The following is a 72,089-nucleotide window of genomic DNA, read 5'->3' as shown; positions in this document are numbered from 1 at the left end:
AGAAATAACCACAAAGAGAAAATTCGAGAAATTCTTCCGAGCGCCATTCCTGAATCGAACTTCAAGGGGGGTCAGTTAGTACCCTCCACTACTCACCATCAAGTCGCTTGCAGAGTATTATAGTGAAGTATGTTTTTTGACAATAAGTACTTCTCTGTATGTGTAGTCTATGGCGGAGAGGTCTGGTTTCCGTTTGTATCCACGCGATGAGATGGCTCTTGTCTCTAACAGTATTAGTGTAACAACTCTAATTAGTAATACTCTTTGTAAGACATAGCATCTTGTACGCATTTTAGTTACATAAATCTTCTGTGATTTGTAAACCAAGTATCGTGTTAGACAGCAAATCCCAGCTTTCACGACATAAAAACTGGTGCCTAAACCCGGGAGATTTCCACGATTGTTGACGCAACGATGTGATTTTTAACGCACTACACGAGGAAATACGAACAGGAGCTCACTGCAGTGATTTGTCACCCCAAGCAACAGACTCTTCCGACGACAGGCGCCTGCGCACACAGTTAAGTTTAATTATATTATCACTGCACACATTTTATAGTACCATTTTTAAAGGCAGTTGATTGCATTATTGTGCTCTATAACACTATTTCAGCTGCTCGGTTCTCGCTTTAACTGATTATCAACTCTTACACTACGCGTGTTCATTGTTTATGATCGGTGCTGCCATCTATTAGTTCTTTAACAAACTACGTACTATCTTGATCCGGTTAAGCAATTTAATCACTTCACGATGTCTGACACTGAAAATGTTGACAGCAAGCATAAGTTACATCACTTCAGAAGAGTACGGGCGACTGCAAGAGCTAATATTACACGTATTTTGAACGAAGTACTCAACTTTAATGACACAACTACCATTGAAGATTATGAACATTCCAAGAATCGATAACAGGATCTATGGTGTACACTAACAGATCTTGATATCAAAAGGTAAGATGTTCTCGATGGCGCACATTAAGCTACTGATGTGCTCAAATGTGACGACTACACAGACAGTCAAGAACAGACAGTAAACTTACGAATTCCGTGGCTCACACCACCATGAGTGATAAACAACCTGCTACGACCTTCACTTCAATTGTTCCACCATAATATCAGATTGCCCACTACAAAAATTGAGACGTTTTCTGGAGATGCTGAGAACTGGGAATACTTCCAGCAATTGACATGTCACGAATTCCTCTCCTGAATCAACCTCTTCGTCTCAGACCAGCACTTGCGAACTACCTCCTCAACTATTTGATGGATGTATTCCAATCTCTATCTTCCTCTACACTTTTTGCCCTCTACAGCTCCCTCTAGTACCATGCAAGCCATCCCCTGATGTCTTAACAGATGTCCTCTCATCGTGTCCCTTTTCCTTGTCAGTGTTTTCCACATATTCCTGTCCTCTCCGACTTTGCGCAGAACGTACATATTGTACATTATCCGTATCTCTATACAGCTTGCCCCTATTTTCTTCAGGATTTTGTCCATCATGCACCCTTTTACTCTGTCGAAAGCTTTTTTCAGGTTGACAAAGCCTATGAACATGTCTTGATTTTTCTTTAGACTTGTTTACATTATCACTCACAACGTCATAATTTGGAGGGGCATTTACCATTCCCTGAAGCCAAACTGATCAAAACCTAACACTCCCTCAATTTCCTTTTCCATTCTTCTTTATATTATTCTTGTCAGCAGCTTGGATGCATGAACTGTTAAGTTGATTGTGCGATAATCCTCTCACTTCTCAGCTCTTGCAGACTTCGGAATTGCGTGGATAATATTTTTCCGAAAGTCAGATGATACGTCACCAGACTCATTCATTTTACACACCAGCGTGAATAGTCCTGTTGTTGCCACTTTCTCCAACGATTTTAGAAATTCTAGTGGAATTTTATCTATCTCTTCTGCCTTATTTTATTCTAAATCTTCCAAAGCTCTCTTAAATTCTGATTCTAGTTCTGGATCCCCTTTCTCTTTTAAATCGACTCATGTTTCTTCTTCTATGACATCAATTATACATTCCCCCTCATAAACGCCTTCAGTGTACTCTTTCCGCCTAATCGTTCACTCCTCTGCACTAAAAAGTGAAATTCTCATCGCACACTTAATGTTACCATTATTGCTTTTAATTTCACTGAAGGCCGTTTTGACTTTCCTATTGACGAGTCAGTCCGTCCGACAATCATTTCTTTTTAGATTTCCTTACATTTTTCATGCAGCCATATCGTCTTAGCTTCCCCGCACTACCTCTTTATTTCATTTTTCAGCGACTTATTTTCTGCCTTTCTAAATTTACCTGAAGATTTTTGTACTTTCTTATTTCATCGATCAACTGAAGTATTTCTTCTGTTATCCATGTTTTCTTCTCAGTTACTTTCTTTGTAGCTGCACTTTTATTTCCAGCTTCTGTGATTGCCCTTTTTGGAGATGTACACTCGTCTTTAACTGTACTGCCTACTGAGCTATTCCTCATTGCTGTATCTACAGCCTTAGAGAACTTCAAACGTGTGTGGTCATTCCTTAGTATTTCCTTATCCCACTGATTCTTCCTAATTTCTTAAACTTCAACCTATTCTCCATCACTACTACATAGTGATCTATTTCTGCTCCCGGGTAAGCCTAACAATCCAGTATCTGATTTAGGAATCTCACTCTGACCGTGATGTAATCTAACTGAAATCTTCCAGTAGCACCGGATCTTTTCCACGTATATCTCCTCCTGTTGCGATTCTTGAAAAGAGTATTTACTATTACTAGCTGAAATGTGTTACAGAACTCAATCAATCTCTCTCCTCTGTCATTCCTTGTCCCGAGCCCATAGTCTCCTGTAACCTCCTCGCCTACTCCTTCCCCTAAAACTGCCTTTCAGTTCCCATGACTATTAGATTTTCATCTGCTCTTATGTACTGTATTACCTTTTCGGTATCCTCGCACAATTTCTCTGTCTCTTTATCTTCGGTGTTGCGACGTCGTCATGTATCCCTGAACTATCGTTGTCGGTGTTGGTTTGCTGTCGATTCCGATCAGAACAACCCTATCACTGAACTGTTCACAATAATTCACTCTCTGCCTACCTACCTATTCATAATGAATCCTACTTCCCTTACGCCTTTTTCTCCTGCTGTTGATATTACCCTATACTTGTTCAACTAGAAATCCTCACTGACCCCACATATATCTAGAATGAACATTTGTATTTCCCTTTTTGTAGGTTCCATACCTCATTCAAGCTTCTGACATTCCATTAATAAACACGTATTTCTGCGTCGCTGCTTAGAAAGGGAACCAAAGTATTTAGCTGACGGTATTTCTGTGATCTCTGACACATATGATGGAACCAAGAGAATTCACACAGCACTCTATGGCGATAAAAGTAGAACTATACAAGCTTACCCAGATTATTTAGGTTCTTTTAAACTCATTCAATTTCTGAATCCAGATTCCCATCATTCTACATTTATCTAGTCCAATCGCCGCATCCAAGTTTTGCGCTCGCTCGGTGAAGAAGAATGCTTATGGTCGCGTTAGTAGCACCAAATGTACACCGGGTCTTTCCTGATGATATCTGTCGACGCTGACTCATTAATTTCAAGCAATCCGTTCTCTCAGAAGCGGAGTTACTTCTGTTGATGGAATTTATAGGAACGGAAATAGACGCAGCGCTCGCTTCGTAGAAGATCCGTGGTGACAGTAAAACGTTGACGTACACTCCAACAGCTGCAGCCCTTCATCTTGGAGCTAATCAGAAACAATCATTACCAGAGAGCGATAAAAACTACGGTTGATTTTGCGAGGAATGTGGCCATTGGGCCAAAGAATATAATAAAGTTACTGATCTCACTGAAAGAAAACGAAAATTGAAAAGTACTAAACGGGGTTTTCTATGCCCAAACAGAGGAAATAAAATGTCAGATTGCGGGAAGAAGGGTAGGGCATTTTGTGATAACTGTAAAAAACTGTACGACAAGTCGACATGCGTCGAAGGTACGACATATAAGAAAGCAGCACAGAGGAACGTCATTTCGGTTAGTAAAACAGACGCAACTACACCCACCTTTACCTTCTTGCAAACTGCCAAGGTGCGCATCGCAGGAACAACAGAACTAAGTAAACTCACTCGATATGTGCTAGACAGTGGAAGCCAAGCATTCTTCGTAGCGAAGTCATAAATCGATTTGAAATTCCCTGCCCTAGATCAATGACCACTTAGGGTTTGAACTTTCGGATCTTATAACGATGGCGTAGCCTTGTCAATTTCGAAATTAGAGGAGTGTGGACTAATTCTACGACGTACATCAACGCGTATGAAAGTGACCATTGCTTCACTCCTCAGCTCAGAGTTCAACAAGACATCAAGGACGTAGCACTTGTCTGCACACTACGGTTAACTAAGGCACAGACAGATACCCAAGAATAGATCCACATCGAGCGTTACTGGAAGATTGTCACCGATGATTTACCGATTCGTATTTCTAAATTCATCATTCTGTTTCCCACAGTATTCTGTTGGATCCTCGGTGGATACCAATCTGTCTCTGCGAATTTAGCTATTGTTAACTTTGTACTCCAAATTCAAATGCCCACAGGTGACCAATTGAGACGATTCTGGGATCAAAATGCTATTGGCTTAAATGAGCATCATGATGCGGGGAATGCTCATAAAGATCCTGCTCTCCTTCAAGAATTTCAGGCATCTTATCCTGTGCAGGATCATCGAAGAGTTGTTCGTATTCCTAAGCAATAAAGCCTTATTTTATATTCTGCTAACCGACTGAACACAGAAAGCAGATTTCGAGGTTTGCATAAAAGACTTCTTAGCAATGACTCCTTGAAGAACAGTCGCCACCGTCTTTTGTTGGAGTACATTATAAAGTACCTTATAGAACTCTCTCCTCCTGGAGCCACAAGTATCACAATATTTTTACCTTCCACGTCATGCAGACAGGAAGGAGAAATTTGGTAAAGCAAAGTGGAGGATCGTTATTGATGCTTCTTCTCACGAATTCAGCGCGTCCTCTCTCAACAGTACTCTAGGGCGGGATCAGATATCCTGCTAGAAACACTTGCTGTTCTGATACGGTCCCGAATACACTTCGTGGCTGTTGTTAGCGATATTACACAAGCATTTCTGCAACTTACCTTGCACGAAGACGACAGAGACTCTACGAGATTTCTATGGCACGAAGTTTTTCAAGATAGTCAAGGAAATTACCACACCCCGAACGGAGTAACGACTTACCGTTGCACTAGACTTCCATTCGTCCCTACATGCAGTCCATTCCTGCGTTCGGCAACACCGAAAGAACACGCTTCTAGACATGAGACCGTATTTTCCATCGCCGCACAGACACTAGCCAACATTGTTTTCATGGATGACTTGGCGTTTGGTGCATATGACGATAATGAAGCTTTCACTATGTTTTATAAACTAACAGCCCTTATGAAACTATCGAACTTTCAATTAGCGAAATGGGCCGCTACTTCAGATCAGTTACAGGACGTATGGAGAGCCGAAGAACGATAGATTACTACATCTACTCCAGTTTTAGGCGTATATTGGGACACAGCAACGGAGAGCTTCTACATAAACACGGATGACATCACAAAAAATTAACTGATGAACCTACTACCAAAAGGAAACTATTACAGATTGTAGCTCAACCTTACGGTCCATTAGGAATGTTCTCTAATGTGTCAATCACGCAAAGCTATTGTTCCAAGAAATGTGGTGTAGGGGAATTGACTGGAATGTATTGCTACCCAACGATCTGGCAACACACTGGAATACTTTGCTGTCCACTTTACCTCCATTACCTTGCATTAGTATCCTACGAAGGGTATCAACTACGGAAGGTCGCGACGTTCAGATTCACGTAGTTTTTGATGCTTCGGAATGAGCGTCTGGCGCAGCTCTGTACAACCGTAGTGTTTTACACGGCAACACAATGATTAACTTGGCCTGTAGCGAGAACAGACTTGCACCTGTTAAAAGGACAACACTGTCACGTCTCGAACTTCTAGGTGCCCTTGTGGTAGCGCAGTTAATCAGATATTTCTGCACAGGTACAGGCAATGTTGTGGACGGACTCTGCAGTGACCTTAAGATAGATACGCAATGATGCGAATCGATTGCAGATTTCACCTGTAATAGTGACAGAAATTCATACATATTTGTTCCCTAGTCAGTGGAGACATTGTCCTAGAAATGATAATCCAGCGGATCATCTAACACGGGGACTTATTTGCAGTAAAATCCAATCTGCTCGTGTTTGGTCGGAAGGTTCGACATTTGGTGCTCCAGATATGTGTCATCATCTCCCAGAAGAAAAGGAGGAGTGTAAAACATGAGATGGCAGTTGCTATACCTCCCAGCATCATAGACATTTTCAAATTCAGTTCCTACTGTAGATTAATTCGTGCACCGAATGGATCCGTTGCTTTATACATAAGATTCGTCACAATGATAAACTTGCTGGAGAGCTGACAGCAATCGAGCCCACATATGCGCACACTCACCGGATCAAAATGGTTCTACATCAGTACTTCCCGTAGGAATTCCACGCACTCCATAACGGTGAATCGATCCCGCAAGACTCTAAAATTTGGCGCTTTCAGCCATTCAATGAAGACGGACTCATTCGTCTGGGAGGTAGACTACAGTTTGCAGACCTCACCAGTGAGAATCGACATCCATTACTTGTAGATGTTTGACATCGCTCCATTAGACCCTGATATTTCAAGCACATGTTTATCTTTATTATTTTGGTGTCGGAATTGTGTTATCCAAACTTCGGCAAGAACTTTGCCTTATTAAATCTCGTGAAGCTATTAAAATAGTTCAGTATACATGTTTAACCTTTCAAGATCATGAAGACTTCAAGAGGACAACAAATTGAAACTCCCTTACCCATAGATCGAATGAGACCGTCTAATCCTTTTACTGTCACCGACATGGACTTTGATGGCCCTCTTTACACCAAGACATTTATGACCATGGAAAAGCCCTGTATAACACTCTTCGCTTGCGCAACAACAAGTGCAGTACATTTAGAGCTCTGTTCCAATATGAATACCAACATTTTTTTGACGGCTTTACAGAGACGTCATCTACACCGACAATGCAAAGACCTTTCACACCACTAACAAAAAGTTATCGGACCTATAGAACTCCAACCACCTCAGAGACCCATAGCTTCCTTTGCAAAAACGGAATCACTCGGAAGTTCGTTGCACCACAGGCGTCTTGGTGGGAAGGGTGTTAGGAGAGGGTGGTGGACACAGACAAATGTAACTGAAGAGCAACTCTATATCATCTTTTTCAGCATCGAAGCTACAGTAAACGCAACGCCAATCTCTCCAGGAGATGACGCCAAACCTCTGACGCAAGCACACTTTCTGGTTGGTGAAGGTCTATTAAATGTATCCGCTCGGAGAGAACTTATCGTATCACACAATCGGACCAAAGAATTTAAACTACATCAAAAACTAGCAGCTAGCAGACGACTTTAGGAAAAGATGGATCAAGGAGTATCGAAGTTAGAGGTACATCTGTAAGATGTACTAACTTCCTACCTGGTGATCTGGCTTTGATTCAGGAGGACGGACGATCAAGACACATTTTGAGGAAAGGGAAAATACAAAGATGTGTACAAGGAAGAGAGGATAAAATAAGGACGATAATACTGCGCAAGCCAGAAGGATAGCAGATAGCATGTCCACTTCAGCCTGTCCACCCCCCCACCCTCCCCCCGGATGTTGACCAGGGTGGCCAGAGGATGTTGGGAAGTCGTCGCGACACTTACGACACTTACGTCTCTGATTAATAATACGTTTGTAAGACATAACATGCTGTAAACCCTTTCGTTTTATAAAGTTCTGTGGCTTGTACGTAAACTGTTGTGTTAGACAGCAAATCGCTGCTTACTATTGTCATTCCACGACAACAACTCCCTCTTTGTCACTCGGACTTTAAAACATAGAAATGCAACAAAAAGCTTACTGCCAATTTCTGCACTTGCATTCGGTTGGTAAAATGTTCGGCTATAGATGCAACTTCAGTTCTACCTGCAAAAGTTACTTTCTTGACGGATTGTGCTTTACTAAAAGAAAATGATTCGAAACTCCAGATAACTCTCTTAGCCAATACAAATTAATATTCTTTTACAGACACTTTATATTTTCATATTTTTCCATTTTTCCATCTCTTCAGGTGCAACTGCAATACAAGAATCTCAATTGGGATACTTCTACTTGAAATTAAATTCCAGGCTCACATAACAAATTTCGCAATACATCAGTCACAGGATTTACAGAAAGTAAGTTATAGATATTAATCCACAAGGGTATAAGTTAATATTAGATCACGTAGCTGACTTGATAATGAATTACAGAAATTTAAGTCCCATTGTTCATAAAAATAAACAGCTACGAATACACCTTGGAAAGTGGCACCACACCTCAAAGTGACCAGCCTTTCTACGTTTCACCATCCCCTACTGACTTCTGTGGTGGTACCACAGTCGACAGGAGTTAGTGTCTTCACAGTCGGAAAGCTTGACTGAATCAGACATTCACAATGCACCCTACACCTTTGCATCGCACCTTATACCACCTTAACTTTATTTAACTAACAGTTCGGTTCACGAGATGGTTTGACCGTTATTGGTTTCTTTTCTTGACTAGAGGCCCCAATGTGGGCCGACTGAAATAAGACTGCACTTGGTGGCCGAACTTCTCCGGATAGGGACCCCGGCCAACGATGCCATACGCTCATTTCATTTTATTTTTCCAATACACCACATTATTTTCCATTCTTTTGCTACAAAACTCTATTTTTTAACACAATCTCCGTTAAATTCGACAACCTTACGCCAGCTTCGTGATAGGGCCAGTGTGTCTGAGTGGTGCAGCTCTACTGGACTGGTATACATCGGAACCAACGTCTTACTGAATCAGTTACCTCCTCATCATCCACGTATTGCTTCCCGCTGAGTGCATCCTTCATTGGGAAGTCGGAAGGTGCGAGATGCGGACTGTAGGGTGGATGAAGAAGAACAGTCCGATCAAGTTTCGTGAGCTCCTTTGGGGTGCGCAGACTTGTTTAAGGCCTGACGTGGAAAAAGAAGACGTTCGTTTGCATTTTTGTGGCGATGAACACTCTGAAGTCGTTTCTTGAATTTAGTGAGGGTAGCACAGCTGTGTGCGGCCACTCGGCGCTCGGGAAATCGGACAGGTATGCGTGACCTTTTACCGATGGCGATGGATGCCTCGTCCAACGACTCATGGCGCTTTTATTTACTGTCAGGTTTCCCGTAGACACCCCAGCCCACTGCCATGACTGTACCACAGTATCCTGCCTGGTCTCCATCTCCATGCACTCCATACCCTCACCCAAGGTGGCTTCCGCAAACTCCCCCTCCTGGATGATGTCCTCGTACCTTCCGTCTACCCCTCATATCATATCTAATCCCCCCTTCTTCCCCCCTCCTCAGGGCTCCCTCTCTCCCACCCTCTCCCCCTTCCCTTCTACCTTCTTTTCCCCTTTTGAACACATTCTTTTTTTCTTTTCACTCCCCCCAGCCTCCAGCTCCTTTCCTTCTCCCCTCCACTATCACCCTCTTAACCCCCCCTCCCAGTTTCTCCCTACCGTCTCTCCCCCCTTTTCTTCCCCCCTCCACCCTTCACCTAGGTGGTAGGTCCCCTTCGGTGCAGTGATTTTTAACGTTCTCATTGAAGTGTCAGTGTTACTTCAGTGCCGTGTGCAGTGCTACCTTCCACCGGCACCAGCAGTGTCATCAGTGTCATTCATTTGTGTTCTCACTGTGCTGTTTCTTTGTTTTCGTGTCGGCTCAGAGTGTTCATTCTCCACATGTGGGTATGGCTCTAGTCTATGTTGTTTTAAATCTACCGTTTCTACTCATCTCTTTTTGTTCTTGTTAACTCACCATTTTATATCATTCTATGCTATGTGTTATTTTCTGATTAGCCTATGTTTTCGCTGTAACTCTCTTGGCTGAGGAGTGGCATATTGTGCCGCTGTCAGTGCGCCCCTTTTTGGGGAGTGAAATGACAATAAAGGAAAAAAAGTGTCTGCTGCATTTCCTTAGCACCTATCTCTCGAACACCAACATTGCTAGAAAAAAATATCTAATTATAAATACCGTTTGATCAGGGTCGACCACATGTTTTTCAGTCAGCAGGGGCAAAACATTTTTCCCGTAGACCTGTAAGTGATTTAAAAATGTTGAGGATGTTATCGTTTGCTCATGATTTTCGTTTAAAGGATGCTACAGTGCGCTTCCAGTACCTGATCAATGTTATACACATAAACAGGTCAATGGTAAAATTACACTAAAATTCGTTTTGAACTATTAGATTTTATATTTTGCTTCCATTTAAATCATTTCATGTTGGTCCCATCGTAAGCCTTATCCTCTCAATTAACTGGTTTTCCGCCATTACAATTTTCGTATGCATAACATTTCCAACGTTTGGCGCTCTTGAACCACTACCACAAGTTGCAAGATCGATTTCCTCATCGATTTCTGTGTAAAACTACATCGTGTTCCTGCTCACACACAATATGTAGGGTAATGGTTACTGTAACATAAAACTTACAGTTTGTAGAAGAAATAAAATCATTTTGGAGTCTATGGCAAAATGTTTCCACAGTGCTTCATCAGCTGACTGTACTTTAATCTGCAGTATTATTAATAACAGCATTTCAATTTTATTTTTCCTCACAAAGGCAGGTCATGTAATGCACAAAACACTACGCAAGAAATAACTGATTTCCACTTACCACGATTAGTTTCTACTAATTGCACAAGATTCTCATTGACAAATTCTTCTACACTCTTAGTTTTCATTTTCATAACACTGTCAAAATTGCTTGGCTTCACAACTGTATTCGGAACTTGTATGCCTTTTTGCAGATCATCACACCTTTTGAAATTGATCAATAGAAAACTGCCAGGAAAAGAATAACTTACAAAGTGCACCTTTAACGGCTTTAGAAAAAATGAACAATGGTCATAACAAGTCACTCCATCTAAAATGCTCCCTTTTAGCCGTCTTTGTTATTCTCGAAATTATAGTATTCGTCAGGCTGTCATGGATTTGATGAAATCTTATCCATTACAGAATTGTCAGTCACTTTTTTCTCAACTTAATTTTCGACATCAGAAATACTGACTGGCAGGCTAGAATCCGTTTCATCAAAGCGCTTGAAGCGAGCAGAGACACTGGCTAGTTCTACATTTTCATCGTCAATATAATTACTGCGATTTTCGATGGGGATATTTTGCTTACCCTTTTCCTGTCATATCTCATCACAGTCAGTGTAGTTGCCTATTCCCTCACTTTAATTTTCGGTTTTCATTTGTTTTGAGGTACGTTATCCTTACTAATGTCGATAATTTTTCCCTCTTCGCTGTTATTTTACAACTCACAATGCACAAAATTCTACGTAAACCAGATTCATATAACGCGGCTCACTTGCAGCTCATTGTTGACTGTGGATGAAACTGAGACACAGCTTCAACCACTGTCGAGAGCTCTCTCGCTCCGCACCAGTCATCTCGCAAGGAACCCATTGAGTGTGAAGTCGTATAATACAAATGGTGTTTACGGCCTTCTACGCCCCACACATAGTCTACCGTGCAACCATATAATTGGCTGCTAATGGGAACAGGGGACAGGACAGCAGGTATCGAATGGTGAGTACAGCATGAGTCTACGGAGTGTAATTGAATTGCTTGGTCGATGAGTAACTCACAACGGTGATACAGTGCTAGTGATGCTGATACAAAGCAGAGTAATGGGGATGATAAACAAAGAAAACTTGCACTATGTCTGCAACAACAGTTCTTTAAGTAGTCAATTCGTCAGAAATGATCCCATGGAATTTCGCAGAGTGAGAAAGAAGTGCAGGTGAAATATTGACGTTTCTGCAAGACGAGGCAGTGGGAATGTGTGGTGTCGTACACGCTCGACTGTTCAGAGAGTGTACGAGAGTAGTACAATGATGAAGACACGTGCTTACAAGTGAAAGTGATATTGAAAGAGATGCAGCGCAATTCGTCATCCTTGTCGGACAGGGAGCCATAAATCCGTTCTCCAGTCAGAACGTAGCAAAAATAGAAGACTTGTCCAAGGAGTGGGCCCTGAACACAATTACGTAAACGGAAGATCATGCGTAGCACAGTAAAAACCAATTATGAACAGATTCTGAATATGTCCTCATCAACAAGAGAGCGTAGAGCGTAAGAAAGAATACTGACATTCGAGGGAGGACAAGGCGAGCTTGTTACAAAAACTGGTATTTCCATGTTTCAAGGCTGCTCGATACAACTTAACAGGATGTGCGTGACAGTGATCAACTACGTTATGCACATAAAACTGAGCGCGACATGGATTACAGTGATTTCAAGGGAAACAGTGGACGATTTTATAGCTTCAAACTGTGCTACAGAATTGAATGACGTAAAATAACGAAATTTCAATCAAATCGTCAATTTTATGATGCACAGTGGACTATGGAATCGACCTGACAGTTTTCAGATGAGTTAACAAACTTATACTACCGCTTAATACGGAATTTGTTTTCAACTCCTACCAATCGCGATTTGAAGAGGAAAAGGATATGAAAGGAACTTTGAAAATTAGAAGTACGAAGAGAGTTGTATCAAGATAACTAACTCAATCGTTTACAATTATGTCAACTGTTAATCTGAATGGTAAATTGGCTGGAAAGTTATGTATTGTGCTGCGAGAAGTTGGAGATGCTCTCCTCCCAAAGATTCTTTGTTGTATGCGTGTTCGTGCAAGGGCAGTAGGGAATATTTACGTCACACCAAGCAAGAGTGAGAAAATGGGCTTAAGTAAACTATAATTTTGGTAATAGCATTAATTTTGGCCAGTAGCTAGTCGAAACAACGTTCTTTTGCTTGATTCCAGATCTATGTATAAAAACCATACTTTTTGTAGAGCAAACCAACACTCCTGGAAAGTGTGTGACGTTGCAATTCATATCACCTGTAAGTACTGGATGATTTCAGTCCATGTATGTTTGGTTTTTCTATGAAATATATTTTCGCTCCATCTGCAGCCTACGCCTTAAAGGATAGCCAGTTTCATGATAACATTACGAAGGGCTGTTTCGTATTCCGTTGAATGCCATCACGTTCCATCAGTTCTCATCACCCCGTTACACCAGTATGTTTTATATGTATTCTTAAAAAGTGGGTATCTAGCTGAACATTCTGCACGGCAAGTAATTCCCAAAGAGTTCACCTTCGATCTTGATGGTGCGAACCTTTGTGATCACTGTGGCACGCCATTTTTCATTCGGTGTTCATGGTGCAAGTTAATAGTGTGTTGTGAACATTTACTACTTGTCAACGATGTCCATTTTGTGAAGTGTAATACATACACCCATAGAAGGTTGATCTCTACACCTCCCAGACATTCTTTTTCTGTCACTGTCCTGATGCACATGGTGAGACATTAACAGCAAATATTTTTCCTATCATAAATGCTAACACAAAACCTTCAAATGAGCCTTAGTAAAGATTGAACTTGCGACCTCGCACTCAAAGAGTTCGTCTTGAGAATCTTCACAGCGCATGTAGAGATGTTCGTTCATACGTAAATATGGTGCTTATTTTCAGTAGTTAATATGAAATCAATAATATGTTATTGTATGGCAATTACACATTGAGCACTATCCACTGTTAGATCGCAGAAAATTGCACTAGTTCCAGAGACGATGACTTCTTAATTTTACTGACATGTACCGCCCAGTGGCAGCACAGTAAAATAAATAAATAAGTAAACACCCCTTTAGCAACGAAAAAAATAACACAGTATTTTTGTTGTTTTGGTTTCTAGTCCATACACCGGTTTGATGAAACTCTCCGGCCTACTCTGTACTATGCAAGCTTCTTCATCTCCCAGTACCTACTGCAGCCTACATCCTTCTGAATCTGCTTAGTGTATTCATCTCTTGGTCTCCCTCTACGATTTTTATCTTCCACACTGCTGTCCAGTACTTAGTTGGTGATTCCTTGATGCCTCAGAACATGCCCTACCTACTGATTCCTTCTTCTAGTCAAGTTGTGCCACAAATTTCGCTTCTTCTCAATTGTATTCAGGACCTCCTCATTAGTTATGTGATCTACCCATCTAATCTTCAGCATTCTTCTGTAGCACCACATTTCGAAAGCTTCTGTTCTCTTCTTGTCTAAACTATTTATCGTTCATGTTCCACATCCATACATGGCTACACTCCAACAAATACTTTCAGAAACGACTTCCTGACACTTAAATCTATACTCGATACTAACAAATTTCTCTTTTTCAGATACGCTATCCTGGCCATAGCCAATCTGCACTTTAAGTTCTCTCTACTCACACCATCATCAGTTACTTTGCTCTCCAAATATCAAAAATCATTTACTACTTTAAGTGTATCATTTCTTAATCTAATTCCATGAGCATCACCTGATTTAGTTCGACTACATTCCATTAGCCTCGTTTTGTTTTTGTTGTTGTTCATCTTATATCCTCCTTTCAAGACACTGTCCACTCCAATCAACTGCTCTTCCAGGTCCTTTGCTGTCTCTGTAGGAATTACAATGTCATCGGAAAACCTCAAAGTTTTTATTTCTTCACCATGGATCTTAATTCCTACTCCAAAGTTTTCTTTTGTTTCCTTTACTGCTTGCTCAATATACAGATTGAATAACATCGGGGATAGGCTACAACCCTGTCTCACTCCCTTCCGAACGACTGCTTCCCTTTCACGCCTCTCAATTCTTATAACTGCCATCTGGTTTCTGTACAACTTGTAAATAGCCTTGCGCTTCCTGTATTTGACCACTGCCAGTTTCAGAATTTGAAAGGGAGTATTCCAGTGAACATTTTCAAAAGCTTTATCTAAGTTTACCATTGCTACTACATGTGCTGCTTTAAATTACCGACTGCAAGTTGTTAGCCTTTACCTGAATTTTTAGGGGGAAAGCTTTTGTCAAGTGTGTTTTGTTGTGGAACTGATTAACGAAGGAAGATGTGCACACCAATTGTCGAGACGGAGGAAGAAGATCCCTGACAGCTCGCAGCACTGTTGCAAGATTTCAACTGCGATGCGCTAACGGCTGCAAGCGCAAATAATATCCGTCTACAAATGTGTGGCACCACGAGGCGTTGCGGTAGATACGTTTAGAAAACAGCGTTACGTCATTCGTTGAGGTAGGCCCGCGAATCTACCGCTCGCAGCCAACTGCAACTATCAGGAATCAAATTACGCCGATACAACTATATTGAGTGGGTAATTGGGAGGGTGACTTTTTCATTCCCTACGAATGCAGGATGGATATCCTTAATGGGACCACGTACACATCCTGTAATTCCGTCACTCAGTCGATCGGCGTCTCCTCTTGATTTTATTACAGCTTATCAGTAACGTCTGGAGTTTGTAGATTTATAATCTTTCTTTCCATATGAGCTACGCATTGTTTATTAGCACTAAAATCCTCTATGTTCCAGCTATTGAAACATGATTTTAATTTTGCATATTTCGTCTTATTTGTACAATTTTGTATGTAATTGTTTCAGTGTGATATAATTTTTACAGTAGTTTTAAATTTTTACGTCTTTCGTGTTTAACGTCAATTTATGATACAACATTTCACTCTTTCAGTGTGGACAAGACGAGCAGTGCACGGGCAGCTTGGAAAAGTGCAGCAATGTTGTTCAAGAATATATTCGTACATCTTAAAAATTATTATTATCCTGCCACTTACTGTTGTTAACTTTGTGCTACGTATGGGTGTTGAAACAAAAATATCGATATTTGTTATTTATATTGTACAAAACGTAAAGTCCATTTGTGAAATATGGATACTGTGTGGCGATTCTTTTAGGTTCGTTTTGAAACTAACGGGAAATTTCAAAGCGTACGCTCCTGTTGTTTCATATATTTTGTAAGTGCAGCATACGTTACGGTGAAGGTTGGAAATAAAATAGCACTGGCAGTTACCAAAATGGTTGAGGTGTAGGATTTTCTCCAGCCATAAACTAATCAAGCAGAATTTAAGAAGAAAACCATCTTCTATATACTAGATACAAGTGAGAGAGCAATAAAATAAAAAGAATAAAAAACTGGAAACTCTGCGGTTCTTCCACGTACGATGCAAATATTCCAAAACTGTGGTATTTTGATGAACTTTAATTAGAGGACAAGTAGATGAGAACAGATTTTCGCCTATCTGTGTCTTCTTTTTCCAAAGTGAGTGCAAAGCAATTTGAACAAGTTGTTAACTGTTTGATTGTTGATACGGATGTAATAATCGGGTTCCAAGCATAATATTTCCTTTGCAAATATTCATGGCCTATTAATCTCAGAATTGCAGCCATTCCCTGGATCAGTGTCTTGTTTTCTTTTTCTTATTAGAGGTAAAGTCAGCGCAAAAATAGATTTTTAAGCATTGTTAGCGTTAAAGTACTTCGCGACACGATGAGCGCAGCGTGATAGTTGTTTCAAAGTGAGGTTAAATTTGACAGGTTTTGTCGCTACGTCTGCTTGCTTGTTTGATAAAACATGGCTAGGAAAGGTCCTGTTTGACAAACAAGTCTGGTCATTTACGAATGCCTCAGGATCATCGTACAATAATTTCTGTACATCTGCAAGGAACTGGATTTCGTAAAGAAAACGTAGGGACTTTAAATTGCGTAATAATTTGTATTAATTTCATTCCAACCTCATGTAAAGATTTTTGTTACTATAGTTCACTTTTGGGTCACTTAACATATGTTAATTTTTGCGCCATTAATCGACACTTTCAGGTCATTCAAGTGATAATTTTCCGTCTTATAGGTAATAAGAAATCTCCATCCTCATATCTAGTTTCGTTTTAGGTACTCTTGCCTGTTCCAACATCAGGTAGACTGTTTATAAGTACCAAACTCCTGGTCAGTCTTCATATTCGTAAACTAAATAAATTCCTAACAGTGGAAGGTGCACCCACTGACACCCCCTCCCCGTCTCCCCCTTGTGGATGTCCCTGATGAGGTTGGCTCCTTTGGCACACTAACGGTTTTCCTGACAATGGAACATTCGTAAACAAAAATCTCTTGCACAGAAGAGAAAATAAAATTAATACCATTGATTAACATAGAAATTGAAGATGATTTTAGATGGCCCCCCTTAAATAAACTCCTTACCAATCTCACCCACCGTGGCAACACCGTATACAAACATATACATACATACAACTAAGTATTCGTAATTATAATCCAATGAGTACAGGTGACAATCTTTGCCCAACGACTTTCTGAAACTTTATTGAAGACAAACAGTAAAAGAAAAAATAGAGCAATGAACATCTACAAAACCAGTCAAAGTTAGTACTGCAGAACCTATGCCTCTCAGACTCTGCCTGCAGGTATAATAATGTTTGAGCAATCTCTTCTTTCAATCCATTCCCTAACAATCTCACTAAGTTCATACTAAAACTATAGTAATGCAGTTCATTTACTCATCAACTGCCGTCGCTGTTATACCCACTTAATCATTCACAACTAAGCAATATAGAGCAAAGTGAACCTGGAAAAGACGCATTTCTGTTCAAGATAATCTTTGACCAAAATGTTTTGTGCCCTACAGCCGCCTGGTTGCAGCTTCATTAGAAATTTTCATTCCAGAAATCGCGTTCTTTGGCAGAACATCCATTCAGTGCACCAGTTAATCTGTCTTCTATAATAATAAGAGAACTGTAAAACCATCGCGTCTGTCTTTTTGTCTCTTCGAAAATGCTTATCTCGAAAACCACTAGACAAATTTTCATGGGGATTCACAAGTAACTTGAGTGTAGCTTGGGACAACGTGTAGGCTTTATTCAATCAAAACTGGATCATAAAAAAAGGTATCATGATTTAAAGTTTCATCTAAAATCGGAGATTATATCTGTTTGAATACCCTAATTTCCAAAAGCACTAGAGGAATTTTCATAGGTTTCTCACAGCTAACTTTTGCGTAGCTTGTGGCCACTTATTTAAAGGTTTTATTTCATCAGAATCTGATCACAAAAAACAGAAACGAAGTAATGTAAAGTTTTAGGAGTCTGCTCAGCTTAGTAGCTTGGATTAATGGCGGCGACGGCCGGTGTGGCCGAGTAGTTCTAGGAGCTTCAGTCTGGAACTGCGCGACCTCTACGGTCGCAGGTTCGAATCCTGCCTCGGGCATGGATGTGTGTCATGTCCTTGGGTTAGTTAAGTTTAAGTAGTTCTAAGTCTAGGGGACTGATGACCTCAAATGTTAAGTTCCATAGTGCTGAGAGCCATTTAATGACGGCGTAGCACACCAAATGACGACCAGCTAGCGCTGTTGGTTTCGTAGTACACCACAGATCCGACAGGTGGCTCTGACAGTTTTTCTATCTTTATTTTACTTCAGTGACAGAAATATTTTCGGAAGTATACGTCAGCGACAGAATAAGGGACGTTACGTTATCTTTACGAATACAAACTAACAGTTAATCTTGTTCGCTCGGATACAATAATTCGTCGACTTGGCTTTGTGTGTTCAATCTCTACCGATTAAGGTACTGAACCCTAAACCGACATTGCTTTAACTTTCGATGCGAAGTGCGAGCGTTAGCAACAGATACATACTTCATCAATACAACCCCCCAGACGCAATTATGAATCACAAGTCTAATCGTACATAAAACAATTAGTCAATAACCATACATATATGTCACACAACATGATGCATCAAGGTCTAATAGCACTGCATACATTTTGACGTTAATCTTACATATATATTTTTTATCGACTATCAAACTTGTCTTGTTTATAGAGTAAATCTGCTGCGCAGTTAAGTTCAACTGCGAGATAACGAGTGGCTGCATAGTTTTTTCAGCAATATTTCAACGTACTCAGATCATCAAACCAGCTGAGCGAGAAATAAAACATACAGAACTCAATCAGTTTTTCCCACAGTACGCACGAGGACAATATAAAAATTGCTTTATAATTACTACCAGTGGCGGCTCGTAGAAAGCAGCGGGTGTACTGCTGCAGAAAATTTTGAGCCTTTGTTTTAAAAGCGAGTGAAAGTAAACAGACGCCTATAAGAAGAAAATTTATTTGTAAATCGTAAAGTCCTAAGACAACAAAGTTAAATATTTTTCACTTATTTAACCTACATTGTTACAGTTAAAGCTTGCTCCATTTATTTAAAAGGGAAATCCACTCTTCCTGTATTCATGTTTGCGAAAAGCTCAATGATTTTTGCCTTCATCCATGAATAGCATCTGAGTAAATTTTTCTTCGTTGAAAGCAGTGCAAGTGCAATGATTATTTCGGAAAGAATTGCGCTTTTTCGGAAAATTTTTGTTCTTTTTAGCCCTGAAAAGAATCGTTCTGCCTTTGATGTAGTTAAGGGAACTGTGAAGAGGATTTTTATGTTTCGTTATTCCACTAAGAAATTAGTCTAGATTTCATTCCAAGATAAATTTCAGCTGCTCAGTTAATTTGCAATATTCATGAAAATCACATCTTCATCGCACTTCTACTACAGTTTCAGTTATGTTTGTCAGCAGCAGGATACGCTTCAGTGGTCAGGACTAACATTTGAGTACGATGATCATCCTTAAAACTGGAGAAATATTTCTTGTCGAAAAATTTAGCAGGTATTAAGTGTTTAGTGGAAGAACGTCTGTCCATTACATCAACAGGAATACATTCACACAATCCTATCGTGTTTGAAGCATTCTCACAGTATTTTCAGTTTTTTAATTCTGAAATACCATTTTCCAGGATCGTTACATATTCATTAACAGTAAGCATACCTGACACTCGAGAGTGCATGTGGTTGCAACTTATTTCAAAATGAGGCATAATCTAATGAAAAAGCCGTCAACAAAACTTGAAATTATCATCATTCAGTTTTTTGAAATTCCTGTTGCTTCTGCAATAGTTTGACCTGTCGTAACATTTCTGACTATGAATTTCAACTGTTCTGGACTGAACTGGTTTCCTATCTTTAACTTCCTATATGTGTATCTTGTAATTCTGAACAATGAAAGTGGTGTAATTACGAAAACGCTATCTGATAACATAAATCGTCAAAACTGTCTCAAATTGTATTTGAATAAATTTTTACCAAAATAACCAGAAAACCTAAAACTGCATGCTGAAATCCTGTATTGTGCAATGTCGTGAACACTACTATAATGAGTGACGTCACAATGCGTGACTTGCAGTTCAATACAAAAAACCAATAGAACAAAAATTCTACATAAAATTAAAAATTGAATTTTGAAAGAATAAATAACCAAAACACTTTTCTGAAAATACATAGACCTATGCGAAATAACTAAATCATGTTCCAAAAGTTAAAGGATGTACACGCAAATGAAATAGTGCACTATAAGAATAAGATTATCTGCACAGGAAATGAAACACAACCTTCACCTAAACTGTGTGAGCCGTACAGCATCTTTAGGTCACGGTACGTCTTCCGCATGCCACCTTTGCCTCCATCACAGGGCGTGCCGTTTTGACGTAAGCAAATGTGCGACGAGTGAAATGGAGGGAGGCAGGCGGCGGAGCAGGCACGGCATGATGTGATCTGAGCCGTGCGATTTCTCTGTCGCACGACTAAACTTCTGTATCGCGCCTCGAGCTCTGTTCCGAGAATGAGCTCTCATCCGCGGCCCCGGAGGACACGAGCTGTTCCCACTGCGGAAATCCGTGGTTACGGCCCCTTGGTTCAGAGGGAAGCGTGAAATCTTTGAAATGTCATCAGGTGCCTCCCTTCTGTTGACTGAATATGGGAACTACGTGAGGTTCTCGAAAGGTTCCTTTCAATTGTACTTCCCAGTGCATCGCACTCTGCTTATGCGCCTTTCCCGCCTTCACGGCTATTTAAAAACACCGACTCAATCTCCCTGCTTGCTTAAACCCCGGTCGTGCATATGTTCAGCGCGAGTCCAAAAGGCCTGGGCGTGTTTTCTACCATCTGCGTATTATACACCAGCGTAAATTTGTATTTTTTCTGTAATTAGACATGCTGTGACGAAATAAATCTCGGGTGAACAGCCTGGTATGAGTGTGCATAGGACACAATATTTCGGCAATCGACCACGTTTCCATCATCAGGCACTGACGTACTGAGCGGCGGAACGAACGCTGTACCTGGACCGCGCGCGGGGCGCGGACGGCACTGACTCATAGGAAGCGCCTGAGGGAGGAGCGGGAGGGGGATTATCCTATATATACATGGCGCCGACCAACCGCCGGTCAGTACATTAGCGCACCTGATGATGGCAACGTGGTCGATTGCCGAAATATTGCGTCCTATGCACACTCATACCAGGCTGTTCACCCGAGATTTATTTCGTCATAAAATACGCATGGAGAAATTGAAGATTCACAAGACATACTGTGTTTTTTCCTTCTTATATATGATAGCTTGTGGACTTTGGTTTACGTTACCTCATTTATTGTTGTGAGTGGCTTTGATGCTTGCTAGTTAATTTGTTAGTATTGGGAGAAAAGGGTTCGTACTAATGAATCGAAGCTCGTCAGCTAGCCCTGTGCATCCATTCAAATATTTTTACCGTCTCGCGTGACGGCCCCTCGCTACCGTTACGCCCTTGGGGCGTTGTTTTGAGACTGAATTGCGGTTAGCTGCCAAAACGTCTTGTCTCCTTGTTGAGATTTGTGTGTGTGCGTGCATTAATAAAGTCACGGTTGGATTTTTTTTCTATTTCTACCGGATGGCTTGGTTTCTGCCCATTTGTTGATAAGTAAGTGTGTAATTAACCCGTAACTCACTATGTGACTTTTCTGTAAAGTATACTACGAGGAGTGGTCTCCGGGACCCCTACCTTTAAACCAAGATTTAAGCTGTAAATCGTTTGAAAATTTAATTTAGGTTATGTAACATTTACGGTTACAAATATATAAGTGTTATTTAAATGCTCCTTGCTGATTTTATTGCACTAAATAATGCCAGCAGTATTTTATTTTTGTACCACGCTAAAATTACATATTTCTGTGAGGCATAAACGAACTGTTTGAAAACTGGATTTTACGTTCTGAAAAATTATTGTATCTCTGTAGAAAGCAAATTTTCACATAAAACTAATTTCCGGTGTTTAAACTTGAATATAAAAATTGAACTCAGGAAAATAAAGGCTGAAAAATTAACATTCAGTGCTGAGATCAACATTTTTCTTTTTAGTTTTAACTAATACATCAAGTATTTTATTGCAAAAACAGAAAGGTCCTCATCATCATTGTCCTGAAATTCTTCCTCTGAATGGTCCTCGTTTCGCTAAAAGAATTTTGATCACTGGATATTGAAAAATCGTTGTCTTCTTCCTCTACTTCTTGTTCTATATCACTGACATCATTTTCCATCCACTGACTAAAAATTTCATCGAACTTAGAGCGTGGAAAATGGTCACATTCTTGCTAACACACTTTGTACTGAACTGATGAAAAGCATCTGCGCAGTTCACGAGGTGCGAGATCTCATCACATGTCAACAACACATGTCAATATCAATCAAATAAGGCGATAATGGAATTGACAGTAATAACTTGTAGGGCTGGTGATGTGCAGAAAAACGTTCCGCAATTATTGACCGCAACTTCGAAAATTCTGGTGCGGTCTGTGAGATCACACCTCATGAGTTAAGAGTTACGCTTGTAGCCATATTGTGCTCAGTTCCATGATTTGAAGGGATAAAGATCATTTGTGATTTGATTATTTGGTGAACTTCAGAATCCTTTTCCTTGCCAGATAATGATTACCAGTTTCTAGCGTATTGCACGGAACTGTCTCGATTTTCTGGGAGGTGTCTATATCTGCTTCACACTGAGTAATTACCCGGGTGCAGCCGGTTGAAGTCGCAGGTTGCACTGCCTCGTATCAGGAGCAGTCGAGTAGCCCAAAAATATTGCTTAACGCAACATTATATGTACCTTTCTTGACTTTCTTTTTAAGTTATGTATTATTGGAAATGTATGTGAGTGTGTGTCTTTTTGGGGAACTGAACGTAAATTCTAAGGTCGTTATTTTAGTAAGGTTTCATTCCTTTGCTCAGTAGTATTTGTGGAACATTTTCTGAAACCATGCAATTACTGTAAAACAGTAAACAGGCTGAAACTTCCTGGCAGATTAAAACTGTGTGCCCGACTAAGACTCGAACTCGGAACCTTTGCCTTTCGCGGGCAAGTGCTATACCATCTGAGCTACCGAAGCACGACTCACGCCCGGTACTCACAGCTTTACTTCTGCCAGTATCCGTCTCCTACCTTCCAAACTTTACAGAAGATACTGGCAGAAGTAAAGCTGTGAGTACCGGCCGTGAGTCGTGCTTCGGTAGCTCAGATGGTAGAGCACTTGCCCGCGAAAGGCAAAGGTCCCGAGTTCGAGTCTCGGTCGGGCACAGAGTTTTAATCTGCCAGGAAGTTTCATATCAGCGCACACTCCGCTGCAGAGTGAAAATCTCATTCAGTAAACAGGCTGTCAAAAAGTGCGGAAAGGTGAATTCCTAAATTGTGTCTGACACAAATTCTTCTTGTTCTAGACAATGTGTTTAATTTTTGCATCGTTCTTCCGTCGCACAAGCTCGCTCTGAAAAAAAATTCTTTGTCCTAAGAATTATATTGTATCTTTTAGGAATTCAAGCTTAATGGTAATTGATTAACTCTACAGGAATTGCAACAAATTTCTTTGCCTCTGAGATGTGGCTTGTTGAAATATTTGCTTCAATAACTGTGATAGTGAAATGCAAAGCTCATTTGTTGTCTCTGAACATACATATTTTCATAACCATACACAACATTTTGGGTTTTCTTAACCATACACAACATTTTGGTTTTCCTCTGTTTTTAACACTACAATGTGGGTTAGTGTGACAATGTATTAAAGTTTTAGTTGAATGCAAAGTGAACACTGTAGCACATGTTCGGGTGTGTGCTCATTTTTGAAACTTCATCACTTTGGAGACTTATCGCTGCTGCTCTTAACGTGTTCTTTAATTAAATTGAAAGCTTACAAGCAAATTATTTTTAATTAGTTTGATTGATTTTTTAAGCATTCGTTGTTCAGTAAATATTTTGATCACAAACGGTGTTCAGTTAGAGGTGGGACTCCGTCACCTCCAAAGGTCCAAGGCATTTTCCTCTGATTGTTGCCAGCATCATATTTAAAGTTCCAGGGAAGCAGGTTGCTAGCCTTACTTGCCCCGAATCCCAATGGGTTTTACCCCTATCGGTTGAGGGACTAACCGGTGGATTTGGTAGTCTTTGCCGTATGAGCACAAAGGTGACCACTCCTCAGAATATGTCCGAGATGCCCAGCCTTATTCCAAAGTAACTGGTATTCCGACTGTCGGGACCACTTACTTGGCCACTCATACGTTGCGCGTGGTTCGTGAACTAGGACATGACTACAGGAACCCACACCATGAACCACATAACACTTCTCCATTATTTTCCGTAAGCTAAAGGTCTGGAGAAATGTTATGAGTGGAACAGGGAATTTTATCTATGCTTTATAGATCTAGAAAAGGCATATGACCGGGATCCTAGGAGGAAGTTATTGTCTGTTCTACGAGATTATGGAATAGGGGGCAAACTTTTGCAAGCAATTAAAGGTCTTTACATGGATAGTCAGGCAGCAGTTAGAGTTGACGGTAAACTGAGTACATGGTCCAGAGTAGTTTCAGGGGTAAGACAAGGCTGCAACCTGTCTCCACTGTTGTTCATATTATTTATGGATCATATGTTGAAAACAATAGATTGACTGGGTGAGATTAAGATATGTGAACACAAAATAAGCAGTGTTTCATATGCGGATGACTTAGTTGTGATGGCAGATTCGATTGAAAGTTTGCAAAGTAATATTTCAGATCAGAAATGTAAGGACTATTGTATGAAGATTAGCATCTCAAAAACGAAAGTAATGCCAGTGGGAAAGAAATATAAACGGATTGAGTGCCAAATAGGAGGAAGAAAGTTAGAACAGGTGGTCGGTTTCAAGTACTTAGGATGCATATTCTCACAATATGGCAACATAGTGAAAGAAGTGGAAGCGAGGTGTAGCAAAGCTAAAGCAGTGAGCGCTAAGCTGCGATATACTCTCTTCAGCAAGAAGGAAGTCAGTACCAAGACTAAGTTATCTGTGCACCGTTCAATCTTTCGACCAACTTTGTTGTATGGGAGCGAAAGCTGGGTGGATTCAGGTTACCTTATCAACAAGGTTGAGGTTACGGCTATGAAAGTAGCTTGGATGATTGCAGGTACTCGTAGATGTGAACAATGGCACAAGGGTGTCCACAATGAGGAAATCAAAGAAAAGCTGGAAATGAACTCTGTAGATGTAGCAGGCAGCGATAACAGGCTTAGATGGTGGGGTTATGTTACACCCATGGAAAAGCAAGGTTACCCAAGAGACTCATGGGTTCAGCAGTAGAGGGTAGGAGGAGTCGTGGCAGACCAAGGAGAAGGTACCTGGATTCGATTAAGAATGATTTTGAAGTAATAGGTTTAACATCAGAAGAGGCACCAGTGTTAGCACTGAATAGGGGATCATGGAGGAATTTTATAAGGAGGCTATGCTCCAGATTGAACGCTGAAAGGCATAATCAGTCTTAAATGATGATGATGATGACGGTGTTCAACCCTCACTAGTGCCTAGTCCCCCCCCCCCCCCCGCCCCCTCCATAGACAGCCCCACGCAGCAATCACCACTGAGCTTGATGATGGTTTTCAAGTGCAGCGCCGAACTATGAATTATTGTCTTAATTGTAACGTTACACTGGCCCTATAATATTTTCATAACTTACCCGTGATAACAGAAATTCGGTATTATTCGAAAGTGATGAACATTAAAATACAACACAGCAGCAAACCAGCTAAAGAAAAGAAAGGGCTTGCGCAAGTTCAGTGCGGGGATATGCAGCTATTCGAAGCAGAGCGTGCTTCAGTCACTGGGCTCTGCAACTGCACTGCGGCGACACGTAATTTTCAAACCCAAATTTTTGTGAGGAGCTGTTGGATGATTTTGTATTTACTAAATGATGCAGAAGAGACTATAATTCAAAAATTGTGTTGAAACTCTGATACCGTAACAACTCTCATCATCTTGACCGCTAATCACTTATACACTCCTGGAAATGGAAAAAAGAACACATTGACACCGGTGTGTCAGACCCACCATACTTGCTCCGGACACTGCGAGAGGGCTGTACAAGCAATGATCACACGCACGGCACAGCGGACACACCAGGAACCGCGGTGTTGGCCGTCGAATGGCGCTAGCTGCGCAGCATTTGTGCACCGCCGCCGTCAGTGTCAGCCATTTTGCCGTGGCATACGGAGCTCCATCGCAGTCTTTAACACTGGTAGCATGCCGCGACAGCGTGGACGTGAACCGTATGAGCAGTTGACGGACTTTGAGCGAGGGCGTATAGTGGGCATGCGGGAGGCCGGGTGGACGTACCGCCGAATTTCTCAACACGTGGGGCGTGGGGTCTCCACAGTACATCGATGTTGTCGCCAGTGGTCGGCGGAAGGTGCACGTGCCCGTCGACCTGGGACCGGACCGGAGCGACGCACGGATGCACGCCAAGACCGTAGGATCCTACGTAGTGCCGTAGGGGATCGCACCGCCACTTCCCAGCAAATTAGGGACACTGTTGCTCCTGGGGTATCGGCGAGGACCATTCGCAACCGTCTCCATGAAGCTGGCCTACGGTCCCGCACACCGTTAGGCCGTCTTCCGCTCACGCCCCAACATCGTGCAGCCCGCCTCCAGTGGTGTCGCGACAGGCGTGAATGGAGGGACGAATGGAGACGTGTCGTCTTCAGCGATGAGAGTCGCTTCTGCCTTGGTGCCAATGATGGTCGTATGCCTGTTTGGCGCCGTGCACGTGAGCGCCACAATCAGGACTGCATACGACCGAGGCACACAGGGCCAACACCCGGCATCATGGTGTGGGGAACGATCTCCTACACTGGCCGTACAGTTCTGGTGATCGTCGAGGGGACACGGAATAGTGCACGGTACATCCAAACCGTCATCGAACCCATCGTTCTACCATTCCTAGACCGGCAAGGGAACTTGCTGTTCCAACAGGACAATGCACGTCCACATGTATCCCGTGCCACCCAACGTGCTCTAGAAGGTGTAAGTCAACTACCCTGGCCAGCAAGATCTCCGGATCTGTCCCCCATTGAGCATGTTTGGGACTGGATGAAGCGTCGTCTCACGCGGTCTGCACGTCCAGCACGAACGCTGGTCCAACTGAGGCGCCAGGTGGAAATGGCATGGCAAGCCGTTCCACAGGACTACATCCAGCATTTCTACGATCGTCTTCATGGGAGAATAGCAGCCTGCATTGCTGCGAAAGGTGGATATACACTGTACTAGTGCCGACATTGTGCATGCTCTGTTGCCTGTGTCTATGTGCCTGTGGTTCTGTCAGTGTGATCATGTTATGTATCTGACCCCAGGAATGTGTCAATAAAGTTTCCCCTTCCTGGGACAATGAATTCACGGTGTTCTTATTTCAATTTCCAGGAATGTAAAAAAATATCTTAATCTGACATGAAATAAATTAGTAGAGTGATAAAGGAGTAATAATTCTATAGCTTCTGAGTGAAAGCCATGTCAATAGATCTTTTGCTTAATCACGTTTCGATAACCAAACTAATTAACACAAACCAATAAAGAAAATTTCCACTATAAGTTTCTTTTTTCAAAGACGCCATAAATGAAGCACATGCGAGCAGTGCAGGAGTAATACTACGAAGAAATTTTCACGCTCACCGAATTTGTAACAATGTAAACATCTAATGTCGCTCATCCACTGTCATTCAACCTGTCAAGAGGAAAATAACATACATAAAAACTGACAAAAGTCAGATATATATCTCCAGCGTACATCTAAGGAAAAGCCAATAATTCTACCAACAGAGAGGTCATGGCAGCAGCGATATTACTCGTAAGGTAAAATTACGTAACGAATGTATTATAACCTTTTTGATCATTAGCTGATATTCATTATAATCATGTCATTAAAAGACATATTTTGCACTGCGGTCCCCAAAGTACACAAGTTAATTTTTACCAAATCATATTTCCAAATTTCAACATCTATATGACTCACCGACTTACTTCGCACTGAATGCTACTGCAATGACAACCGGCTGGTGTGGCCGTGCCGTTCTCGGCGCTTCAGTCTGAAACCGCGTGACCGCTACGGTCGCAGGTTCGAATGCTGCCTCGGGCATGTATGTGCGTGGTGTTCTTAGGTTAGTTAAGTTAAAGTTGTTCTAAGTTCTAGGGGACTTCTGACCATAGATGTTAAGTCCCGTAGTGCTCAGAGCCATTTGAACAATTTACTGCAATGACAACGCTACTGTCAACCAAAGATCACATTGCTTTTATTAGAACCTCTGTGGCGTAACGTATCGACCATTGAAGATTACTATTTGAAAAATGTCCTGCGTACAGTGTAGAGAGCTCATATCACTTTTCTCGAATACCTGAAATAAGCTACTGACCTTAAAATGTTCATATAATTTCAATAATTCTACTTTTAGGTTGCTACTTTTAATTAACTCTATTTGTGATCCGTATGTTGAAGTTCCACCTGGCTGAAAATAGAAGTAAAATGCCGCCGGCCACAAGCTTCTTGAGAATGGACAAATGTTGTGGTGATTTAGAGAAGACTACTGGATTAGCCTCAATATTAGAAAAAAATATCCTTGCGCTTCGTGTAATACTTGAAGCATTTCTCATTATTAAAATAAATTGTTGTACGTAAAAGTGAATTAAATGTTCAGTATTATAAACTGCTTTGATTTGTGCTTCGACTCCTGATTGTTAGCTTTTGATGACATTTGCATCTTGAAATGGCTAAGCTACCAGCTTTTCTCCATCTCTTTGAAGGATTATGTTCTATTATTCAAAAATATGTTTTAATATACCACATGCAGTTTGATTTGCTAGCATAAAGAATACACTAAAACGCTCAAATATTTTCCCATTCAATACATACCGTAGAACATGGACATTTAAGTGTACTCCGAAAGATATGTCATCATCAGCCAGGAGAGCTACAAAGAAAGATTTATCAATTTCTTTCTTTATATCCTTTTTAGAGTATGAAGAAAACGCAACGACTCTTGGACCTATAACATAACAGGAGTCCAGCGTTGCAGTTCATAAAACAGGGAACCTAAGTAGTTACCAAACCCAAAGAGCCCTTTATCAAACCTGTATCAACAGAAGCACGAAACACCCAAGAAATATTAAAAAGGGGAAACGGAACGCACAAAATGTGAAAGATGCTTATATAGAAAAGCGGCAGTAACCGCCATCCTGTTCGTTTGGCAGGACTAACTGGAAAGCCGTAAATAAGTGAGGAGAGAGCCCTTCGGGGGTGAGCGGGCACACGTTTAACAGACACATTTGTTGCATGCAGCTATGATAGGTGTGGGAGGTTTGTACTGCGAGCGGGAAAACCAAATAAAAGAGTATGGATACTCTGAACATTAAAGGGGAAGAGAACATCTACATCTAGATACACTCCTGGAAATTGAAATAAGAACACCGTGAATTCATTGTCCCAGGAAGGGGAAACTTTATTGACACATTCCTGGGGCCAGATACATAACATGATCACACTGACAGAACCACAGGCACATAGGCACAGGCAACAGAGCATGCACAATGTCGGCACTAGTACAGTGTATATCCACCTTTCGCAGCAATGCAGGCTGCTATTCTCCCATGGAGACGATCGTAGAGATGCTGGATGTAGTCCTGTGGAACGGCTTGCCATGCCATTTTCACCTGGCGCCTCAGTTGGACCAGCGTTCGTGCTGGACGTGCAGACCGCGTGAGACGACGCTTCATCCAGTCCCAAACATGCTCAATGGGGGACAGATCCGGAGATCTTGCTGGCCGAGGTAGTTGACTTACACCTTCTAGAGCACGTTGGGTGGCACGGGATACATGCGGACGTGCATTGTCCTGTTGGAACAGCAAGTTCCCTTGTCGATCTAGGAATGGTAGAACGATGGGTTCGATGACGGTTTGGATGTACCGTGCACTATTCAGTGTCCCCTCGACGATCACCAGAGGTGTACGGCCAGTGTAGGAGATCGCTCCCTACACCATGATGCCGGGTGTTGGCCCTGTGTGCCTCGGTCGTATGCAGTCCTGATTGTGGCGCTCACCTGCACGGCGCCAAACACGCATACGACCATCATTGGCACCAAGGCAGAAGCGACTCTCATCGCTGAAGACGACACGTCTCCATTCGTCCCTCCATTCACGCCTGTCGCGACACCACTGGAGGCGGGCTGCACGTCAACTGCACATACGGTTCACGTCCACGCTGTCGCGGCATGCTACCAGTGTTAAAGACTGCGATGGAGCTCCGTATGCCACGGCAAACTTGCTGACACTGACGACGGCGGTGCACAAATGCTGCGCAGCTAGCGCCATTCGACGGCCAACACCGCGGTTCCTGGTGTGTCCGCTGTACCGTGCGTGTGATCATTGCTTGTACAGCCCTCTCGCAGTGTCCGGAGCAAGTATGGCGGGTCTGACACACCGGTGTCAATGTATTCTTTTTTCCATTTCCGGGACTGTATAAACACTAAGGTGTACAACCACCACATTAACCACTTTATGAGGAAAACCCAAACATGCTAATAAGATAACAGTCAAAATAGATAGTGCTACAAACAGACAGAACATTTAAAGGACTTTACTTAAGCAAAAGCTACATCTACATCTACATCCGTACTCCGCAAGCCACCTGACGGTGTGTGGCGGAGGGTACCCTGAGTACCTCTATCGGTTCTCCCTTCTATTCCAGTCTCGTATTGTACGTGGAAAGAAGGATTGTCGGTATGCTTCTGTCTGGGCCTTAATCTCTCTGATTTTATCCTCATGGTCTCTTCGCGAGATATACGTAGGAGGGAGCAATATACTGCTTGACTCTTCGGTGAAGGTATGTTCTCGAAACTTTAACAAAAGCCCCTACCGAGCTACTGAGCGTCTCTCCTGCAGAGTCTTCCACTGGAGTTTATCTATCATCTCCGTAACGCTTTCGCAATTACTAAATGATACTGTAACGAAGCGCGCTGCTCTCCGTTGGATCTACTCTATCTCTTCTATCAACCCTACCTGGTGCGGATCCCACACTGCTGAGCAGTATTCAAGCATTGGGCGAACAAGCCTACTGTAACCTACTTCCTTTGTTGTCGGATTGCATTTCCTGAGGATTCTTCCAATGAATCTCAGTCTGGCATCTGCTTTACCGACGATCAACTTTATATTATCATTCCATTTTAAATCACTCCTAATGCGTACTCCCAGATAATTTATGGAATTAACTGCTTCCAGTTGCTGACCTGCTATTTTGCAGCTAAATGATAAGGGACCTATCTGTCTATGTATTCGCATCACATTACACTTCGCTACATTGAGATTCAATTGCCATTCCGTGCACCATGCGTCAATTCGCTGCAGATCCTCCTGCATTTCAGTACAATTTTCCATTGTTGCAACCTCTCGATACACCACAGCATCATCTGCAAAAAGCCTCAGTGAACTTCCGATGTCATCCACCAGGTCATTTATGTATATTGTGAATAGCAACGGTCCTATGACACGCCCCTGCGGCACACCTGAAATCACTCTTACTTCGGAAGACTTCTCTCCATTGAGAATGACATGCTGCGTTCTGTTATCTAGGAACTCCTCAATCCAATCACACAATTGATCTGATATTCCGTATGCTGTTACTTTGTTCATTAAACGACTGTGGGGAGCTGTGTCAAGCCTGAAGGTATGTGATTATTGCCAAAAATATTTCTGTGGTAGAAACCTGTTCGTCCGTTAACACTTTCATGACTTTTTAGATTTTCGATAGCTTCTTGCACATCCAGTAAACGACCTTTATCTACAGTGTAAAACATTACCAAATTATCGCCAAAGCTCAGGTAGTATTAGCAATATCTTTATGTTCTTTAGTGCTAGTACGAGAGTTCCTTCCCGTTTGACCAATGTATCTGCTTTTACACACCTATTCTGCAGCACAATCAATACGATATGGACAGAGTTAGAAAGTGGATCCTTCGTATATGTCTAACGATTTATTAATCTATTAAATTCTCTGTACAAAATATGGCAAAAGAGTATTAGCTGTGAACAGTTTCCTTTCAATCGCCATATGTACATAACCATCATATGAGATCCTAGAGGACCTTGTAAAACTCTTCCGTCAGAGAGCGCCGTTCCGTGCTTTGGCCACTTTCATTCGTATTCTCTTATTCAGTTTATGTACCATAATTACATAACAGCCATTCCATCCGACAGTGTGGCTAATCACATCCAGTTCCGTATCATATGCCTCAGACTTCAGTGAAACATTATTTAATCATCAAAAGAAGTACCTAAAGGCAGCAGTTTTGTACTTGTTTGGGTGTTCAAAAGCCGTATGCAGGGTCAAGTCAGCGGTGGGCGTCTTTCTATGGACGTTACATTCTAACATATTGCTATTTAACGTGATCTTTAATTCTAAGTGTGGTAAACCCCCTTTAATCTGATACTGAACTGAAAATCTAACTTTCCTGAGGAGCGAATTCGTCTCTGTGCATACTGTTATTTATTTCTCGCGACTTATTTTGTTCCCTATGTATACCATGTTATCTATGTAACATTCGTTAAGTAACATTTCCTAGCATACTGGTTGCAACATCTGTAGACTTTATTTGTAATTAATACGCATTGAATGTTAATTGCATATACTGTAACGTTTAATCTTTCTAAATTTACTACTGTCAAATCAATGTACACATTGTAATATCTCTGAGAGACAATTTCCTTGGCACTGTCTTACTTGTGATATCCCCATCTTTGCCTACAGTTTCTATGTAGCAAAAATTTTTTGATGTGCGTGTTGTGCCGTACACAACGTGGTTATATCAAAGTCATATACGTTCTGCACATATCATACAATATTTCGTGAATACAAGCCAGCAACATTCTAACAATTTTACACGGGATTTTCGATGTAAGTAAAATATAACGCATCCGACAATGTCAAATGTTGCAAGATCTTCAAAATTCTGAGAAAAATAAGGGTTAAGCTATATGGAATTAGGGATAGTACACAATATGTACAAGAGCCAAGAGGGAATACTAATAGTGGAAGACCAAACGAGGTACTGGGATTAATAAAGGGTGTAAGCCAGGGATGTAGTTTCTCCCCTGCTGTTCAATATATGGATTGAATAAGCAATGATGGAAATAAAATAAAGGTTCAGAAATGGAATTAAAATTCGTAGTGAAAGGGTATGAATGATATGATTCACTGATGACATTGCTATCCTCAGTTAATGTGAGGAAGAATTACGTGATCTGATGAATGGAATGAGCAGTCTAATGAGTACAAAATGTGCACTGGGAGCAAATCGAAGGAAGACGAAAGCAATGAGAAGTAGAGAACAACGGGAAACGTAACATTAAGATTGATGATAACCATGAAGATGACGTTAAGGAATTCTGCTGCCTAGGCATCAAAATAACCAATGGTGGTCGGAGCAAGGAGGACCTCAAAAACAGACAAGAACTGCCAAAAAAGGCATTCCTGGCCAAGAGAAACCTACTAGTATTAAACATACGCCTTAATCTGGGAAATAAGTTTCTTAGAATGTATGTTTGGAGCACAGCACTGCATGGTAATGAAACGTGGACTGTAGGAAAACCGAACAAAGGAAAATCGAAGTGTTTGAGATCTGGTGCAACAGAGTAATGCTGAATGTCAGGTGGACTGACAAGGTAAGGAACGAGGAGGTTCCGTGCAGAATCGGAGAGGAAAGTAATATGAGAATAATACTGACGAAAAGGGGGACAGGGTTATAGGACATCTGTTAAGACATCAGGGAATGACTTCCATGGCGCTAGAGGGAGCTGTAGAAGGTAACAACTGTAGAAGAAGACTGAGATTGGAATACATCCAGGCGCTGGTTGGAAGTGCTACTATGATACTACTCTGAGATGAAGGGCTTGGAACAGGAGGGCATCAGACCAGTCAGAAGAGTGATGACACATGACAACTACTCAGTCTTAAATAATTGTTTACATTGTGTTCTGCCATTAGTAGAGATAGTTACGTCAAATGTAGGTGAACTCTAACGTCATTTATAACGTCGTTTTTTCACTTATGGCACCACCATCCCACGTGTATTTCACCACAAGATGGAATAAAGAGCCAAAAACTTACGTAAGCGTCAACAAATGTGCATCAACAGCTGTATGAGGATAAACCAGACAGTTCGAAACGGTTACGGCACTATTTAAGTATATAAATTGTACTATCGATGGTTATTGGTTCCTGTCTTCCTCGCTGAAAGAATCATCCTATATTTTGTACACATTCACGAGCTCAAAGTATCAGTTATTGACAATAACCCTTTTCTCATTTGCAACATCTTTTCTGCTGTCTTCTGACGTAACGTTTGAAGATGTCATGGCGTAAGTCGGAGCCACATATACGCACTTTGACAGATAATTATGGATTACATTTTAAAGTGTTAGACATGCGATATGCACAACGAACAATTGTAAAAGTTGTATTAGATGATGACCTCAAGTATGTAACCAAACGCAGAAATATGAAGATAAACAAATGCCTGTACCTGGTAGTACTGTTTTGGCAAACTAAACGATTATGTTCGACCAGTTTTCGCCTATCCCAGCGGAAAAAGGACTGGATTTTTAATATGAATATAAGGATTTCTTTTCTTTTCTTTTTTGGAGTAATCAGCCTTCTGACTGGTTTGATGCGGTCCGCCACTATTTCTTTTCTTGTGCCAAACTTTTAATTTAACTGTAGCAATTACAACCTGGATCCTGAATTATTTGCTGGATTTATTCCAATATCTGTCTCCCTCTACACTTTGTAGCCCCCTGCATCTCCCTCTCATCGAGATTAGACCCTGATGACTTAATCGATAACCAATCACGCTGCCCCTTCTTCTTGTCAGTGTCTCCCATCTATTTTTTTCCTCGCCGATTATACGAAGAACTTCGTTATTCCTCACCCTATCAGGTCACATTGTTTTCAAGATTCTTTTGTAGGACCACGTCTCAGACGCTTTGATTCACTTACATTTCTGTTTTCTCACAGTCCATGTTTCACTATTCTACAATGCTACGCTCCCAAACATACCTCTCCAGTAATTTCTTTCTTAAGTTAAGGACTATGTTTCTACTTCTCTTGGATAGGTAGGCCCTTTTTGTCAGTGCTAGTCGGCTTTTTATGTACTTCATTCTCCGCCCATCATAAGCTAATTTGGTTTCTAGCAAGACAGTTTCTTAACTTACTCTATTTCGTGATGTCCAATTCTGATGTTAAGTTTTTCGCTGTTCTCACTTGTGATACTACCCATTTCTTTCGTCTGTTCTGATTTACTATATTCATTAAAGTGTTCCGTTCATTCACCACATCCTGTAATTCTTCTTCACTTTCACTGAGGAGAGCAATGTCATCTGCAAATCTTACCGTCGATATCATTTCCCTTCAAATTTTAATCGTACTCTTGAACCTTTCTTCATCGTTGTTTCTTCAGTTAATAGAATAAACAGTAGTGTCGAGAGACTACATCCCTGTCTCACAACCTTTTTAATCCCAGCACTTCGTTCTTGGCGTTGCAGTCTTATTGTTCCCTATTATTTCTTATAGATTTTTTATTTTACCCATTTTTCTTTAAAACTTACCCCTGTTTTTCTCAGAATTTTAAACATCTTGCACCATTTTACATTGTTGAATGCTTTTTCCAGATCGACAAATCCTATGAATGTATCCTCATTTTTCTTCTTTCTTGCTTCCATTATCAACCACAACGTCACCATTTCCACTCTAGTGCCTTTACATTTGAAGTCAAGCTAATTGTCGTCTAACGGATACCCTGTTTCCTTCTCCGTTCTTCTGTGTATAATTCTTGCAGCAACTTGGACGCATGAGCTGTTAAGTTGATTGTGCGATACTTCTGGCACTTTTCGGCTCTTGCTACCTTCGGAATTGTGTGAATGGTCTTTTTCCGGAAGTCTGATGGTATGTTGCCAGTCTCACACATTCTACACATAGGTGTGAATATTCATCTCATGCAACTTTCCCCACCGATTTTAAAAATTGCGATGGAATGTTATCTATTCATTCTGCCTCATTTGATCATGAGTCGTCGAAAGGTCTTCGAAATTCTGTTTCTAATATTGGGTCCCCTACTTCTTCCCTGTCGATTCCTGTTTCTTCTTCTATCACGTCATCATAAAGGTTTATCCGTCTAAGACCCCTTTAATGTACTCTTTCCACCTATCTGCTCTTTTCTGAGCATTTAACAGTTGAGTTCCCATAGCATTCTTAATGTTACCGCCCTTTCTTTTAATTTCTCCAAAGTTTCTTTTGTGTATTCTACATGTGGAATCAGTCCTTCAGACAATCATCTTCTGTATTTCAGAATCTGACTACATTTTTGCACTTCATTCTTTCATTGATCAACTGAAGTATTTATTCTGTTACAGATGGTTTCTTCGCATTTACCTTTCTTGTAACTATGTGCTTCTTTCCAACTTCCGTCATTGTCTCTTTTAATGTTGTTCATTCCCCTTCAAATGAACTGTCTGTTGAGTTATTTATTATTTCAGTATCTATAACTTCAGAGAACTTAAATGGTATTTCTTCATTCCTCAGCAACTGCATGTCCCACTTCTTTGCACGTTTATTCTTCCACACTACTCTCTTGAACTTCAGCGTACTCTCCATCATTGCTAAATTGTGATCTGAGACTTTATTAGATCCAGTTGAATATCTAATTTTTAAATATCTTCCTGATCTTGATGTAATATAACAGAAATCGTACCGTATCTCCGGGCCTTTTCCACGTATACCTCCTCCCCTTGTTATTCTTGAATAGAGCGTGCCATACTACTAGCTGAAATTTATTGCAGAACTCAATCTTTGTCCTCTGTCATTCCTACCGCTACTTCCATATTTACTCGTTTCCCTTTCTTCTACTCCTTGCTCTGCAACTGCATTCCAATCCCTTTGACTATAAGATTTTCATCTTCTTTTACGTACTAAATGCCCTGCTCTGTATCCGCACATACTTTCTCTTTCTTCTGCTTATGACGTCGGCATTTATATCTAAATCGCTGTTGTCCGTCTTGGTTTGCTGTCGATTCTGATGAAAACCACCATATCTCTGAACTATTCACAGTAGTTCATTTTCTGCCCTGAGTTCCTGTTCATAGAAAGTCCTATTGCATTTTCTGCTGCTGTTAATATTATGCTATACTTGTACGATCAGAAATCCTTGTCGCTGACTACACTGCATCTAGGCTGGCGCTTAGCACTTTCCTTTAAGATTTTGCAACTTCCCTACCCCGTTCAAGCAACTGACATCCAAAGCCGTGGCTTAAGGAACGCTATATTCTTCTTCTTCTTCTTCTTCTTTTTCCCAATCTTCTTGTCACAGTTACCTCCTCCTTGGCAGTCCCTTACCGGAGGTCAAAATGGAGGATTAGTCCGGAGTATTCTGCCAATGGAGAGATCATCTTGACACTTTTTCAGCTAAAGGTCACATGTCCTGTGGATAAACGTTATGTGTGTTTAATTTAGTGGTTTGTATTGCCTTCTACAGCCTCATCCCGTTGGTCTTGCTGATTCCTCCATCTTTCAGATGCAGCTTCCTACGCCAAGGGTAAGAGAGTTCCCTGTATCTCTGTCCGATGCTCCATCCCATTTGATAAGGCCGTTGGCGGAAGGAAGTTTTCGGTCGCAATGGCAGATGATTTTTATTCAGAATTTAAACAGTGCTGAGATTCTAACTCAGGACTGAAGACTTATTCGTTACTAGTCAAAGACGTTGCCATTGGCCCTTATCACCTATCCTACGCCCAAATTCTAGCTCACCTACATAGAGAAACAGTACCTAAAGCTATCGAGTAACCTAAAAGCTGAATGAAAAGTATTTTTGCCACCACTTCGATCTCCGGCTGCGAACTTGACACGGCAGGCCAGTCCCAAACGGGTACTGCCGTACCTATGATCTGCCAAGTCCATGCAGTGAAACTTCAGCGGGATGATAGTACTGCCAGCCAACTCACCATAAGGCTGAAGCGTCAACGTTACATCGCCCACACAGACACAGCACTTAAAACGACATTGCAGAGATGAATGCCCTCCAAACGCTGACGTAGAGGACGACCTCAAAGAGAAAGGCTGTCAGAGGGCAGCTTAGTGTCATCGAGCGTTCAATAGTGAATGATGGCAACAGTATCCATTGACCAGGACCGTGGAAGAGGCTCAACTGACGATAAGGAGAACAACACCAGTCAATCTTCTCTAAGACGTCCTGTAAAAATTCATGCTCAACTCGGTCGAACTGGTGGTCTAGGTCGACCACCACGAGGGTGCTCTATAAACGACACGCCGACATGAGCGCCACCACGTCTCTAAAAAAGCTTAACACCGTGTCTATGTTACTGCCATCTCCTTGACATGTTTGGTCGGTCTGAATGGCATCCTTGATAGTACCGAGGAGACGAGCACTAAGTATGAGTGCTAACATCTTGTAACCCGAATTCACTAACGTCAATATCCTCCAAAAATTCTAGGAGATGGGGGGTTCCAGATGTCCGGATCCTTGAGTTCGCAGCACATCTGTCGCAACACTTCCTCTATTAGTTAAGAAAAGATGCTATCAAATTCAGTGGAAGATTATCAAATCCAGGGGATCTGTTTCTCGCGTCCTGCGACAGGCGATGCATAACTCTTCCTCCGTTACGTCCTCCAAGAATGTGTCGTATTCCTGTCACCTTAAATTGTGGCCGCACGTGCAGGGTAGGACGTCCTAAACGTCACTGTCGGACCGTTAGAGATAGAGAACACGGTAATAATCTGTGATGATACGGGAGATGACGGTCTGTGTCTGTACACGTCGCCTGACCGGCGCAGTAACTGCCGTGATGAGTCACCTCTTACTATAAGATAGAGAGAAACGGGTTCATCTAGGACGGAATCTTGCAGCCTCACTGGTATCCACATGTCTTCCAATCTGACCACCGTAATCTACAGCAGCCATGCCTATTTCCGGTGGACGACCGTTTGGTGCTCCGCTGAAAGTGATTTTGACGGAAGTTCCTCCAAGACTGTGTAGTAAAATTCGGAGATGGACTGTCGCCAAAGCGCCCTGTCACTCACGTACGCCTTGAGCGTGCGCCGTATAGTTGATTCGGTCCAGTACGTCCATTGCGGCATCGTGGGACCGTGGCGTCGTCGTTCACATTTGTGCCACGTTAAGAGTCCTCTGCTACAGCTCGACTGTTGTTGTGGCAGGGTCACGGTGCGGGTGAAGGCCTGATGGCCGGTGAATACAATGGGCCATGGTTGAACACCGACAATCCCTGCCCGAATACCGTGGCATAGGTAAATCCTGTCCAGCCTGATGGCTGAGTCGTTGGTTAAGTACGTATGCCCGCGTCGTTCACCGGGGATGAGTGTCGGTGCATCGTGCAGTGCTAGGTTCCTGAGCAACTCGTTAAGGTGTAGACACGTGACGTGGTGAAGAATCTGTTCCATAGGGCCTAGAATGCTGTTAAAATGCCTGCCCAACACTAAGTGCTCCGTGGCGAGCAACGTCGGTTGGATAATAAACTGTTCCTTATCACTGCCGCACCAGACGGGGCATACAAGTTCACAAGTCGGGCTGCACGGATGGTGAGTGAAATGCCTTACGCTGGTCCCAAAATCTGAATGTCTGTTGCTTCTATTGCGTAATAGCAATGCCTTCACTAGTGGGGTCCTGTGAGAAGTTCATCCATAAACATACAGGTGCAGATCAGGCCGGATCTTTTAAAGGAGCACTATATCTTTGTCCACCGCCCAATTCATGTCCTTCAACCGCTAGGTTTTCATCGTGGAAGTAATACAGTTGAGATTGACTGTACCCATCCGACTCATCTGGATCTTTGAATGGTACAGAGACATATCCCGCTGTCGTTTCGTCCATTAAGCGCTACGTCCCCGACTGACAATCCCTGTCAACAGCAACAAGCATATATGTGATCGGCTGGGACAAGGTGCCTGTCTGACGAACCACCGGCAGCGGATATAAGGTGGTCACTCGAGTCTGCGTAATTCTTTCCATCTCCATCTCAGATCCCCAGACACCATCGTGGAGGTGCAGTATGTTAGGCGACAGATGACGTTCGTCTGGTGTTTTAGCCGCATCATCGCTCAGGATCCTGTTATTGGGTTGAGTATCATCAAGCTGTCTTTGTCCTTGGGCGGTCGTTGCAGCCTGGCCCGCAGAGGAAAGCGTTTCCTGCAGACAGTGTCTCCACTTGTTTCGGCGTTTCAGAGACTTCTGCTTTCGGAAAGCGTCGTTTTGTCCTGTGGATCTCGATGAATGGTAGGAACCTCCCGCACCTCCTCTTCCGAGGTTCATTCGGCCCTCAGGTGCTCTTCTTCCTCACACAGGTAAAGCGCAGACTGGGTCGCTGCTGTCGAGCACGTCGACGGATGCTCGCTGCTTCGACGTAGGTACCGGGAAGCGTCGTCGGTTTCGATGTTGGCGTAATGTCAGCACGAGGTATCTGGACGAGGCGCCTCTGCAGCCACCGAGAGCGGTCACACCTCTCCTGCCCACACCCCGAACACCTCAGCGGTTGTCCGTCATTAATGCCGATCGCTCTTCATACGTCAACGGCCACGTACGACGGGATGTGTTTGTACGATCCATTTCGCATCTGACGCACCCTATTCAGAACAACATATGTCTAGAACGTGTCCTACTTTTCTTGCACATGACTTAAGGCCGCATTACGTCCAACACAAATGTGGCGGGAACATCAAATGGCAGTTCGAACATTCGTATGATCCGAACCCTAAATCCCACGAGGTCGACAGTCACTACACTCACATTGCCGTAGGAGTGATGGAAACGACATTTATCAGTGGATCGGTGAATAAGCCGTTCGATAGCTGCTCCATCGACAAATTATAGGTGAACCGCACTGGAGACGATTTAGAGATATATTCCGAGGAGTTCCTGTGTGTCGGCGTTCATTACTTTAGGCAGAAAACGTTCTGTCTCGTATGCCTTAGACCATGCTTCTTGGGCATGGAACGTCGTTTTTGCTGTGGCCTGTACAGGAGCACCATCGTCGGTCGAGGTAATCTGTTACCATAATACTATTAGTCGCGCGAGTGGGAAACGGCCTGTTCGCGAAGGGCCGCTGAGGGCACCGTGCACTCGCAACACTGCCGAGAGCTACTGAAGTTTAGACCAAGGGTGAACCTCGAATGAAAGCTATTCTACGATAAAAGGAAAAAAAATCATATTAGATATTACTAGGAAAGACCTGAAAGTAAAAAAAAAATCCATCCAGTTACAAATTTCTTAGAAATACGTCTTTAGATGTGTACAAAAACTAAATGGATATGGGTGGTAGAGGTAGCCAAGCAAATTGTTGATAGACAGACCAAGAAAGTTAGCCGTATTCCAACAGCTAAGAAATGACCATGACGATAGCTTAGAGGAAGTACGGCAAATAAGGTTAAAAACTTTGCGCGACGAACATAAATGATAATAACTGAAAACTGGCAAATGAAGATGTCCGCGAAAGGCTGTAGCGAGCACTGGGCCTCAAATGGTTGCTGGAATCGATGAAACTCTTATTGTTTGAATATTATATGTCTGTCAGCTAAAGTTTAGCCATGTATTACGATGAGTTCCAGTAGTTCTATATCGGTGTTGACTTCTGACAAACATCTATTGAATAATTTTGAACGAAATTTACCCGAAACATCCAAAAAATTTCACGGAATTAATCATTTGATGGGCCAATAAAATCATGGACATCTCTGACTGTGATTCGTAGTAATTTCTTTCACTTTTTCCTCTATTTCATCTGTTGATGTGATAGGCGTCCAGGCGTAAGCATAATTCGGCACACGTATAATCTTAAATATGGATGTTCTGCGCTTCATCTCTAGGCATTGTTGGGTACATGGTAGTGTGTGATATTCAGCACGCACCGTTAGGTTTTGCACTTAAGGACTTTTCAAATGACATCAACAGAAAGAGACCTATGTGGGTTTCGTCAGTTAGTCTGTCAGTCGGAAGAAATGAGATTTATAAACTAATACAGAGGAATTAGGCTTTGCCGAGTGGCTCTAGGCGCTACAGTCCGGAACCGCGTGACAACTACGATCGCAGGTTCGAATCCTGCCTCGGCCATGGATGTGTGTCATGTACTTCGGTTAGTTAGGTTTAAGTAATTCTAAGATCTAGTTGGCTGATGACCTGATAGTGCTCAGAGCCATTTGAACCCTTTGACTTAGGCTTTGTTTGGTACCAGAGTACAACAATTCTCCGGATCTAAAATTCTGCTGTACTGGCAACTCGGTGTGGTTAAACTCGTATTTACATCAACATGGATACTCTGCAAATCACATATATAACAGGGTTCATCGAATCACCTTCACAATAATTCTCTGTTATTCCAAACTCGAACGGTGCGCGGAAAATACGAACACCTATATGTTTCCGTACAAGCTGTGATTTCCCTTATTTTATTATGATATTATTTCTCCCAATGTAGGTCGGCATCAACAAAATAAAAAGACGTAGATGTGTGGTGTTTAATTTGAAGTGTTGTAGATGCTACGGCTGAAGTCGGTTCTCGTCTAAGAGAACAAAGGTGGCGATAGGGGTGGTAGAAATTGAAATGACGGCCTGATTTCAGATGCCAAATTAACACGTACATCTGACCTTAAATGCTAATCTTCTGCTGTCTTGACCGTGGCTAGCAACGGAGCTCATCTCTTCTAGCTATGGTTTCTGATTGTTATCTAAAGGGTTGTAGGAAGCAACGGGGGAATTCTCCAAACCAGAAGTCGGACATATCTGTTAGAATCTTGCATATATTTCCGTTAAGACAGACATGGAAATGCGAGGTAACATGTTACAATTAAAATATCGGATACTACACACATTGCAATAGCACCACCCTTGTACAGAGAACATCTTGCTGTAGGACAGGAAAAAGAGAACAATTTGGAATATAAACGACAGCGTCCTGAGAGAAAGAGACACAAAGAGTAAAATGAATTACACTGAGAGAAGAAAAGTAACTTGTTCAGAACTTTCTCAGAGAGAGAGAGAGAGAGAGAGAGAGAGAGAGAGAGAGAGAGTACGTACACTGAGAGAAGAAAAGTAATGATTATTATCCACGACAAAAAATAAACTGAAGCCGAGGCAGGGCGATAGAGAGTACTATTGAGCAAGCTTTTCTCCACAGCATTTTCATAAATTCAAAGCTCTGCTGTGACAAGCATGCAAATTTCTAACGAGGCTCGCCCCACACTGTGCGCCAAAAGTTATTAAATCCATCAAAACTCTGAATGATCCAAATGCACCTCGCGGTGAAGGTGTTTCAGATTTGAGCAAGTCTGCTGTAGGAAGCAAATACTAATATTATTTCCTTAAGTTTTATTTACTGAATCAGAGCTTTTAGTGAAAATTAAGACCAAGGCCTATCGGTATTCGTTATGGTTAAGTGATTTTTTGAAAAGACTTTTTCTTTTCTTCTTCATGATTATTCTAAAAAGTAAGTCAACAAAGTCATATGAACTTAACTAGCATTTATGTTAATTTTCAGTTGCTGTAACTAATAGTGCACGTAATCAATGCCAAAAATTTCGTCTAGCCCTTTTAGGATGAGCACATTCATTAGTTCGTTACTTTCAATTTTCGACATTAGATATATGATGTTTATTACGTCACTTTAATGTATTTCCGGTATTATAAATAATAGCTAGATTTTGCGTAACAGTTTTGAGTTAAAATGAGAGTGAATAAATGTACATATCTGAATAATTCTTCCACGGTGTGCCTCACAATGCATTATATCCAACGCCACTAATTCGCATTTGTTCGATGATAGCAAAGCCTGGTGTTTCTAGTAATCAGTTCTAACTTTATTTTCATTTGTGTAATTGCTAAAGAAGGTCTGCTACTGATTCATGATGAATTTAACTGTCGATAGAGCACCCGAGCCACCTACAAGTGTCATACCCTCTCAAAAAAAATTCGAATTTATCTTGGCTATACATTACTGCACTTAGTGACTAGTTGTTTTTCAATCAACACACGACTCGATGTGATGCTGTGCTTTTGATCCACCACTTACCAGACTGGTGTCTTTTCTCATCTGAGATCTCGTACTGTCGTCTGATGTATTGTTTCGCGGAACAAGGTCATGCCAAGGGATTCTAAACACATTGCTGAGTGACCTAGTAGCTATCCCAAAGATAGCGGTCCTGAATTGTTTAGGGAAATGGAGAAAGTGCGGACATAAACATTTAATATGAAATGAGGTTTATTTTGGAAATAACCACTGAATTAGGTCCATCACTCACCATAGCAATACTGTTGTTTCCACAAACATTGTCATTGATGCCGTCAACGCCACGACCCTACTAACATTTTCAGAAAGTATTGCTGTGGTCTGCAAAAGAACTTTCCGCCTTTTTCTCTTAATTTCTTAACTTGTATCAAGTATTTCCGTTACTAATCAGCTACATCGGTTCTCTCTACCAGAATGTTTCTTTTGTTTACAGATTTCTTCTAGATAAATCACACTTCATACAGTGTTTGGTGCACAACATCTTTACCGAAAGGAACACGTTTCTTTTCTTTCTGATTTTATAGCAATAAGTAATGCACATAATGTTGGCACTATTTTTTTATGTAAAAGTTCTCTGTCGCTTGTTGGATTACCGCTTTTATAAAGCTGTCTACAACGATCTATATCCTCCCAAACTTCAAAGCCCTCTGGCGATTACAGAAAACTATGTGGTTTAATTTGATAGTCCTTTCTAATGTCTCCTACTGCAGCAAGGCTGACCTTTGTATGTATTCCAACCCTGTAAGTAAGATGCATAGGTCTTGTACAGAGCGTGCACTAGTTACTTGGCCTAGGACCCACGAATCGGTATGATATTTTTAGTACTTTGGGGCACCTAAGCCGACTCTTAAGACAAGAGAACCGACAGAGCTGGAAATTGTTTATATAAAAGGATCTACAATTGTTATCGCCCTTTTTCTTTGATCATATAATTAAGTTGTTCTGGTGACTTTCGCCTTCTCTTTTATTACTGGCCTTACGCAACCACACGTCAAAAGATATAAAAATGAACAGGGCATTCATATTGATTTTACAATTGAAACCTGGTATTAACCTAACCGTCGTGAAATAATACGCAGAATTCATGGTGTACCACTTATTACTGGTTTATTTAATTAACAGTGTTCGCTAATGGACGGAATCAATTACTTTATAAAATAAAAACGATTGCCCGATCCTGGAACAACATTCAGCGGAAGGGAAACGATATGGAGTAATAAGGAAATTTCGGTACACTCAGTTACTCAGTCCAGACTCAGAAGATGGACTCAAGCAAGAAACCACCACCAGCACTCGCATGCACACGAGGAAAAGTGGGCAGAGCGAGTGCCTTTCCATCACAGAATAGCAACCATATAAAACAAATCGATGGGGAGTAATCTGGTCAGGCTGAAAGCCTCCACATATTCCACACCCACGTGGTTCTCACACAATTGATTTGTTCAGCCAGGTTTCCACACTTACAAGTAAACTTCGAGAATTCACAAATAACATCGTAAGCGTAATTACTTAGTCACACCGAAAGAAATTTATTGGTTGAGCAGGTGGCTCTTCAAATAGCCACAACCGTTACAATGCGAACAAAGGACACGGCTGTCAGTTCAGGTATCAAAGGCGTAAAGAAACAGAAGAAAACGAACACGCATGAAGAAATAATCACCTTTACTTTTCACGCGAAGTATGGACAAGTTATTCTAACTTAAACATGCTGGAAAGTTTCCGTGCTGCGTGAATTACACCACGTTGTTCTACTGGAACAATGACAAGTCGATCAGTGCAAAAATTGCGCATGATCGTCAGCCGTTACTGCTACCTCATAGCGCAAAGACACTGGAAGACCCATAGCGTTTCAGATGAAGCGAACGTAAATATGTCAAGATATCTAGAACTTTGGAAGTTTCTAAAAGTATGCCTGCCTCTCCACAAAGGTTCCAGGGGCTACCAAGTGAAAACCGAAACCAGAGAGAGCTTCCGGCTCTAACCTGACAAACCAACAATAGCACCTCCAAAAAGAATAGACCTCCCTGCCCAGGTACAAGTATCCTGAGCTGGTCATCCTGTCTCCCCTCCAAGCTGAGAGCACACAGCCCTCGCTGTAGCAGACAACGACCAACTCAACTTCCACCTAACGTCTGATAACCAACACAACGATGGAATAACCCAGGGAAGGTGGAACCGGCAGACAGCACTGCGTCTTCAGAATACGGTGTTTAGAACATCCAGAATAAAAAGGATCCCCTATGAGCAAATTAGTCCAAAAGAAACAAATATCCGAACCACAATGGAAGAGGCTGTCGAACCACACGCCTTACTGGAGAGTAGTGGCAGGGCATGGAAAGCTACACTGCCGCGAAAATACGCTAACCTACAGGCCAAGTGAGTGGGGCGTTAGTGGTCACTAGGCAGAAAAATACCGCTGGTGGAACTTCATCAATAAACACAAGGAAGTCAATGACTAATAATAAAAGTTGTAGAATGGCTAATTAATTTCGCCAACTCCAAACACTCGTTGCTCTTCGTCTCAGCAACCCTGCAAGCATCAATGGGTGAACCATCGGCGTGATCTCAAAATAGTGGGGGTTTCACTACTAGGTTAATGTTCACTCAACTCAAACGTCCTGGGTCCGGTGGAGAACGAGGTTGCCGCCCTTGCAACTACAGCCCCTCGATGCAGGAGTGCCTGCGTGCTGCCAGCAGTCCCGGCATGTTCTCGCGCTGCCGGACCTCACTGCTGTAATACTAGGGTACTAGATATCGATAACTGCCGCTGCTGCCACTCACAGACAGACAACGTTAGCAAATATAGAGGGTACAGTGAACATGAGAAAAAAACGAGACGCCACTGTCCCTATTACACGATACCAACCTACCAAACCAACGCCACCCATGCGAGCCGCAACATGGCTCAACCTCCCCCCCCCCCCCCCCATCTCAAAACACCAACTCCGGAGTAGCCCAGCGAGTGTCCTAACCAAACTTAATTTGATTAAGATGGACCGGCATTCCTTACCGCTGCAGTTGTCCTTAACCAGAACATTAACTGGGCCTAAAGTACGCATAATAGTACAGCCCTTTGAAGAGCGTTCTTAGGCTTGGCCTCACGACACGACCAACAACGAGAAACCATCTCTCTAACGTCTCAGCCGGCCGCGGTGGTCTCGCGGTTCTATGCGCGCAGTCCGGAACCGTGCGACTGCTACGGTCGCAGGTTCGAATCCTGCCTCGGGCATGGATGTGTGTCATGTCCTTAGGTCCTTAGGTTAGTTAGGTTTAATTAGTTCTAAGTTCTAGGGGACTGATGACCACAGCAGTTGAGTCCCATAGTGCTCAGAGCCATATGAACCATTTTCTAACGTCTCAGTCCATACACGGCAAAGTCAAATGCTCCTTAATTTTCTGCAAGGTCTTACAGGTTCCTAAATGCCCGCCAATCAACGAGTTGTGAAAGTAATGGAAAACGGGGCGTAACAGGGTGGCTGGTAGGTAGAACTTCAACTCCTTGGCACGTCCCATCCTTTTACACAAAATGCCTTTCCTGATGACGTATCCATCCAAGGGTTCCCCAGCCGACAGCCGTTCCTTAGCCGATCCCCAAGTGGGGTACTGATCGTGATGGTCGGCGACGTCACTTTAATTGAGGAATACCGCCTAACACGACACAACTAAAATTGCCTTCCTCCATTTCTTGGGCGCGCTCACTAGATGGATGTTCAGTGAACATACGGCTGAGGACGTCCGCGAGCACATTCTCAGTCTCCTTAATATGTTTAACCTTGAATTAAAACGCTTAAATGTGTACTGCCCACCTGGAGATACCGCCAGTTTTACGCGACCTGGCTAATGCTTAATGCTTGACTGTCGGTTTCTAGCTGAAATACTCTAAGCTCGAGATAAAAGCTATACTTCTCCAGACGGCCAATGCCAAACATTCGTAAAGGGAATATTTAATTTCTGCACCAGTTAACCGACGAGACGCGTAAGCTAATGGCTGCCTTTGACCCTCGAACTCCTGTAGGAGGACGGCCAAAATCCCCGCATTAGGTACATCGGTTTGTACAATCAATTTTTTACTAAAATCAGGCACTACGAGAAGCAGAGGATTGACTATAGCTTCCTTAATGTGCTCAAACGCGGCCTCTTGGGCAGATCCCCATTCAAAACGCATCATTTTTCGACGCAATTCATTTAAAGGAGCCTCCAACTGAGCAAAATTAGGGACCAAACGCCTTAAATAATTCGCCATGCCTATGAACCTGGCAATCCCGCGTTTATCAGCATGTGGCAGGAGAGCTCTCAATACCTTAGTCCACTCCTGGTCTATGAGAATGCTCTCGCCTGTTACTAAGTGACCTAAGAAGGATACCTGCTGCCTGCCTTATGTCACCTTACTGGGTTTAACAGTCAAACCAGCCCCCGGCAGGCTAGCAAAAACTTGATGGATATGTTTCAAATGCTCTTGAAACGATCGGCTATAAATCACCAAGTCGTCCAAGTAACTGTAAACACACACAAATTCCAAGTCTCCAAGAATATTATCCAGCAAATGAGTATGAACGGCTGCGCCAATAGCCAAACCAAAGGGAACCCTGTTAAACTCAAACAGATTCTAATCGGTGCAAAATGCTGTAACGTTTTTATTTTTTTCGGCTAAGGGAATGTGATAACAGACTTGATTCAGATCGAGCACGGTGAACCAATTAGCACCGCAAACCAAGTAAAAGAGTTATGAAGGTGAGGTAAAGGAACTGTTCGAGGACAACCTTCGTGTTCAGGCGCCGATAGTCAATAATAGGCCAAAAATCGCACCCCTTCAACAACAGGCCAAAAATCGCCCCCCCCCCCCTCATACTTAGGAACAAGGAATATGGGGGAAGAATAAGCAGATGCAGAAGGCCTAATAAAACCTTGCTAGAGCATTTTAGAGATCTTTCCCACTAGCATCTTCATCCTAGGCGGTGAGAGACTATATGGGGACCGCCTGACGGGTCAGATAGACGAATATAGTAGGCAAGAACATTAGTAACCCCCTGTCTGTCACAGAGAAGCTCGGGGACCTCTGCAACAAATCCCCTAGTTCAGAGGGATGAGATCAGACTCATTAACCTTAGCATCAACAGCTAGCATGCCGGCATTTCGATGCACCTTATACTTAGCACGTTCACAGAACACAAACTTCTGAGCAGACGTGATCTTAAAGAAGAATATGTACCCAGAATAATCCAAGGCAAGACCAGTTTTAGTGATAAAATCACATTCCAAACTCCAATCAACCAGCAGCTTCTTAACCAAAGCCAAAGGCAAGGGAGACGAGAAATCCTCAACCGAGATACTCCCTCGGACCCAACCATGCAGAAGCAACACCTGACCATTGGAAACCCCACATCTGTGCCCCGCAGAAGGGACCAACCTAAGTCTCGTAAGATGACCAAATTCAAGAAACCATTCCAAGCTCAACAACGAAAAGGAGCTACCAGATTCCAAAAGGGCACAAATAAATGGCTCTGAGCACTATGGGACTTAACTGCTAAGGTCATCAGTCCCCTGGAACTTACAACTGCGTAAACCAAACTAACCTAAGGACATCACACACATCTATGCCCGAGGCAGGATTCGAACCTGCGAACGTAGCGGGCGCGCGGTTCCAGACTGTAGCGCCTAGAACCGCTCGGCCACTGAGGCCGGCAGGGCACAAATAGGTTCACCAGAACAAATATAAGGCAGGGGAGGTGATGATCGAGCAGTGACACGGGCACACCAAGATTTAAGCGCTTGATCCCGAGGTCGCTGCCAGTCCGGCGTCATTTATTGGCTCTGGGTGCGCGCGGCTGAAAGCAAGATCAAACTAAATGAACTGTCCGACCCCACCTGAAGAAACTCCATGGTTCCCTTTTAGCAGTCTCAGCCGATGTAGATAATGCCCGCTGGCTGAACCTTAACTTCACGGCCTGGATCGTCCGAGAGAGGTAACACAGATATCGCTACAACGGCAGAACGAAAAGAAAGTGCTACTTATCTGCCGCTTGCATTTCCCTCAGGACAATAGAAACTAACTCCCATTCTGGCAAGTCGACTACCAAGGCCAAGCAGGCCGTCTTGTCTCTGTCCACATATTGATGTAACTCCTCCTTATCTTGCTGCATCTGCCAAATATAGCTACACTCGATCTGTTTGCTAGCTTCCGTTGTAACCTCCCCACTATAAAAATATATAATTATCTTTCACATTTAATGTAACCTTCCAAAAAATAAATTGCGCAACCTGTCAATAATAAAATGCGACTAATCTCTCAATAAAATTGCGACTCACTTATAACCTCTCAATAACTGACTGTGAATTTAAACTGGTAAATTTTGGACGTCAGCAGTGCTGCGTCATGAATAAATTGAAAAATTTACCTCAATTCGGTCACCGGATAACGCGTATATATCTGCTCCTATAAGAAATTTTTCTGACGCAGTTCAGTGCAATGCTGGCCGATGGATTTGTCATGTATAAAAAGAAACAACTGATTTTTCCTTTCAATAATCGGGATGACCAAGGATTGGAGAAATTAGTAAATTCTTTAAATTGAAATGAATGGTTGTGAAAAGTTACTTTTTATGAGAAAGATTATTATTAAGAGATTTTTAAAACATTTACATGGGACTTGATATAACAATACTACATATGCGCGAGGCTGCTTTTACCTTACACTACAACGCTCAGGCTCCGCCATCGCTCCACGACGACCGACCCAGCTAACACGATACACGAGACACCTCGCTAGCAACTACTTACTGCTACTACCACACAGTTCCTACTACATACAACACTGCTCTCTGGTCTGAGATTCTCTTATAGCTTACATATCGCAGGCAGCGCGTGAGCAATTCCATCGAAATTACAATGCTAGAGTGCGCTAGCAACAAATTCTTTAGTCATGGGCCTCTTACACCGTGGTCAATCTTTTCTTAGTTACAAGCTCCCCAAACCGCCACAAGGAAAACCCCTCTGCCATGGCTCTGGATACGAGGGTCCTTATTTCGCCTCTAGCTAACGGATACAATAGCGACAAAACTACTTGATGCGAAACGCCAAAGGTATCAGCGTGTTGCTCAAGGAGAATCAACAACCATAATAACCTTTCAATTCGCTCGAGACGGTCAATAACTAATTCTTTGATGCACAGAGAGAGATGCACCAGCGGATTACACAATTTAGCAAATGCTGCGTCTAACCTCTCCGGAGACGTAAGTTCATCATTCCCAGGCTGGCTCGCCCCCCCCCCCCCCCCCCCCCCCCTCCTGGAGACTGCAAGTCCCGCTCCCCAGTCCTCTTCCCATCAAGCTCTAAACATGTAATCTTAAACTTCAATTCATTAATGAAGGAATCCAATTCAGCGATTGATTCCTTATAACGTTTTTCTAACTTTAACGTCCTTAAATCCACTATCCTGTTGGTTAAATGTATTAACTGTACCCGCACCACGTCTAACTGACTGCCACTAGGTTGAGTGAACTCCAAAAGCCCAAGGTGTCCTCAAGTCTTACACAAAATTTCAATGGCTGCTTCTGTATCACCCACAACATCCGGCATGACGTCAACCGGCTGAAGAACGGTAGCACGAAAACGGGCGGCTAAGTCCAGGACATTACCGTCAATACGCTGGCGCCTTATCCCCAGCTCATAAATGAGATGGTCCTTCCTCAACAGGCCAATCCCGGGGCACTGCCTGACCACCAAATAGCAAATACAAATATGGTGTAACACTGACAGAGTTACAATTCGAACCAACGGTAACTGTAATGGCATCATTACAATCGCAACCACGCTCTGCTACCACTGAGACGTGGTACTTAGGGAAAGGCAGGATTCAGTGTGGGCGGGGCCATACTCAGTTACCATTGATTGCTCAGTTTTTGTCTTAATCACGTACACTTTATTTGAATACAATTGCAAATAAGGTTGACAATAAGGAACAATTATAAAATTTAACTATTAAGACACAATGTATAAATAAAAGTTTCTTAAGCAAGTTACACTCATGGCTGAAGGCCTTATTGACCAGAAACTCAAATTATTTATCGGCTGAAAGCCCCAGCACTAATAACTCAAAAACAATTTGACGGCTGAAGGCCTGGATAAAAAATTCTTAAGAACGAATTAAACGTCTCCTAGAGATACTAAAATATTATAAAAAGGACAATCATCAAATTTTCGCTATTAAGAGACAATATATAATTAAAAATTCTTAAGAAAAATTGCATTCACAGCTGAAGGTCTTATTGACAATTATCACAATCTGACCGAATCAAGAGAGATGGGGGCCTCAGACAGAGCTCCAAGGACCGACCTGGGAAAGTCGCTCAGCTTCGTAAACGATGAGACAGGCAGCCAAGAATTATATTCACTTAACCTGATGGCAACACAAACTAGTGACAGTTTCAACGGAGGCCACGAGTCTTGCAAAATCTACCGAACGTCTGACAGCCAACACAACGATGGAATAACCCAGGGAAGGTGGAACCGGCAGACAGCACTGCGTCTTCAGAATACGGTATTTAGAACATCCAGAAGCAGAAGGATCTTCTACGACCAATGTAGTCCAAAAGAAACAAAATATCCGAACCACAATCAAGGAGGCTGTCGGACTACTCGCCTTACCGGACAGCAGCTGCAAGACGAGGAAAGGCACATTGACGCGAGAATATGATAACATTTAGGACAGGTAACTGGGATGTTGGCGCCCACTAGGCAGAAAAATACCACTGGTTGAACTTAATCAATAAACAAATGCAGGGTTAGCAGACTTAACACTTGAAACAAATACAGGGTTAGCAGACTTAAAACTTGAAACACATGCTGGGTTATCAGATTTAAAAACTGAAAGAAATGCAAGGTTAGTAGATTTAAAAACAGAGACAAATGCTAGCTTAAACAGTCTGATATTTGAAACCTACGCTGGATTCGAAAAAGTTCGCGAACGGAAGTTAATGAACTACGAACGGAAGTTGATGAACAGTTTACTATAATCCGGAGATAGGCGAGAGACTCGCGCGAGCCTATATAATCTGTAATGGCGGGCCAGAAAAAGATGCGTTCTGACGTTGACCAGGCGCAGGATGCAGTGTCTAACGTTGATCAAAGAGTTGATAATTTAGAACGTAAGAAGTCTAGTAAGGCGCAACAAATCGTGGAAGAGCTCAATGTCAGAAAACGTGTCACGCGAGCCACATTAAAAAAGATTCGATACACGCATAGACAACATCGTCTCGAAAAATCAGAAACAGTATGAGCAGCTTCGCACACAACAGATACAGTGTATCGAGAACCGAATAGAAAGCAGTAATGCGGCAACAGAATCGGTAGTATCATAGGACACAATTATGAAAATAAATCCAGAAGTAAACAAGTCAATTGTGCAATCTTCCGTGGCAGTAGCGGAAACACGACTACATCCACGAGAGGGTGCGTCAGTAACTACTGAAACGAAACAGAAGCAAAGGGGAAGAGAACAGTTAACACAGGTGAGCGAAGCAGGTAATGTGCGGTCACAACAGACAATGCAGCGAGAAACGGTAAACGCGCGCATTCCAACAAAGCGACAGCCGACCCTCCGAAAGTACGCGAGTGACGCGAGAACAGAGCAAGTTGCCACCACACATGTACCGATTTCTCAATTTCCAAGTTATAGCACAACAGGTTATAGGCTGCAAGTCAATATGAATCAGATAGGAAGGCAGAACACTGATCCAATGACGTGAAATTTAAACGAACCGACACATGAGGTACGGTACGGTTAAGACAACTGCACACCGCTACGTGGATACGATGCTAGATGGGACATAAATCTGTCCTCTCAGGACCCAACTATGGTAGAATGAATACAAGAAAACATGACACAGCTGAAGGGAACTGATAATGTTGTGAAAACACAAAAGCTGTGTGGTGGAATAGAAAAATTTGACAACGATCAGTCAGAAAATTCTAACATTACAAAGAAGGCGGGAACGGCTTACACCCGCGCACGCTTATAAATCAATTCCGGATCGGTTTATCAGAGCACTGATCACTTAGACATAAACTTGACTTCATTTGTGGGCATATGGACGGCGCAACAGCGAAAACCATGCAAAGAGTAGCTGCAAACTGTCAATCGTATGAACAATTTAATTCTGCGTTCTGGGGGAAATACTGGTCCACAGAAACCCAAAATATGAATTATTACAGAAAAAAGTTATTCGAAAATTCAGGAGAAAAGAAACCAGTTAGATTTTTCGAAGATATGACAAAAAAGAATAAGTGTTTAGATGATCCCTACAGTGAGGGGAAACAATGAAGTTACCGGTACTGGCAGAAGTAAAGCTGTGAGGACGGAGCGTGAGGCGTGCCTGGGTACCTCAGTTCGTAGAGCACTTGCCCGCGAAAGGCAAAGGTCCCGAGTTCGAGTCTCGGTCCGGCACACAGTTTTAATCTGCCAGGAAGTTTCACATCAGCGCACACGCTTCTGCAGAGTGAAAATGTCATTCTGGAAGTTACCGTTACTTTATCAGCAGTCATTGTTTGGCAGGGCAGGAGATAATATACAAGCATTTTAGGGATGTTTTGAGAACCTGAATTCATCTTCAGTGAAGATGACGCTAAGAAACAACGTACAGTGAGAGAAGACAGTGGTAGATGGGATAATAGCAACCGATTAGGCTTTAATAATAGTTACACTGGCAATGATAACATAGGAAAAGGTAGTCGTTTTGGAAAGAATGGTAATCACCCATGGGATAACAATAATAACTATGGTTTTAGAAATTCACAGAGTACGGCAAGAAAAAAGGAATAAAAGTGAGATAGAGTTAATACTTTAATCCTGCTTTACCTCCTCTGCATTACTGCAGATGACGTGTCACTGAGCACATTTGTACTATGCATGCAATACACGTGAGGTGCCTAGTTGTTTCCAATGCCCTGTGTGGAATACATAAGTTCTTGTACACTTCACTAACCTGCTGTCTTCATGATTATGAAGTCCTCAGCGCAGAAAACAGCACGCAGGTTGTGGATTCTTTTTCTTGAGGCTGAAATTAACTTCGCAAGGAACTGCTGCTACGAATAAACTATAACTCATTTGGGATGCCACTCGCATTTTTATTGATATGGACACGAGAAACTATTCTTGATCACAACGTATTGAACATATCTTTCCACAGTCATTATATCTGGCTAAAATAACATGAAATACATCCTGCCACAGACAACATGTCTGTCTACTGGAACCGTCAGAACTGGAGGATGAAATTACATGAATCAAATACTACTATTACAGACAACATGTCTGTACCTAGTGACGGTCGGAACTGCAGTAAATAAAATTGCATGAAACAAATACTGCTATAACAGACAACATGTCTGTCTACTGGAACGGTCAGAACTGGAGAGCCGGACTGCCCGAGACACTTCGCGCGCCAAGCCAGCCATGCGTGACGCGAACGCAACCGAAGTGCATCGGCAGTAATATCGTCAGTCTTTTGTTATAGTAATACTTTAATTTTAATAATTTTGAAATGACTGATTGATAGCTGGCTGTTGAGAGATATTTATTTAAAAAATGAAGTAATTTGGATGAAGATTTAATTAATAATAGGAACTAAAGTTTAACGTTTTGTCGTCCTACCGCCGAACACAGCAGCCAATCACAGAGCAGCAGCATTATGCAGACGGTCTTTCTCACGGGAATGGTACCGAATCTAACATCTGTCACCGGTACCTCATCCCACATTGCGTCATCTCTATGCTTGCATCTCCACTGCCCTGGGAATAGCTTCCTGGAGCCTAATATGATGGCTGAATAAGCTAGAAATATTACAAGAGGACGAATAATAATTATGGTTTTGGTGGGCCGCGGAATTACAGTAGTGGATTTGGTCCTTGAAACTACGTCGGTAACTATGATCCGAGATATAATCACCGTGCAAACGAGGCAGGAAGGTTTAGAGGTTTTCAAAACAAAATCCAAACTACTCAGATGCAAATGGAATAGACAAATCGCACAAAGGTTGGGAAAATTAAGCTTTAGCAGGAAAAAACACGCGAAAAGAACCGGTAGAGGAAATCGAGGTGAGGCCACCAAACTCAGGTAGAAGATAGTCACAAGTGATTCAATCGCACACCATGTCAGTCATTTGAAATTGTATAAAGGGTACACAAAAGGGAAAAAAAAGAGCAACTTCACACGAGAATGTAGTTGTATTAAAGGTCCAGAAATCAAAGATGACAAAAGACAACAAAACTTTTAACTTGTACTTATCTCAGGTAAATAAATAAAACAAATTTCGTAGGAAGGTAATAGGAAATTATGAAGAAAAGACAGGAAAGTAACTCGTCTACAAACGAAATGTGTTTTGGGGAAAGATTAGAAGGCAAGGAGGAAGATAGAGATCAGCATGTGGATAGTTGGACGAAATACTAGTGCATTCTCTCTTAAAGACGTAGTGTAAGTGAAAAGGAAGTTGATATTTGTGAACGAAAGGAAGTAAAGAATTAGGAAGGAAAGAAAGAATTAGGTAAGAAAGCGATATTCATTTCTAATTTGTTCCATCGAGGACGGTGAACAAATAATTGAGTAGATATTTTGGGGGAATATGTGAAGCATGTGTGATTTGTGGAAGGTACCACAAACTAATACTGAAATAAAGATATGATAGAAATAAAACTGAGCAGTTGTTAGGAGCTAATAGTTAGGAAAGAGAATTGAATTATTAAGGTAAGCAAGAAACATATTACTTCGCGGAAGGAGGTAAACAGTAGGAAGTAAGGTTAACCCAGAAAAGATTTCGATAAGGAAGAGTATGTTGGGGAAAGGAAGGAACATAAAAGTTTATTATCGAGAAAAAGGAGAAAGGGATAAGTAAAACTGAAAAAAATGCTTTAACACAATGCAGTAGAACAATAGAGAACATTTTTACATTTTTGAAAAGGAAAGGAAAAGGGGTATATTAGTTTGAATTTCTGTTACAGCTAATGCCAAAAGAATAGACTGCAGAGAGAAAGATGCGGGAGTTGGAGTCAAGGTGCGAAGTTTTCAAAAATAATATGAAGTACTTGTAGTTATAATAATAAAATGAAGTGGTGAAAGGAGTTCACTAACTTCCTAACCGTCATCACCATCAAAGTCACTCTTACTATCCATCGTGATGAAGATGAGGAAACCATTACCTGTATATTAAAAAAATCAAGTAGAATGGGGAGAAGAGATGAATAAATAAAAACAGTGATAAGCAAAACATTTTAATAGAGTAAATGATAACTTTTGTAAAGTTTATTTAAGTTTTAATGTTTGTAAAGTTGTAGCGTAATTTAAGGGAGTAACGGTTATAATAAAATAGATAATAATATCATGTGAAGAAGAGAATAAGTGGTGATGTAAGAGATGTAAGGTAATAAAATGAGGAAAAAATTTGTATTATACATGAAGACAGCAGACAAGGTGCAGCATCATTGCGGCCAGATCGACGGCAGGACGGAGGAGAGCAGTTAGGCGTGAGAGGGAGGGACACTAAGTGTGAGTGCCTAGTATGTCAGCGCAACAGGAATAGTACATTGAATAGGAGGGTGTCTAGGACATTATACATGACTCCTACTAGACCGCTGATGACATACGCAGCTCCTGTCGGGGGATACGCAGCGTCCACACACCTGGACCGCCTCCAGAAAATTCAGAACAGGGTATTACGTATCATAAGCAATGCTCCCCGGTACACGCGGACAGCGGACCTCACCGAGAATACCGACTGGAGACACTCCAGGAGGTATTCAAAAAACTCGCCACACGACTGTACAAGAAATCAAGTCACTCGAACAGTCCTCACATCCTACACCTGGGCAACTACCATCACAACCATAGATGGAAACACAAGCTCCCAAAGACACTCCTTGGGGACCAGCCATCTATGGTAACTTCGTAACTACGCAAACGACACAATGAGGTGAGCCCCTGCACATCAGCCACTGACTAGTTTGCTAGCTGGTCCTCTGCCATGAGAACTGGCAATCGCAGGGAAGCCATACACGACTCACAAACAAACTCCCAATAGATATCACACTGCCTGTTCCTTCAGGACCATCGAACTGACGAACCTACAGCGACATGGCTATATTACAGGAGCAGCAGCAGCAGCAGCAGTATGGTACTGATGCATGATACCCAATTGCTAACCTAACCTTACCTTGAACGATCTGTCGCAGATAGCAAGAAACCGCTACTGCCCTTACTACCCAACCTGACAATGTCGCAGAGGTTTTTTCCCTTGGCACTCGCCTTGGCACTTTTTTCCCCCTGCTCTTCAAACCGCTCTTCTTTCAAGCTCGATTCTATCGAGCTTTTTCGACCACATCTATCTTCCAGATGCGCCCGTAATAATGGGTAGCCCTACCCAGACTAACGGATAACATCGCAGTTCCTCACTGCTGCGGTCTCCTCGATTCTAAATACTAACAATGCAGAGCTGACAGTAGACCTTTTGAGTAGGACACCATGCTTGTGCGAGCGTGGAGGGGCTCACACCTATTTTAAGAAACCTTACGAGATGACGAAAGAAGAGGCCTTCGTGGAAGCAACGATCCAAGAGGATAACACCTCCGGGGAAAAGTTTGGAGAGCTACAACGCATCCTGAATACATTCCAAATGTACCCTGACGTGAACTTTATTCATACGAAAGACACGTACAAGCGCTATAACAATGGTTTTGCGAAAGTGTTAGATACTTGACACTTCTATCGCGAACTGTTTAAAGCAACATATGGAGAGATGATGGATGTCCACCGAGCCGAATAGAGGCGAACATATTGCAGCAAGGACGAGTGGGTGTTTAAATTCACCACAAGAAGAAGAAGAGGCACGTTTCTGTAAGTCAACATGCAGAACAGCTGAAACTGTTATCAGACCATACGGAATTCAGCTGTGAAACAACCCCTCAATACTCATGGGACGAAGCAAGAAAACCATGGAAGGCTGTCCAATCTATCAAAGAAAAGACCATAAGAATGGATTCAACGATAACAAGCTTAAACAGATCTACAATCACATTTCCAGGTCCAGAGAAGAACGGAGACACAAGTGAAATGACAGCATGATGCACTAAGAACAGAAAATGCTACACAGAAGATTTGGAAGAAGGAACAGCCTGGACCAGAAGAAACCAAGAAACCTTTTCAAATTCCTTCCCATACAAGATCATTATTTCATTTAACCAACAATGAGAATCCAATTTAACTGTTCTAGCAGTATAAATATCGGATATTCCTTATGGAAAATTGCTACATCCTCAGATGTCATACCAAGAAACAGGAGATGATTACTTGTATGACTACCTAGAGATGAATAGGCCTGACAAAGATTCGACGAATGAAGAAGAAAAGTTTTATGCTGCCAAAAAAGTATCTCCAATACAACGTCATCATGGGCACATGAAAAGTGGAACAAAGGCCACCGCCGGCCAGGGTGGCCGAACGGTTCTACAGTCTGGAACCGCGCGACCGCTACGGTCGCAGGTTCGAATCTTGCCTCTGGCATGGATGTGTGCGATGTCCTTAGATTAGTTACGTTTAAGTAGTTCTAAGTTCTAGGGGACTGATGACCTCAGAAGTTAAGTCCCATATTGCTCAGAGCCATTTGAACCATTTTGAACAAAGGCAATCACGCATGAAAAACAAGCCCAGACCTTCAGCAACCTTTCTCTCTGCCAACTGTCATTCCATTCTCAGCAGAAACTAGGTAAGGCGCATGCCAATCTTCATTCCATGTTCAATGGAGACACGGCGAGGAACATGTCCAACCGTCATTCCATGTTCGACGGAAGTACGTCGAAATACGTGAAAAAAAGAAAAATTTGAATTTGAAGACTTTTAGGTGTTAGTAATAGCTCTTTATTAACGATGTTTTTAAAACTTTAATCTTGACATATCAATAATATTTTATTGTATTTCATATTTTTTAACATCTTTAAATTAAGAAAACCTAATTTCTTGGGAGGTTATGCTTCTAATGTGTGGTATGTTTGTTAAAAAAATGGATACATAAAAATGAATTGGTTTAAGTATTCCATGAGGTCAGTTTAAATTTTGTAAAGTAATCAGCAGGATTAGGCATTTAATATGCTTGTAAAAGTAAAATTTGGAAATTTTTGTAAAATTATATAAGATTTTTGGGGAATGTAAAGATGTTTATGAATAGGATATGCCTGTGAAGTCATGAGAATAATTCAGTTGAGTTTAATATAGATCATAAAGCTTTATTATAAGAAATTAAACTTTCTTGGATTATGCTTCATTTGAAACCTGGAGATAACGTGAAAAATGTTGAAAAAGAGGAGAATAATGTTGAATGAAGTTCTCCTCAACTTCAGTACATATCAGTCATCATAAACATAAATTAGGTATGAAACTTCCTGGCAGATTAAAACTGTGTGCCCGACTGAGACTCGAACTCGGGACCGTCATAAACTGATTACTGACGTCAATTACCGCATCCTACTTTATCATGAACTTGGTACCCAAGATTAACGTCACGCGAAACAGGGGTACAACATAGAAACAAACCTCAAATGTAGGCACTGGCACGAAAATTCTAACATCACTTGCTGCTTGATTTCCACGATATTGCTGTTGGTTGCGTTCCTCACCTTTGCCCTTCAGACCGGCAGCACCCAAAAGTCACCTTGCTCACGATGAAATAAGGACGGTTAGGGTCCAGGACACATTATAGCTGCACACCCTCTATACCGATGCTCACTTTAGGAGTAATGACCAGTACCTTGCTAGGTACCTCCTCGCGCAACAGATCATCCATAACGTCCTCGCTTTCTACTCGCAGCACACTTTCAGTTACCTTATTATTGAAACCCCTCAGTTCCTCCTTGTTGACGTGCCAAAGGTTGGAACTGTGACCTTCGCCAGGAGGATTCTACTGAGGATCCGGACAGCGAATCTCGACTCCGGGCTGTGGCATCCCGTTTCGGTTCCGCCAGTCAGAGCCCCGTGACCGTTGCCTCTCACACCCTCTTGATGCCTCTCTCCTGCGCTCCCTATTGCGCCCGCGACTTTTATCGCGCGCCTCCACGCCACGCTGCTCTGCCGAGTAATTCTGTGCGTATGGCCCGGCTTCATATTCTAATTCTTGTAGAACGGCTTTGAAGCCGTCCACATCATGCTTGCACCCTGCAGCCAGGAGGGTGTGACGCACGTGTAAATGCAGCTTGGTCATACATATGCGTATGAGTTCCGTAGGCCCAAACGGCTCGTCATGGTACTGATTTGACTGCACCATGTATTAAAACAAACGTACAGCACTCGTAAACTCGGAGAGTTTCAAAGCCGGAATCATATAAATACTCTGTTTTCTGGAATCTTACCCCACCTCCGGCCAATACGCCGCTAGGAACGCCTGTTTAACCTCTTGCACGGAAGTACACAGGCGTGCAACCGTTCGCAATTTAGAGGCGCGCTCTCCTGCCAGAAAACTACACATGAAATCTAACTTGTGTTTACTAGGCCACATTGTAGGGAGGGTGAGACGGAATTGTTCTACCCAAGCCACGGGATGGATACCATCTCTAATATCCTTGAATAACTAATTTTCTTAGCAGTCTAATCACCTCATAGTTCGAATCTCCCTCGTGACCTGAATCCCTCTCCTCACTTTTTCCACTGTACCTATCATCCTTCGGCCCCATTCCGTGCCTAATCTTTGCGCAGGTCTCCAGTGTAGCCATGAAGGGACGAAATTCTTTTTCTGCGCCCGCATAACGTGGGAATTTAAGGAGGTGGGACCTGGATAAACTGAAAGAACGAGAGGTTGTAGAGAGCTTCAGGGAGAGAATTAGTGAACGATTGACAAGATTGGGGGAAAGAAATATAGTAGAAGAAGAATGGGTAGCTTTGAGAGATGAATTGGTGAAGGTAGCAGAGGATCAAGTAGGTAAAAAGACAAGGGCTAGTATAAATCCTTGAGTAACGGAAGATATATTGAATTTAATGGATGAAAGGAGAATATATAAAAATGCAGTAAATGAAGCAAGCAAAAAGAAGAAAACAAACGTCTCAATAATGAGATCGACAGGAAGTGCAAAATGGCTAAGCAGAGATGGCTAGAGGACAAATGTGAGGATGTAGAGGAACATATCACTAGGGGTAAGATAGATACTGCCTACAGGAAACATAAAAAGACCTTTGGAGAAAAGAGAACGACTTGTATGAATATCAAAAGTTCAGATGCAAACCTACTTCTAAGCAAAGAAGGGAAAGCAGAAAGACAGAAGGAGTATATAGAGGGTCGAAACAAGGGCGAAGTTCTTGAGGGCAGTATTATAGAAATGGAAGAGATTGTAGATGAAGATGAAACAGGAAATATTATACTGCGTGAAGAGTTTGACAGAGCGCTGAAAGACCTAAGTCGAAACTAGGCTCCTGGAGTAGACAACATTCCATTAGAACTACTGACAGCCTTGGGAGAGCCAGGCCATTTGATGAACAAGATGTATGAGACAGGTGAAATACCCTCAGACTTCAAAAATCATATAATAATTCCAATCCCAAACAAAGCAGGTGTTAACCGATGTGAAAATTATCGAACTATCAGTTTAATAAGCCACGGCTGCAAAATACTAACACGAATGCTTTACAGACGAATGGAAAAACTGGTAGAAGCCGACCTCGGGGAAGATCAGTTTGGATTCCGTAGAAATGTTGGAACACTTGAGGAAGTACTGACCCTACGACTTATCTTAGAAAATAGATTAAGGAAAGGCAAACTTACATTACTAGCATTTGTAGACTTAGGGAAAGCCTTTGACAATGTTGACTGGAATACTCTCTTTCAAATTCTGAAGGTGACAGGGGTAAAATACAGGAAGCGAAAGGCTATTTACAATTTTTACAGAAAGCAGACGGCAGTTATAAGAGTCTAGGGGTATGAAAGGGAAGCACTGGTTGGGAAGGGAGTGAGACAGGGTTGTAGCCTATCCTTGATGTTATTCAATCTGTATATTGATCAAGCAGCAAAGGAAACAAAAGAAAAATTCGTAGTTGGAATTAAAATCCACGGAGAAGAAGTAAAAACTTTGATGTTCGCCGATAACATTGTAATTCATCAGAGACAGTAAAGGACTTGGAAGAGCAGCTGAACGCAACGGACAGTGTCCTGAAAGGAAGATATAAGGTGAACATCAACAAAAGCAAAACGAGGATAATGGAATGTAGTCGAATTAAATCGTGTGATGCTGCGGGAATTGGATTACGAAATGAGACACTTAAAGTAGTAAAGGAGTTTCGCTATTTGGGGAGCAAAATAACTGATGATGGTCGAAGTAGAGATGATATAAAATGTAGACTGGCAATGGCAAGGAAAGCATTTCTGAAGAAGAGAAATTTGTTAATATCGAGTATAGATTTAAGTGTCAGGAAGTCGTTCCGGAAAGTATTTGTTTGGAGTGTAGCCATGTTGGAAGAGAAACGTGGACGATAAATAGTGTAAACAAGAAGAGAATAGAAGCTTTCGAGATGTGCTGCTACAGAAGAATGCTGAAGATTAGATGGGTAGATCACGTAACTAATGAGGAGGTATTGAATGGAACTGGAGAGAAGAGAAATTTGTGGCACAACTTGACTAGAAGAAGGGATCGGTTGGTAGGGCATATTCTGAGGCATCAAGAAATCACCGATTTATTGGAGGTCAACGTGGAGGGTAAAAATCGTAGAGGGAGACCAAGAGATGAATACACTAAACAGATTCAGAAGGATGTAGGTAGCAGTAGGTACTGGGAGACGAAGAACCTTGCACAGAATAGAGTAGTATGGAGAGCTGCATCAAACCAGTCTCTGGACTGAAGACCATCACAACAACAACAGCATATCTCTCCGCGTTTCCGTATTCTCGGTGCTTAATTTTTGTTGCAGCCTGTATTTCCGTAACGTGGTTTACTGCTGCCGGCAACGTGCGCTGGCTGCTGCTCATATCGGAGCTGGTAGTTGCTAGGTCTGCTAACCGCGCATGTCTGCAACCCGCGCTAATTCCTCTCGGAGTTCCCCTGTTTGCAGAGCTACCTGCTCCGAGGCGAGGTCACTCTCACAAGGCTGCATTGCAGAGGTATTCTGGTCGATGCTCACGCTAATGGAGTGCGGGCATTGTTTGCCCATTACATGCAGCCGAGACAGTGGGTTTTCCTTACCCTTCCGAGATTGTGCCTCAATGGCCTGAAACGGCGCTTCTATTGTCCGTTCTTGGTCCAGAAGGCTTCTCCCTCGCGCAGCTCCCGATTTTCTATATCCCAAACCACTGCTCTACGTTGCTTAGAATACTATTTATTCCTCTAGCTACCTCCTCAAACCTCCTGTTCATCTCGGCTCGTATTCCATCCGATTGCTCCTTCACTTTAGTTTCTATTTGACCTTGCATTATGGTGGGAAACTGCAAGAGCCTAGTCATATCCATCGCCTCATTGTTACTGTGAATAGCAGTGGGTTCACTCCCTCCATTAACCGAATGAGCGTTCTGTTCCGGATTTGGTATTCTATCTACCTCTTCCACAGTCCTAGCATTTCAAGCTAAACTTCCAGCCTCTGCCCCGTTATTTACTGCGCTGGTTTTTGTTGGCTTCGTTATTCACTCGCTTCCTGCAATTATACTAGTCCTTTGATCTTCCTCCATACTTCCTTCGAATATTTCCTGGTTACCACCCTTAGTGTGACTAAGTGTTTCCATCATTTCACGAATGAAATCCGCAGTACAACTGTAACGCTACACTCGCCTATCAACACATTTTTTTAATGACTGTGCTTAATACTACCCAACGTTACCTTACGATATCATCACATGCATGAATATAACATAAAATATGTAAAAATTCAAAATGGAACAAAAACAACTACAACGCTGTTTGCAACGCTGTACTTGCCATACAGTACAGAAAGTCTTCCACTCAGTTTAGAGAGAAAAACAAATAACACATAATTAAAGCACTGTAAAAATCTAACTACGAATTTTTCCAGAAGACTATGTCTAGAGCATCCTGAGCGTGTGTCGACCATGTGTAAATAGGGTGCTTAGGTCTTCCACACAGTGTGCACTAGCAACGACCCATTAATCGGTATGCTGCTTTTAGTACTTTGCGGCATTCAGACTTACAACTAAGAGAAATATGATAGAATTTCAGAGTCAATAGCAGCCTAAGCCGACTCTTAAGACAAAAGAACTGACCGAGCTGGAAACTGTATATAAAAAGGCATCTACAATTGTTTTCAACCTTTTCCGTTGATCATTTAATTAAGTTGTTCTCGAGACTTTCAACTTCTTTTTTATTACTGGCCTTATGCAATGACTCGTCAAAAGATATAAAAATGAACAGGGTATTCATATTGATTTTACAATTGAAACCGAGTATTAACCTAACGATCGTGAAATAATACGCAGGATTGATGGTGCATAACTTATCACTGGTTTATTCGATGAATAGTGCTCAATAATGGACGGAATCAATTACTTTATAAGAGAAAAACGGTTGCCTGATCCTGGAACAAAATAACCTGCTTCTCTTTGTGAAATTGAACGGAAGGGAAAAGACATGTAGCAATAAGGAAATTGCCATACACTCAGTTACTCACTTCAGACTCAGAAGAGGGACTAAGGCAAGAAGACACCACCAGCACTCGCATGCAAACGAGGAAAAGTGGGCAGGGCGAGTGCATTTCCACCTCAGAATAGCAGTCACACTCAAACAAACTTATTATTATATATGAAAGGTTGAGCAGGTGGCTCTTCAAATAACGGCAACCGTTACAATGCGAGCGTAGGGCAGGAACGGCCAGCTTAGGAATCAAAGGCGTAAAGAAACTGAAAAGACACACAAGAATGAAGAAATAATCAAGCTGACTTTTCATACGAAGTATGGACAAGCTATTCTAACTTAAACATGCTGGAAAGCTTCTCTGGTGCGTCAATTGCACAACGTTGTTCTACCTGAACAAAGCCAAGTCCGATCAGTGCAAAAATTGCGCATAATAGTTAGCTATTACTGTTACCTCATGAGAGAAAGGCACTCGAAGACCCATAGCGTTTCAGATGGAGCGAACTTAAATATTTCAGGGTATTTAGAACGGATAAAACGGAAACTTCGAAAGTTCCTAGCGAAGCAACGTACTACTTCGTCTGTACTCACCAGTAACCAGCAGCAGAATGCCTTCCTCTCTGCAAGGTTCCACCGGCTACCACGTGAAAACGGAAACCAGAGAGAGCTTCCTTCCGAAAGAATAGTCCTCTCTGCCCAGGCACAAATATCTTGAGTTGGTCATCCTGTCTCGCTTCCAAGCAGCGAGCACACAGCCCTCGCTCTAGCAGACGACGACCAACTCAACTTCCACCACAAATAGATAGAAAAGACATTGAAGCACTCATTTCTTCACATTCACACACACAAGCCGGTCCAGGGAAAGGAATAGGCATATATGTGGAAACGTGGAACATAATAAATGACATGATATAATAAACGCTGATGACCTTTTCCAAAATATTTGGTTTTGTGGAAAGAAAAACAATTTTTCTTCCTTCAGAACACCTACTCAAGCCTTCTGGGGCTGTTCATACGCTCAATCACTGTTACAAACTGAGCCACATAATTCATAATTGTATTAGTTAGTGGGAAGTTCTTATGGAACGGCTCTGTTGAGACGTTTCAACTTCTTATTTGGGACTGGCATTACTAGCCAGTTCTTCTTTTTGTGCCAACTTTAGTACAAGCTGTAATTGTCTTAGAGACTACCGATCACTCTTTACTCCGAAATTACCTTTTCTTAGTATTCTACAAATTACTTTGCGATATAGTACGCTTATCCATCACTAATGAGTGACGGTGGTAATATAAATCACACGAACTGATTCAACGTAAATCACCGGACGCTGCACTACACTGCTGGACAGCAAATGGGCAACCGACTTTTGGTGAGCCTGTAGCGCAGTTTCAGGGTTCTTCCGTCAAAGGCCTCTTCCCCCACTCAAGAGTGCTACTCGCGCAAAATATATAGTGGATGTAACTCATTAACTTTAAAAATGACTGTACGATAATCAGCCGAAATATTCCAAGGAGAAATATTTCTGCCCCGGATAACATTAAGCATATAAGGAATTCCAGCGACCTGTAACCATACCGCGTCCTTCAAAAGACTAAACCTGATGTAAACGTTACAGCATGTATTCTTCTGCGTTTGCTTGAATCTCATTGGATTGCGTTTCATATGGACCGGAAGTCAAGCTGTGTCCAGTAAAGTCAAGTGCGATCACATGCGTACGTTTCATGCTATGTCACACGCACATAGACTGAGCTATAATGCAGGGCTACAGCATTACCGGCTCGTTGAACTTGGGCAGCACTGGCCAGCCAGCTGGTCCAGCTAGCAGTTTGGTCCCATAGGATTTAGCACAAATTAAATTAAAATTAAAAGCGTTCTGCAGTGATTTCACTGTACTGTTGAGTACTGAACCTAATGAAGGTATTAATTGCAGTCAGTCGTCAGGTTATCTCTTAGCTCCTTCCTCATCCGAATCCGAGAAATACGTTTCAGTTCTGGAACTCCCATCTGCTACGTTGACAGAGAGTCGATCAACAACAGAATCCACGAAGCCCCCCATGCGCCGCAATTTCTCCTCTTCTTTTGTAACGTGCCGATTTACATCTCGCCAACGTTCTGCAGTGACATGTGAAAAAGCTGCTTGCGTTAACTTCATTACGACTGGCAGCTTAACAGCCTTATTACTTCTAGCGACAAATACCTTAACTTGGCTCTAGATAAGTTCTGCTGGGTTCATATCGTAATGGTACAGTGGCAAACGCAAAAATGGAGCGTTTGTACGGTGTGCTCAATGCTGTGAAAAAATTGTTATTCATGTTTCTATAATTACCCGTGGTCTAGGGGTAGCGTCTTTCATTCATAATCAAAACGTCTTCAGTACCGGGTTCGATCCCCGCCACTGCCTAAATTTTGATAAATAATCGGCATTGGCAGCAGAAGACTTCCGTTATAAGAAGTCACCCTCATTCTGCCAACGGCCTTGTCAAAGAGGGCGGAGGAGCGGATAGAGGTTCAGGGCACTCTCTTTTCCTAGGGGTGGGAAATTGACAGTGCGGCTCTCGCAGCCGAGCGAAGCGGACGTGCGGTGAGTGCTCTCCGCTGGCAGAGAGGGCCCGCGCGCCTTGTTTACTTTCTTCGGCCGACACTAACGTGACGCCGTAGCGCTCCAAGACCATGGCAAACCAGTACAGAAGATCAACCTTGAAATTCACATTTCGGAACGACTTTACCCGACCAAAGGCACTCGAAGTCGAACGCTTTTTAAAAGAGGAAGCCAAGATCCCGGCTGCCGACATTGTCGGCATTCACTTTTCGATCGTCAGTAGCACGGTCTATGTAAAGCTCATAAACGAAACTACTTGCGACAAGGTGCTTCGAGAGATGAAACAAGAACTCCGCTTCTGCCACGCAGATGGAAATGTTGGCAACGTCGAGGTGGGCCATGCCGCAATGGGACTGCGGACTATACGCATCTTCGAACTTCCATTTGAACTCCCGGCGGCAGAAGTTGTAGCGGCGCTCCGCCCCTACGGCACGGTACACGAACACGTGGCTGAAAAATGGACCCAGTTTAAGACGTATCCAGTACTCAATGGAGTACGCCAAGTGCGCATAGATCTCCAACGACACGTGCCATCCTATCTACAGATAGGTGGATGCCGGGCCATAGTTATTTATGACGGCCAACCGAAGACGTGCTCCGGATGCGGTAAGGAAGGTCACCTTCGTTCCGAGTGCCTCCAGCGTCGGATCACACAACTCCCACCGAAGGACGTTGCACCACCAGCGGCGAAGACTATTCTACCCGTTACTTACGCGGCGGCGCTCACGACGTTCTCCACACAACAGACACGGCCGACCGCTTCAGCGGTACAAGAATCACTTTCCACGGACAAAGACCTGGATGATCCGCCGACCTGGCCAGTGGTGGAAAATAGCACTACGACTCTGGAGCTACCGAACGCGACAGACATTGACGCCAGTAAGATGGCAATTGATTCCCTTATTGTACCGACCGAAGCGTTTGTTCCGGCGGAGCATGAGTCAGTGCCGTCTTCTGACAATGAAGGCCACGTACGGAAACAGCGATCACCGAAACGCCGAAAGCGGCGTCGTCGGACCGTGTCGGAACACAGCGGTTCGCATTCGGCCGGGGAAGAACGACTGACCACTCAAGAAGCCAGCCGCGAAGCTGAAGCTGTTTCCACTGACTCCAACCTTGCAGAACAGACAGAAAAACGTGCAGCTTTCGACCATCGGCCTATTGACAGAAACATTGAGCAGCGGGAAGGTACCAGTGCAGGTAGCGAAGTCGCCCGGTCCCTTGCTATCAAACATTCTGAGGCTATGGACCATGAACAGACATCCGCGCCCGCTTCATGGGCCGAGGACGTTGAGACACAAGATCACGACCCGCGGCCAGCTGAGGCGCCGCCGGATCATGCAGCATAAGCAGCACAAGGAGGACCGCGTTCGGCGGGGGGTGACATCACTTCCGATGTACGCTTCTCTCCACCTTCACCATGGATAACCTCGCCCAAACAACTCGTTGCCAGGCTTACCGCCTGGCGACAATGAATATCAACATGATCAGTTCTCCTGTCAAGATCCAACTTTTGAAAGAAACCATACGAGCCATGGGGGTTGACTTTGCTTTCCTACAAGAAGCGAAAACGACTGCACTCCCGCACTTTTACGGGTACACCACACATGTGACGCCCGGTAGCCCTGCAGATACCGGAGTGGCAATATTAGTGCGTGAAGGTATTGAAGTTACCGACGTCACGTTTCTTCCCTCCGCTCGAGGAATAGCATTTACGGCACTCAACACCCGATTCATTAATGTTTACGCGCCGTCAGGTACCACAAGACGTCACGACCGCGCCAGATTCTACTCCACAGATGTCGCTCCCCTTTTCCTAGGACGATACGATCACAGCGTCTTCGCTGGCGATTTTAATTGCGTACTTCACCCCAAGGACCAAATCCCACATTACACGCCTTGTCAGGAACTGGGTGCGATGATCCAAGAACTTCACTTGTGCGACACGTGGGAAAAAGTCCACGGTAACCACTCTGGCCACACTCATCTTACCAGTCATTCGGCCAGCCGACTCGACCGCATATATGTGTCACAAGATCTCACACAAGGTGTGGTGGACGCCGAACTATGGCCTCAAGCCTATTCTGATCACAGTGCCTATATCTGCACTATACACCTACGCCCCAACAAGTCTGGCGCAGCAATGGCTTTTGGAAGCTCAACATAACTCATCTCCAGGACCTGGATTGCCGTCGGCAAGTTGCAGCAACGTGGACTGACTGTGAACGCCGCCACCCTCGATACGCCTCGACCCTGGAGTGGTGGCTCCTCTGTGCCAAACCAGCAATCCGTAGGACACTTATGCAATATGGCAAGGACGTGACTGCGTGGCATCGACAGACCCTCGATTTTTACTACGCGACTCTCAGGGACCTCGACGCCTTACCCCCTTCCCCGGAGAGACAACATGATCAAAGCAGAATCAAGGCTCACATACTATCATTGACGAAGCGCCGACTAGAAGGTGCAGTCGTCCGCTCGCGACGGCACGACCGAACGTTTGCGGAGGAACCCACTATGCATCACGTTGTGGCGGATAAGCGCCGACAACGCCAACACTTAATCACACAACTCAGGACACACGAAGGTCGCTTATGTACGACCCAAGCAACCATAGTAAAGGCGATGGAGGATCATTTTCGTCATCTTTACAAGGAAAGAATCGTCGATGACGAGGCCACTACTGAAGTGTTACAGCAGGTAACACGTACTATCGACGAGGCTACTGTGAATGCACTAACAGAGGAAATCTCACTCGAAGAAGTCGAAGACGCCGTGGACAAAGGTGCGGTCAATAAGTCTCCTGGACCTGATGGATTGCCCATCGAATTCTACCGGACTTTCCGTGACATCATGATGCCTCGCTGGGTTATAATGTTCCGCGAACTTACGTCTCCAGACTGTGTTGTGCCGCCAGCGTTTGTAGAAGGACTTCTCATACCGGTACACAAGCCAGGTGGAGGGCTATCGATTAACGACTATCGGCCGCTTACAATGCTGAACGCCGATTACAAGATTTTCACCAGGATTATGGCGAGCCGTATTAAGACGACTTTGCCGATGATCCTCGCTCCTGAACAGACGTCGCAGGGGGGAGAAGCCAACATACACATGGCCACCGGTGACTGCAGGGATTTAATAGCAATCGCTTCTGCGTGCCGTCTGAGAGCGGCGATCGTCTCCGTAGATTTCAACCGCGCCTTTGATAGAGTGCACCACAACTTCCTCCTACGAGTGATGGACTGTATGGGATTCCCCCCGGGCCTCATCGACACCCTACGGCGTCTTTGGACCGCAGCCAGCTCACACGTCCAGGTCAATGGAAGGACGGCAGGACCAGTACCCATTAAGAGGTCTCTACGACAGGGTTGTCCCCTTTCTACCTACCTTTATGCCATCGCACTCGAGCCACTCCTAGGGGGCCTTAACCACCGCCTATCTGGCATCACGCTGCGGGACGTCACCTTTCGCTATAGGACATACGCTGACGACCTGCTACTGCTGGTTCGTTCCAATGACGAAGTTCAAAGCGTACTAACCTGGATTGAGCGATACGGACAGGCCGCCGGCAGTCTTCTGAACATCAAC

The 72,089-nt window shown here is 42.8% G+C and overlaps 1 pseudogene; it reads right to left on the bottom strand.

Moving 5' to 3' along the window:
• Positions 1-19,243: 19,243 nt before the first annotated feature.
• LOC126267825 (uncharacterized) lies at positions 19,244-39,368 on the bottom strand (annotated as a pseudogene).
• Positions 39,369-72,089: the final 32,721 nt, after the last annotated feature.

The sequence above is a fragment of the Schistocerca gregaria genome, chromosome 4 (genome assembly GCF_023897955.1).
Source record: "Schistocerca gregaria isolate iqSchGreg1 chromosome 4, iqSchGreg1.2, whole genome shotgun sequence".
Taxonomy (NCBI): Eukaryota; Metazoa; Arthropoda; class Insecta; order Orthoptera; family Acrididae; genus Schistocerca; species Schistocerca gregaria.
This window is presented reverse-complemented; position numbering and strand designations above follow the sequence as displayed.